The sequence below is a fragment of the Oryctolagus cuniculus genome, chromosome 7, assembly GCF_051225735.1.
Source record: "Oryctolagus cuniculus isolate XC-2025 breed Fujian yellow rabbit chromosome 7, ASM5122573v1, whole genome shotgun sequence".
NCBI lineage: Eukaryota > Metazoa > Chordata > Mammalia > Lagomorpha > Leporidae > Oryctolagus > Oryctolagus cuniculus.
In genome coordinates this window covers 149,386,059-149,447,006 of record NC_142873.1, presented here as the reverse complement: position 1 = coordinate 149,447,006, position 60,948 = coordinate 149,386,059, and the positions used below count along the sequence as shown (strand labels likewise).

At 60.1% G+C, this 60,948-nt stretch overlaps 1 protein-coding gene across 1 annotated transcript; it reads right to left on the bottom strand.

The window, feature by feature from the left end:
• Positions 1 to 6,502: 6,502 nt before the first annotated feature.
• Positions 6,503 to 39,973, bottom strand: WNT4 (Wnt family member 4). The gene is made up of 5 exons (XM_051856714.3): positions 39,657 to 39,973; positions 28,106 to 28,341; positions 22,383 to 22,514; positions 22,153 to 22,295; positions 6,503 to 21,628 (listed from the first exon to the last, which is right to left on the bottom strand). The coding sequence occupies exons 1-5, from the start codon at positions 39,731 to 39,733 to the stop codon at positions 21,161 to 21,163; spliced, it is 1,056 nt and encodes a 351-aa protein (XP_051712674.1). The 5' UTR covers positions 39,734 to 39,973; the 3' UTR covers positions 6,503 to 21,160.
• Positions 39,974 to 60,948: the final 20,975 nt, after the last annotated feature.

The following is a 60,948-nucleotide window of genomic DNA, read 5'->3' as shown; positions in this document are numbered from 1 at the left end:
GGCTCACCGAGGATGCCAGCATCACAGGCAGCAGCTTCACCTGTCAGGCCCCAACACTGGCCCCGTCTGTAATCTTACTGCAGAACTGGCACTGAGATCGTTTGGCTGACTCCTGAGTAATTAGATTGCTGAGGCAGCTGTTGGAGAGGGCAGATGTTTGAATCACGGAGGTCAGCGGAGGTTTTCCAAGTGAGAGCTAGAATGTAGAAGGCCGTATTTCCCTGATACCTCCCTGACAAGCATGCCATACGAGCTTCATTGGAGATGGTTATCTTTTTTACTCCTTGGGAATATTTTAAGTCATCTGTAGAGGGTACACAGGATCAAATTAATTCCACATACTCTAAGTTTGCACTAGAATATTAAATTAAAGCTGTTCCAACAGTCTAGATTGGACTTCTGGGACAGTGAACTTTCTTGCTAACTTAAAAATGAACCTGCATTATTCTTTGACTACAGATATCCACCCCCCCCCCATCTTTGTTTTTAGTCAGACTTTAGGGCAGGGTGTGGACAGTGTTAATGTGGGTCCCTCCTGTCAGTACTTGTATAGTTTCAGGTGGGTTCATTTTTAAGTCTGAATGATTAAACAGTTACCTGATTTCTTTGTGTATGTGTCTAATAGTGATGAATTGATTCTTGATTGGATAGGGCCTTAAACTATGTCTTGATATGTGTGAATTGATGCAAAGTAACAAAACTAGTCTTTGCAGAGATGGGAACTGGAGGTGAGTGCTTATAAACACTCAGGTTTTTAAGCCACTAGCCCCCCCCCCCCCTTTTTTTTTTTTGAAAGAGTTACACAGAGAGAGGAGAGGCAGAGAGAAGAGAGAGAAAGGTCTTCCCTCTGATTGTTCACTCCCCAGAGCTGCGCTGATTCGAAGCCAGGAGCCAGGAGCTTCTTCCGGGTCTCCCACATGGGTGCAGAGGCCCAAAGACTTGGGCCATCTCCTACTGCTTTGCCAGGCCATAGCATAGAGCTGGACCGTAAGAGTACCAGCCGGGACTAGAACTGGTGCCCATATGGGATGCCGGCGTTTCAGGCCAGGGCGTTAACCTGCTGCGCCACAGCGCTGGCTCCTAAGCCACTAGCCCTTAACTCGAAGTTTTCTGATCACGTGTCTTATAAAGTCAAAAGGCTTGTACCTGTACCATGCTTTTGAGCAGAAATTTAGGTCTGGCTCCTCTGCGCTTTTTCCCCTGGTGAGCTATCCCAGGGGATACTTAGATTGTTGAGATTAACTTCACCCAGTGGTGCATCTAAGTTAAAGTTTTTGTAGTTGGGTCCAAGGTGCCCTCTACCTAATTCTGGACACAGTTTCCTCATGGGGTCTTGATGGATAGCACAAAGTAATACAAGCAGAGTCAGTTTCTTGCTGGGCAGGAGAGAATGCTGGATTATTCAAGAGAGGCTGTTAATCTGTCTGAAGCTATATATAGTCAGTCAGTCAAAATTTAAAATTCAAGAGAGTGTCTTCTGTAGGAAAATAATTGCCTGGAGTCTCCCCTCCGCCTCCACTAGCCGCAGTCTTGGGGAAGTCTGTGGGCGTCCCTAAGCTCCGCTTGCGTCTTCTCTGGGTTGGGAAAGATAATACGTCCACATCTCAGCAGGGAGCACAGGAGCGCAGTGCGGACATCAGGTTTGCACAGCAGTGGGAAGACTTTACTGATTGCATTGTGTTGTGGGTGTGAGATTTGTGCTTTAGTAGTTACAGGAGTTACTTACTCAGTGTTTTTGGGACTAGAATATTGGTAGCTCAAGCTAGTTTTAATGCTGTCTTTAAGAAGGGCCTAAGACGTAAGGGAGAGGTTCCCCTCAAGCTCTTAATGTCATAGGTGCTTCGTGTGTGTAGGACATGTTTCTAAAGAGCCCTAGATGCTTCACCTTTGAAATTCCTATTTTTTGGGATCCCTGGGAGTCAAGGAGATAAGAAACTTGTGATGATCAGATCAGATGTGAGGCATCTCCTGTGTCCCAGGATTGTCGGCATTGGTTGTCTCGGATGGGCCAGTATGTGAAGCCAGCATGAGAATCGTGCCAGTCCCAGGCAGTTTATGAACACCAAGGGGTAAGAAGTGTTCAGAAGACACTGTTACAGTAATCGCTGCAAATCTCCCAAATGCCTGCTGTGTGTGTAGAATGTCAGTGTAATAGGATATTTAACATGGAGAGGCCCTCTGTGAGATGGCCTGTGGGTGAGGATGGCTGTAGAAGGAATGAAAGGGGGGAGGTGACTGGATCCACCGGGGGAGAGAATCACATTTGTTGGCTGTGTATCTGGGGGAGGGAAAGAGAGGTGAGAAGAAATCAGGAAAGGATTCTTGAAAAGGGTAATATTTCAGTTCTACCTGCTAAGACGGGTCAGACTTAGACATGTGTAGGTATGTGGGGCTGGAGTGATCAGGTAGGTGAGTATGAGTTCTTGAGTGGAGAGGGAATATGAACAGAGATGGAGGGTCGTGCTTCACCAGCGCATGCGACAAAGCTCCAGTGGGAAGGAAGCTGGCTGCTTTTAAAGAGTCACCCGGTCACATGAGTGCACTGAAGAGGGGACATCATTCACGCTCTGGGAGGGCTCTGCCCTGGCTGCTGAGGATCATGGAACAAACACAACATGGTCCTTGGTGAAACAGAAGCTGTGTTTGTTGGACTCTTACTAGTGCTTTGCACTAACACTGTGTTACCACACGGCAGCTCAGCTCAGTGAGGTTGGTACTACAGGTATCTGTGTTTTACAGAGAAGGACTCCAAGATATTCCGTTCCTCCAGCCAGAGTTGGACTCATAGCTCTCCGATTCTGGAACCTGTATGCTTGACTGTTGCAGTGTCATTGTGGAAATAAAATGTACGTGACTAATAGAAGTTCAAGCATCATATAATGCCTAGGTCAACAGAGCAAAGTCCAAAGTTGTCTTCTACAAGGATAGGATAATCAGGGGCTTTTTACAGACTTAAAGACTTTATTTTATTTATTTGAAAGGCAGAGTGATGAGAGAGAGCCAAGACGAATATCTTTCATCCGCTGGTTCACACCCCAATGGCCAGGAGCCAGAAATTCCATCTGGGTCTCCCATGTGGGTGATAGGGGCCCAAGTTCTTGGGCCATCTTCCTCTGCTTTCCCAGGCACGTTAGCACAGAGCTAGGTTGGAAGCAGAGGATTGGGACTCAAACATGTGGGATGCCAGTGTTGCAGGCAGCGGCTTAATCCCCTTGTACCACAATGCCAGACCCGAGAAGATGGCTTTAGGGTCACATTTTTCCTTTTTGAGGTGCTGTCACCCTTTGTGTTTTGTCTTTTTTTTTGAAGTGGGTGTTTACTTTGTGTTTGGCACTCTTCTAAGCCCTAAGTGACTTAACTCATTCGCTCCTCACAGCAGTCCATTTTCTAGGGTGGAAACTGAGGCGTGTTATGACTTGCCCAGGACTTCAGAACTAGGAAGGGAACAGATTTAATTCAGGTCGTCTGTGTTGAGCTGTCACCTCCCCCCCCCATTTTTTTAAACCCAATTATATTTTCAGCCTGTAAATTGGGCAGAGCAGAGTTTCTCTGGTGAGAGAGCTGGACCTTAGTGTGTACCCAAGGCTTGGTGGATGACAGCCAACTCTGAAACCTGGTTCTTTTCTCTGACTTGACCCAAATATAGAGACGGTTGGAGCTCCAGCTGCATCTCCCCACCAGTCAGGAGTCCTCATTCCTCATGTGGTTTTGAGTTCAGGTGGTAAATCATAAACTTAAGTCATGTCTGCACCAGTGATCTCACTTGACTCCGAACAACCCTGAGAGAGTGGCAGGAACAGGTGTCCTTGGTGAGGTGGCAGAACTGAGGCTAATAAATGCCTTGGCGTTGTGGTATCATATAGAGCGTGCGTGAGCTTTGGACATGGGTTTGGCTTTGCCACTAACTTGGTCTCTGAGCAAGTGACTGGGACCTGATTCTTGCACACTCCTCTTACCTTGCTGAGAGTTGCGAGAGTTCCAAGACTGGTGATAAGAAAAGCACGCAGCCCAGGGCCTGGTGAGTCACAGGGGCTCGGCTGTAAATGGGGTATTTAGAAGCTGGCACCTCCAGCACCGGGACTGTCATCCTTGTGTCAAACCAGGAGACAGAATGCTTGACTTCTGGGTCTCGGGCTGCTGCGTGAGTGCCAGGAGTGGGATGAGGCCTGGGGAGCTGGAGAGTATATCGTGCTCCCTTTCGTCGCATCTCACCGACTCAGACGGGGCTGGAGATGGCAGAGCCACCGGGTGAGCTGCTGGGCTCTCCCTTTCAAGCATTATCATATCCAACCTGGTTTAATGGGCAAAGGGGTTTTGGCTTGATTCTGAAGCCTCAACTTCTGAAAGAACTAAACTCTTTTCTTCATAATTTGGGAACTTGTCAGTTGTGCTGAAGTTAGAGGTGTTTGGGAGTTGGGTGCATCCACCAGCAGTTTGTGGAGGGTGGGGCTGCTGGCCTCACGGGAGGCTGAACTGGTGGCTGTCTCCTCTGCTGACAAAAACTCCCTTGTCAGGGGTCCCAGTAAAATCTAAAACCAGTCTCTCCTTAGCACCCGCTTCCCCGCGAGACCCAAGCCCTGGTAAATAGTGTGACCGATGGAGCCCTGTTTTTGCTTTTAGCTTGCATTTCAGTGTTTGATGTGTTCACTTCCTTCCTCCGTGGTAGTTACAGAACTACTGAGCAAAGCTCTGGATTGGGAGTTGGAGACCTGGGTTCTAAATGGGGCTCCAGAGTTTTCCTTGGACAAGCTGCTGCACCTCTTTGGGTCTCAGTTTTCTCATGTATGAATAAAATGTCTTCCTATTCCTTTTTGGTTTGAGTCTTTTTAACAGTAGGCTTTTTTTTTCCCCTAAGCAAAGTTTTACGTAGAACCCCAGTTTAGAAACAGCACAGGTGTCACATGAAACAGCTTCTGTGTTTGATGCAGACCCAGCAGTTTCTTTTCTTTTTAAAGATTTATTTATTTATTTGAATGGCAGAGTTACAGTGAGAGAGAAAGACAGAGACCTTCCAACTAGTGGTTGACTCCCCAAATGGCTGCAACAGCCAGGGCTGGGCCAGGCTGAAGCCAGGAGCCTGGGATTCCATCCAGATCTCCCATGCAGGCAGCGGTACCCAAGTACTGGGGTCATCCTCAACTACATTCCCAGGTGTATTAGCAGGGAGCTGGATCAGAAATAGAGCAGCCGGGACTCAAACTGGAGCCCATATGGGATGCCGGCACTGTAGGCGGTGGCTTTACCTGCTATGCCACAGCACCGGCCCCTAATAAGACTTCTTAATGGTGGCAGACAGGTATTTCCCTTTTAGGGATCTTGTTTCCCTGTACCAGTAGGATCCAAGCATAAATAAAATTCAGTGGTACAACTAGATTGCTAAAGTGTCTATTCTTAGAGGTACTCGGGAGGCCCCCCTTAGAGAACATGTAGAATCGGTGGCACATTTGCTGCTGTTATTCACGTTTAAGGAATCATTCCAGTGCCAGTTCTACATCGAACTTTTTAATTTCAAAGAGAAACAGTATTGAATAGTAGAAAAAGTATCTCCACCTTGAAGTAGGAGGGCCTAAATTTGATCTGGCTCTGTTAATACCTAGCCACGTTTGAGCATATTATGTTGTTTTGAGTCTTGACTGGATACATCTGTAAAATTGAGCTAGTAATATCTGCTAACGTTTTGTGGAGTTGTCGTGAAGATCAGGGATAATCTATCTTTCCCTTCTTCCCCTCCTCCAATGAAAGGACAGGCACAGCTCTGTCTTTCCAAGAATTCTCATGGAATGACATCCCCTTTTATAATGTTAGTAAATCGCCCACTGTGATTTACTTTTGGTTAGGGGCATTCCTTTCAAGGACACTGGTCTGGGTCTTGTCCATTTTGCAGGAGACAGAGTAGTGACTGGGAGCAGGGACTCAAGAGCCAGACTGCCCAGGTTGGAATCTCGGCTCCATCGTTACTAGCCGTATGATCTTGGGCAAGCTCTTGACCTTGGCTGTTTTGTGAGGATTGTATCAGTAATCACCTCGCAGGGGTTGGGCAGCGTTAGAGAAGTTAATATGGAGGCCGGCGCCGTGGCTCACTAGGCTAATCCTCCGCCTAGCGGCGCCGGCACACCGGGTTCTAGTCCCGGTCGGGGCGCCGGATTCTGTCCCGGTTGCCCCTCTTCCAGGCCAGCTCTCTGCTGTGGCCAGGGAGTGCAGTGGAGGATGGCCCAGGTGCTTGGGCCCTGCACCCCATGGGAGACCAGGAAAAGCACCTGGCTCCTGGCTCCTGCCATCGGATCAGCGCGGTGCGCCGGCCGCAGCGTGCCAGCCGCGGCGGCCATTGGAGGGTGAACCAACGGCAAAAGGAAGACCTTTCTCTCTGTCTCTCTCTCTCACTGTCCACTCTGCCTGTCAAAAATTAAAAAAAAAAAAAAAAAAAAAAGAGAAGTTAATATGGGTATCGTACTTCAAACAGTATTTAGCTGTTTATTGTTAGCTGCTGTGTGGTATCTGCAGGGGAACTTGCTGCTCAGAGATCCCGACACCTACGAAGATGCCCTGAATGGCTGCTCTGTTTGAATGGGGTGTTTCCTGGAGGCCATGTTTAATAGTTCAGAAATCTGTCAGGCAGTCCCAGCAGTATTTCTTGTGACCCCTCCAGTCCCTCTGGGTAAGACCCCAGTGTCTGCTAAGATGTGCTGAGGCCTGTGTTTCCTCCCTGAAAGGAATGAGCAGGATTTTACGTTTGCACAGTGGTGCACATTCTTTCAGTTGATCCCCACAATCTCTGGGAGGTAGGCAGGCCAGAAGTAATTCGTTATATTTTAGAATAGCAGTGTGGGCTCTGGGAAGGGAGACACTTAGGTTTGTATAGCTGTTTAGTGGCCAAACCCTTTTTAGGCCAGGCCAGTGTTGCTTTTCATCAACCTTATTCTCTTTGCTTTGATGGGGGTTCTAAGGAAGTGTAACTTTGAGGTCGCCAAGGATTAACCAGTGATCTAGGGATTGGTGACCTGTGCCCCTCTGGGAGCAGTAACAGTAGTGATGGAGAAAGCACAGTCTGGCCTCCCTCAGGGAGGGTGGCTCGTGGGGACAGTGGGAGCGCATGTGATTGTTTGTCAGTACTCAGTTTGAGTTCTGCCACATCTGTTCACTGCCCACAGTGATTTCCAGCCACATTGCTTATCGAGCTGCAGTTTTCTGTGGTGTGCCTTGGGGTTATTGTGTAGTTCCTTCACCTGCATAACACCCATTGATGGATTGATTGATTGATTGATTTAATGCCTACCATGAGCAGGTGGCCAAGACAAACTTCCTCCTGCCCACGGAGTTTACCTTCTAGTAGGGGAAGACAGGCAAGCGAGTAAAAGACGTGAGCTGTCAGAGATGCCGGTCAGTGTCCTGGACACAGCAGAGGCAGGGGCCCTGCAGTGCTGTCAGCTCTGAGACCGTAAACTTTTGAGGTTTTAATAAAAATCTTCCAAGGCCAAAAAGGGGGAAGAACTGCTTCTCAAAAATCTAGGATTTATGACACAGAACTCTTTTAAAGAGTTAGACAGCTTTTAGATTATTGTTTAGTTCTCCTGTGGTTTTTAATTGTCTTGAAGATATTGTAGTCTCTGAAGTATTTAAAGCACTCTCAGGAGTTTTTTGACACTGTAGTAACAAATCCCAGTGCATTCCTATAGAAAAAGAAGAGTTACAGCCCGTGTTGGAGAAAGGCTGACAGGATGGCGCCAGTGACAGTGAAAATTTAGCAAGAGCCCAGTCTGACCCCAAGAGTTTATTTTGCTTTCTGGTTACAGGTATCTTTTCTGCCTCATTTAAATGTATTGTTTGCTTATAAAATTTTTTTAAAAAATTATTTATTTGAAAGTCAGAGTTAGAGAGAGAGAGAGAGAGAGAGAGAGACAAAGAGATCTTTGATCCACTTGTTGGCTCTCCAAATGATTTTACAATAGCCAGGCCTGGGCTAGGCCCAAACCAGGAACCTGGAACTCCTTCCGAATCTCCCATTGGGTGACAGGGACCCAAATACTTGGGCCACTCTCTGCTGTTTTCCTAGGCCATTAGCACAGAGCTGGATTGGAAGTGAAACAGCCAGGACATGAACCATTGTCTGTATGGGATGCTGGCGTCACAAGTAGTGACTTTACCCACTATGCCACAATGTTCTCCCCTGTATTGTTTGCTTTTTAAACAGTTAGTGACCACAGGTTTTAGGGGAATGTCTTGTCCACTTCGGAGAGATCTGAGGTTGTCCTCAGTCCCTCATTTTACATGAGGAGAAGGGAGGCTGCTGCTCAGAGTTGTAGAAAGCATAGTCAGTGGCAGAACCAACCTGGGTCGTATGCTCTTCCAGGACTTTGTATGGTCACACATCAGAGCATTTAACGTTCTCAAAGGACTGGCTGGGCAACTTGATAATGAAGAGTAGTAGAACTCGGGCTTTAGCAGATTATGGGAAGCAGGAACTCCGCAGACAAGGCGTTTTTTAGGTTGTGGGCCACAAGACTGAAAGTTAAGAGCAGTGAGATGGGAACATCAGGTAGGATTGCCCGATGTGTTCCTGATGTCTGGCACTGTGGCCTGTGTCATTGAATATTATCCCCCAAATGATGCAGGGTTATTTCCATAATGGTGGCCTGCGCTTACTCACAAGGATTTTATGGGAAATTGATGCTGAGTGGCTAAGTTGTCCACAACAAAGCATCTAACCCTAAGACCACAGCTTGCCTCCAGGTCTCTTCTGATTCTGAAACTGATGTCTTTCCTGCAATGTGTACTGCCTCCTAAATACTAATGAATGACCAGTCTCAGAAGGGTTGGACTCATGCTTTAGGGGGCGCCGTGAAAGAGTAAGCACTGAGCTGGCACCGTGGCGTAGCAGGTAAAAGCTGCCGCCTTGTGATGCTGGCAGTTCATAGGGGTGCCGGTTCGAGTCCCAGCTGCTCCATTTCCCTTCCAGCTCCCTGCTAATGGCCTGTGAAAGCAGCAGCAGATGGCCCGAGTCATTGGCCTCTGCAGTCCATGTGGGAAACCCAGGAGTTCCTGGTTCCTGGCTTCAGACTGGCCCAGCTCCAGCCCTTGCAGCCATGTGGGGAGTGAATGGGTGGGTGGAAGATCTCTCTGTCTTTCCCTCTCTCTATACATTCTGCCTTTCAAATAAATTATTTAAATTTTTAAAAATTTATTTTATTTATTTGAATTTTTAAAAATTTATTTGAAGAGGAAGGACCAAGGCGGAAGGGAGGGAAAGCGCGTTGGCAGGCGGAGGCTGCCGCGGCTCCAGGGCGTGTGTGTGGAGTTAGCAGGTGGCCCTGGTGGAGCTGGTTAACAGCAGTTTGGGGATGGCAGTGGTAGGCACCTTTCTCAGCTAACTGGACAGCTGCCAGGCGTTTGGAGGTTGGTCAGCCCTCCCTTTTAGTGGGTTGGTGCCAGTGTAAAGCTTTCTTGAGATGTAATGCATGTACCACACAGATCGCATGCTTAAGGTGTGCAAGTCAGTGGATTTTATCTCGGAAAAAAACCTCATACCCTTGAGCTCTCATCCCCCAAAACCCTTACACCATGCCCCTCAGCCCTAAGTAACCTCGGATTCATCTTCTGTCTCTGTAGATTGGCCTGTTCTGACGTTTCATTTCAGTGGCGTCCGAATATGTATAATTTGTGGCAGCTTGTGTCCCTGAACTGTGGTCAAGGTTAATCCATGTTGCAGTTTCTGCCATTACATTACACCGTTGCTTATTTATTTATTTATTTATTTATTTATTTATTTATTTATTTGAAAGAGTTGCACAGAGAGAAGGAGAGAGAGAGAGAGAGAGAGAGAGGTCTTCCATCAGCTGGTTCACTCTCCAATTTGCTGCAACGGCCGGAGCTGCACTGATCTGAAGCCAAGAGCCAGGAGCTTCTTCCAGGTTTCCCACGCGGGTGCAGGGACCCAAGGACTTGGGCCATCTTCTCCTGCTTTCCCAGGCCATAGCAGAGAGCTAGATGGGAAGTGGAGCAGCTGGGACTCAAACCAGCGCCCATTTTGGGATGCCAGCACTGCAGACAGTGGTCTTACCTGCTATGCCATAGCGCTGGTTCCTTTTTGTGATGTGCGTAGTAGCCACTGTGTGGATGTACTGCAGATTGCTTTTTCCTTGTTGATAGGTGCTAATGTTGTTTCCACCTTTTGGCTGTTATGGGTAATCTCCCACTGAACGGTCAGGCACATGTATCTGAGTGGCCTCTCAGTCTTCACGTGGAGAGGGTCACTCAGGTAGTGTTTCCAGTGTTCAGTGCTGTGTTGTGAGGCTGGAGGCAGCTGGGTGTGCACGTCAGTGTGCATCCCATTGAGCAGGAGAGTAACCAGCCAGGAACTGCTTGGAGCATGCAGGATTCGTGGAGAAATTGGAATTGTCTATAGCCTTGGGACCTCTGACTCTTCAGGAGGGGTGATGCAGGGATGAGAGTAGACTTTGGTATCACTTTTTCTGGTGATCCTCTGCAACCTACCACAGGTGACTTCTGTAAGCCTTGGGTATCCCATTTGATAAGTGGACTGATGCCTACCTTGCAGTGTTGTGGAGACCAAGCATAATGTAGGAGAAGCACCCAGCAGTGTGCCTGGCTAAGTGGTACCCACAGGGAGATAGAAGGGATGAAAGACCTTGATGTGGGCCTGCAATGGCCCAGAGCAGCCACTAGATGGCAGAGAAACAGCAGGAAAAGTCTGGTTGGTTGTGCACCTGGGACTTGGCAGCATTTCTTGAGTTTCTCTCTTACTGCCCCTAAGAGAACAGTCTCCAGAATTACTGGGAAAAGTCCCCCTGCCCTCTGGCTATAACCTGTGCTTCCACGTTGGAGACTACTACCCTGTAAAGCCAGGGATACTGCTTTCCATTCCTTACACAGACTGGAGTTGGCTTGGTTCTCCTGAAACTGCATGACTTGTCGTTAACCTTCAGCCAACCATCGGTCCTTACTGTCTCTTTTTTTAGGTTGGGCCATGCATTGAGCCTTGGTGCAGACCATGTCTTTGGGGCAGCTGTAGACCAAGGCCTTCTCTGTATAGACATTCCATTCCTACCTACTGCATCGCATTTGGGAATAGTGAAGTCCTGGATGTGAGGTGGGGCTTGGGCAGCATTGGTTTATCTCAGGGCTCTAGAGAAGTTGGGCTGATTGAGAGTGAGCAGAAGCGTGCATTGGGACCGTTAGACCAGGTGGCCTCCCCGTTCCCATACAGGTCTCAACCCAGGTGGCCAGAGAGGTAAGGGGAGTGTTCAATTTTCCCCTGTGTTATTCGGGAAGAATCCCAACTGCTTGTTTTCTCTAAATCCTATTTTGCTTCCCAGGAGGGCAGTTGTACAAACAATAGTTGACGCTCCCCAGTTTGCAAACGTCTGTGAGTAGATTATGGAAAAAGCAGGTGACTTAGGGGTAGATTGTTAGGATCCTATGGGCTAGTGGAACCTAACTGGATGAGGGGGAAGCCAAACTGTAGTCTCGAGGCCCTGCAGCCAGACCGAGAGGGCCTTGAACAGGGCTGACGCTTCTGCAGACAGAAGCAAGTAGACCTCGGACCCGCCTGTCCCTCGGCAGGCCTGATCCTTCAGTTCCTTGGCAGCCAGTGGGTTCTGGTCTCACACTCTGGTCTTAGGTCTCTGTCACCTTCTCTTAACCTGTGTTTGAGCCTCTCTTTGTATCCAGCGTGGCTTTGAGCACCTATTGAGTTCAGATGTTGGAAGAAAAGAAATGCAGAGAGAAGAGGAGAAGCCAGAAATGCAGAAGACGCCAACAAGGAAAAGGGATATGTGGGTGATAGATAATGCCATCAGTTTATAAAGCTGCTAAAAACACGCTCTCATGTTTGTTGTCATAAGAGCCTGCACAGCAAGTCGAACAGGTGTTTATTTTATAAAGGAGAAAACTGGCTGGGAGTCTAGCATCTCCAAGATTTCATGGATTAAACTGGAGCTTTTTGGTTCTGAGTCTCGTGCTCTCTCTACTTGAGCACCTGGTGTGTGTGTGTGTGTGTGTGTGTGAGAGTGTGAGAGAGAGAGAGAGAGAGATGCCCCTTTCCAGCCAGTGCGCTCTGGTTAGGAGGGCTAGGACTGGCCTTCCACCACTGCACAGGGTGGGCAAGCGCCTCCTGAATTCCTCTCATGTCCTTGAGTTTCCCCAGTGCAGCCAGGCACCTGCGGGACAGGCCGTTGCCCTCGCTTGTTAGATGGAGGCAGGAGGGACTGTGGGCGGCCAGGTGGAGCTGCTGCATCGGCTTCCACATCGAGGAGTCTGGGTTTTGCCTCCCTGATTTGAGCCTTTCTCTTGAGATCTTAGAAGCACCTTCTCCCTCTCCCCTTTGAGGATGAGAAACTGGAAGTTAGAGGAGAACGAGTTTTTTTTTTTTTTTTTTTTTTTTTTTTTTTTTTTTTTTTTTTTTTTGAACAGTTTAACACTTCCCCCTGAGTTTCAGGCTTTGGAGTAAGATCCAGGTTTCAGCTGTGTCTGTGCCTCTGATCACTGTGGCTTTGGGCAAGTCCATTAGCCTCTCCAGCTTTAGTTTCTTTTTTCCTAAAATTAAGTCCTTGTGTCATGTAAGGCTGGTGAGCATTAGGGATATGTGCACAGACCATGGCATGTGAGGAGCATTCACTCCAACCCAGCTCCTTGCTTCTGTGTGGCGCCCCGATCGCCACCTTCTGCTCTGCTGAGCTCTGGTGAGCCGAGAGCAGGCATCCTGGGCTAGGCCTGGTTCTGGGGAAGCTCCCCGAGTGGGGCTGTAGAGCCCATACGTTTGTACTTTCCCAGGAGAAGGGGGAGGACGTCTTTAAACTCCTTGCTGGCTGCTGAGCCCTGGGACGAAGGGGAGACAAGCCCCAGGACTGAGACAGTCATGTCTTTATTATCTCAGATGTCTCAGGCCTGTCCCCCGCCTGGAGATATATGGCCGGGAAGGCTAACTCCATGGCCTCGGCGCGGTTCCAGGTCCTAGGAATGTCTGACTGTTTTATAGCAAACAGGATCACGCACAACAGCCCAGCATCCAGGCATCTCCGCCCCAGTGAGCTCGTTCTCCCCGCCAGCTTGTAAAACAGTGGGACCTACAGCAGTGTGACACAGGCCCCGCGGCTCCTGGGGTCCCAGCAGCCTGGCACCCTGCACAGTCCTCAGCAGTAGGGAGCCCATCCAAAGCTCTGGGCACAGGGCCAGCTGTGCAGGCCTGGCTGCAGCAAGGGACCACCTTTCAGAGCAGGTTCTCTCTTGCAAGCTGTGGGCTGCCCAGATTCTAGGCTGTTTGTCTCCCTCTTGACCCCTCGGGGAGCAGCTGCAGGGAGCCACCGGGAAGACTTGTTTACAGTGTACTTGGCACGGGACGGGGAGACCAGCAGTGATGAGTCCTTGAGATCCAACTTCCAGCTGCTCCCAGGTGCTGGGGAGCCTTCCGCTCTGGGCCCCAAAGAAATGCGCCCACACTGTTGTCTTTGGCCGAGGCCTCGGGAACTCGCAGACACGACCAGGAGACAGCGGGTCAGATGGCCGCCCAGGGCATCGTTTAGAACAAAGCCGTGAGGGCCTTCAGGGAGGCCTTGCACAGGGACCAGGGCCGTAGACCTAGGCTGAGTCTCTTCCCAGGGGCTCTGAAAGGGAAATTACGGGGTCCCGAAATGCAGGACAGCAGTGGGCGGAGGTGGTTTAATCCACTGCCCGGACTCCTTTGTTTAGGAGGAGTACAGAGAAGCAGCCGCAGAGCCATGGGTTTGGAGCTTTAGAGAATTAGCGCCCTCTCCCGTGGCGTCCGCCGTCAGCTTCAGCCTCTTGTGCCTGTCTAGGCCTCTGGAGATGGTTGTGTTGCTTTTTTCCTAGCACTCGTATTTACATTCATTGGCCGTTCATTCCATACCACCTCCCCAACTCCCTACCCACCTACCATTTGAAGTAGAGGTTGCCGATCCCACCCGGAGGGGCTCGCAGTTGAGGGGATACAAACCACAGTGAGGAGCGCGTGTCCTCTGACATCTGCAGCCTCTCCCAGCACACGCTCCCAGGACCGGGGTAGCGGCAGGACTGTCCCTGAGGTTAACAGGAGTAGTCACAGCCGGTGACAGGGGCAGGCGAGTGCTTTGCCTGCTTTTCTTCACACCCACTCAGTGCCAGTTTCTGCCCAGGGAGGCAGGTTAAGTGAGTTGTTCAAGGTTCAGAGTGGGCAAGTAGGGGAGTTGGGATGATGGGACACCAGAGGTTTCTACCACACCCCTCGCCCTGGGGAGGAACCCACTGATCGGTGGACACGTGGTATGTACAAACCCAAATGCTTGTTTTTAAATCGCTGTTGCTCTGATCTGTTTTTGGTCATAAGATTTATTTTGGAATGTCAGAATTATCAAGGCAGGAGTTTTGTCTCTCAAGGGGAGGGACCTAGGTTAGAGGTGGAGGACCTCTTGCTGGCTCACGAGCAGTGCCTCTGCTGGGCGACCTGTGTGGGGCTCTGACCCTTGAGTGGATATCGGCCAGGGCCCTGCCTTGTCCTCCACGGGCTGGGGTCCTGCTGTCAGCTGGGGCACGCTGTGGTTGAGCATGGGCACCTGAGCTGTTGGGGACCAGGACCATCTGCCACACTGAGTGTGTCCCAGGTTCCGAGAGGTTGGGGTGGCTGGAGGAGGAGACCCCAGAAAGACGTGAAGGGAGTGGGACAGGGCACTGTTTACTGGACACCCACCGGCACTATGGTTCAGTTAGCACATGGACCTTTGCAACAGCAGATGGTGGCAGCTGAGAACTCCAGGGGTGAACTCGCCTGTGGTCAGCTGGTGAGGCGTGGCCTGCGTCCGTGCAGCTTCAGCTCTGGGGCTCGTCCCACACACTGGCACGTTCCTCCTTCTGAAGAGCAGGTCTGCGGTCCCCTCCTCAGCCCCTGCTCGTTTGGATCGCTGGGCTGCTCCTTCTCAGCTTGGTTTGCTCACGGTTGGAGCAGTAGGAATTCATAGCAGCAGCCCTTTTGGTCACTTCGGGATGCAGTCCAGCCCCGTGGTGAATCTGAGGGGCAGCCGCTTGCCCTGTCCTGGCTGTGATAGCCATTAGCCATTGTTGAAGTTTCCCAGGTGGCTGCAGCTGCTCTCCAAGGAGGTGGGGGAGGAGGCCCAGGCTGCAGGAGGTGCTGGCAGGAGGGAGAGGAGGAGGGACGGGGAGACTCCAAGGAGAGAGACCCTGCAAATTGTAGTGTCATCTAAACCTGATCAGCCCGGGACCTCAGCACCACCCCAGCCCAAAGCATGTTTTCCCTCGCTCGCGAGGTGGGAGCCAGGATGCTGGCCCGTGACCCCTGGCCGCGCCGCTGAGCAGCCCTGGGAGCAGCATGTGTTGGGAGCTGGCTGGGTGCTGGTTAAAGTCTGCTTGTTTCTGTGTGTTTGTTTTCCTTCAGTGTCCTCGTAGAAGAGCTTTTTGAAAAATTCCTCCCTGTCTGGCTGAACTGAAGGGGAAAAGGACTCAACAGCTCGTCTGTACCTTGGGCGGGCTCGATGTTCTAAGCCAGGTGTGGGAGCAGCCCCTGGGGGGCTTGGGGTGGGCCGACAGCCCCGCTGGGCCTGAAGTGTCCTGGCCCAGCTGCCGTCCTGAGGGTGCCCTGTAGAGGAGGCCGGCTGGAGAGTGGGGTGCAGGTCTCTAGCACAGGGGCAGAGTTCTGCCCAGCCTCACGAGAGGCAGCTGATACCGCCTGGTGGGGAGGTGGGGACCTGTGGCCAGGACCCGTCAGAGCGCCAGCCAGCGGAGAGTGAGGGAAATGGCGAGGCGGTGCGTCCGACTGGGCTCTGGGCTTGGGCGAGTGTTTTCCCCGCGGTGAGCCTCAGTCTCATCTGGGAAGGGGGGATAAGTCACACAGCTGCCTTTGGGCTGGTCTACACAGCAGGAAGTGTGTGCTCACGCGCAGCTCTCATCTGCATGTGGGACCTGAAGTAGTGCTGGCCAGGGCTGTGGGGGTGCGGGACTGGCCCTGGCTGCTGGGTTCACGAAGGGCGACCAGCGTGGTGCCATGTCCCGGGGACCCAGCCCGACTGGGAGGTCGCGGTGTCATCTTCCAAGGAAGCCAGTTCCTGATGTTCCTGACAGGAGGCCTGGGAGGACTCGGGGGTGAGGGGAAGAGAGGGCCCCTGGGTGGGAGAGGAACCACATTGAGGGTAGAGGGGTTGGTTCCAAGAGGAGATGCTGCCTCCCAGTCTAGAATCCATCTCTGAGCAAGAGGGCTCGGGTCTGCTTAAGCTGAGCTCTCCCGTGGCTGCTGGTTGAGCTAATGAAACCCAGGGCAGCCACTTCTGGTGCAGGAGCAGCGCACAGCAGAGCGTGGCCTGGGAGTCCTGCCGCCCTGCGCACTGTCTCCCCCGGCAGCAGTCTCTGAGCCTCCCTTTGTTTCTCCTCCTGGGTCACCCGTAGCCTCCTCTAACTTGCGGGTTCCACATCAGCCTTTCTAGGTGCAGGGATGCTGCCGATGGGCTGGAGCCTGGTCCTGCTCCAAGGCCAGACTCGTGGTCTCGTCCCTTCCTGGGCCGGGAGCGCCTGACCAGAGGGCCTGTCCCCTCCTGGTCTCAGTTGTTGCACTGGCCCAGGTGGCACAAGTGTGGGCTGGGCCCTGCTCCCTCGCAGGTGGCGTGGGTCAGGATGGGGGTGTGTGTGTGTGCTGAATCAGAAAATACGGCTCCTGTGTCCGGCTTCCTCTTCCCGCCTGGCCCACGGCTTGGAAACAGTGGCTGCCTTTCTGGGGCCGCCAGGGCACCTGGCCAGAGTGTGCTCTGCCGGGCACTGTCCGCTCTTCAGCAGGCCTGAGTCCTCCTCTTAACCCAGAGAAGGCCCTGGGTTATTGGTGTTGTTCTTGGCGGACCACTGGGCCCCTCAGCAAACAGGGAGGCGAGTGTGCACCCGGCCTGGGCCTGTTTGTGTTGGCCTCGCCAGGCGGGGGATTAGCTCAGCTGGACTGCTAATTGCCTCCGAAGTGCCGGCCGGGATGCTGACAAGGGCTGGCCTCTGGGCCCTCCTCCCCCTGGCAGGCACCGTGCCAGGCTTGGGGGCCTGGCCCAGAAGGGCCCCCTTTCTCCCCTGTCAGCGCCTGCTTGGCCTAGACCCTTGAGATCCGGGCAGGGGGTCACCAGGACCGGCGGCTCAGGAAGGAATGGGAGCAGATGCCTATGAAGTCATTGCCTGGGCTAGGCCGGGCCACGCTCTGCACACCCCTCCCCCTACTGCTGCTCCCACCCTCCCACCCCCGATCAGACACTTTTCTCCTGAAGCCCGGCACTTTGTCTGACTGGGAGCTGCCTGGCGCTGCATTGCAGCCACTGCCCGCAGGTCTGTCCGCGCTGCCCTCGCCGTCTCCTTGTGTCTTCTCCCCTTGCTCCTCCCGTCCTCCCTCCCTCTGCCTTTCCCTTCCTCTGTTTCTAGTCCGAGTCCCCTGATTGCCTGTTCTGTGCCCTCCGGCCCTTGCGTGGCTGCTGTTGGACCTGAAGGCTTGCTGGTGCTCCCCAGGTTTCCCGTGCACGAGCTGCTGTTCTCCGGACGAGGCCGAGCAGGGGGGGCCGCTGTATCACTCCGTTTAACACCCCTCTCGGGGCCCTGCAGCCTGAGCTCGGAGGGCAGCCTCCAAGGATGGGCTCCAGAGCTTCGTCCCCTCGGGGGAGCCCCAGCCGGCTGTATTCCCTTCCTGCTTGTGCCCACTTGATTCCTGCTCCCTGGCCTCACCCCTGGCAGTCGTTCACAAGAATCACGGTAAATGAGGGGTTCCCAAATTTGGTCCCCAGGGCAGCTTTGCCCAGGCCTTGCCAGCCCCGTCCCTGCCTGGGACTCTCCTTTAGAAGCCTGCTTCTGCTCCCCGGGAGGGGGCCGCCTGCCTCAGCCCCTGACCGGTTCCACTCTGCTTTCCTGCTCTGGCTCCCTGTTTCTTGTAACTGCCTTACCTGCCTCCTGCATCCCTGAACAGGGAGCCTCGTGCTGAGTTTTGCATACATTAGCATATGGAACGTCCTCCCCGTGTGAGGTGTGTGACGGGGGCGGGCAGGGAGTAGCTGAGAGCCCCTCCTAGAGAGGAGAGAGTTATCTAAGTCCCCGCCTAGAGAGGAAGTAGCAGCGCTGGGTTCAGTCCAGGTCCCTCTGACTGCAGAGCCTGGGACCTTATCTCGGTTCCAGAAAACAGGGGGCGCGGGCAGGAGCACTGTCACTCCTTGGCCCTGCCCTCGGGACCTTCTGCGTTGCCCGTCCCTTCCTCTGCCTTGGCCCTCATGTGAAGATGAAGGGGTCCTTTCCATGCACCCTCACCTGAGCCCCGCCCATCCTCGGTCTCCAGCGCCCCTCCTTTCTTCACACGCACACCCACGCCTGCACTCGCACCTGCTGGCTTTTAGAAAGCCAAGTGTGTGACTGCCAACTGCCCCCTGCTGTTGTGGCTCTGCTGCCGCGGGGGTGGGGTAAGGGTGAGGATGTCGCCCAGCCAGGGGGAAGGCTCCCGAGAAGCCGCCCTGGGTCTCTCCGTAGCAGGGAGCTCCATCAGCTGTAGCTTTGACTTGAGTGACTTGAACTTGTCCACCCAGACTCATTCTGACCGGGTCCTAACCCTAGCACTGACCTCTGGCCACAGGCCTCGGACAGGAGCCGCAGTCTCTTCTGCTGTGCCCCTCCTGTGTCGCACCCCCCGAGGTCCGCTCACCTCATTCGGGCCCAGGGTAACCTGCTTGTGGCTCAGTGAGACACACACAGCTCCTGAGTGGTCATGGTGGCGTCTCAGACCACATTCAAGTGGGTCCTTCTTCCCCTGCAAACGAGTTGTTGAGAAGAAGCAAGGCAGCGGGGGTCCCGCTGTTGCTGCTATTCACCTGCTTTCCCTGTGCCTTTCCCCGAGTCTCTTCCCTCTCTTCTACAAAAAAAGTCACGGGCACAATTACAAGATAAAGAAATAATCATTTTATCGTGCATCAGACTATGTCATGGGCTGTCACAGTGGCAAGGAGCCTAGTATAAAAACTGGGGGTGGGGTGGGGTGGGGGCCGCAGCGTGGGGTAGCAGCATCCAGAGCTGGGGTTCACCCAGACGCAGGCCTCAGAGGACATCGCCTTTGCCTTGGGACAAGACCAGTGGAAGGCGGTTTGGGCAGGACGTAGCCCCTGCGGCCAGTTTCCAGGCCCCTGTGGGACCGAGGGTGGGCGGGCTGTCAGGTGTACACGAGTCCCTCTTGTTTTCAGACGGACAGTCTGGGGCTGGGCGTGTCCAAGGAAACACCCTCCTGTGGCTGTGGATGCCCTTGACCTCAGCAGTGGTGGTGTGCTGGCAGTGACTCCCAGCATCTCAGACCGGGGTCCTGGCCCTCAGAACCCCAGGAGGGTCAGCCTTGAGGAGCTCCCTGGCGGGCAGAGGGCACAGCCCTTCTTACTTGGTCCTGGGGAAGTGCCCTCGGTCCCCTGGGTCGGGGAGAATGGCTCTGCCTTGTCTCTGAAGGGAGGGGTCCCCACGCTCTCTCTGTCTGCCAGCGAGGGAGCTGAGCCTAGCTGCACAGCTGTGGGGACACTGAGTCGGCTCAGCTTTCATCCCCATGAGGGCCGGCCTGCCCCGAGATTACCCCCCATTCAAATGTGGCTCAAGCATCCCACTTGGTTTTGGCCTCCTCGGATGGACGTTGAGCAGAGAGCTTGGCTGGGGGCCAAAGCGGTCGACCTTCCTGGTGAGGGAGCCAGTGGCAGGAGGCACGGACCACAAGGCCTGGGGAGCTTCTGCAGGCCGAAGCCCACAAATCTGGAACTTGGGATTCAGTACTGAACCCAGGAGGCAAGAGCTTGGAGTCTGGAACCCCTGGGGGGGTCCGGACGGCAGACCATCAACCTGGAGCCTGGGGCCCCAGCGTGGGGCCACTTGGTGACTGCTGATGGGAGATTCCTCTGGTGGTTGGGAGTCCAGCTGAGAAGCAGCTGGGTCCAGGGCCAGTCTTGCTTGGGAAAGCTGGGGCTCCCGATGATATTCAGTGTCAGGCCTGGACTTGGAGTCTGGCAGTCCCCATGGTGCCCCAGGCCTCGGCGGCCTACAGGTTCCAGTATGAGGGCGTCCTCAGCGGCTGAGGCCTCACCAGCCTTCCAGCTGTTCCCCTCTTCCCTCCAAGCCTGTTCCACCCTCTGGAACAGCATGGCCAGCTCATCCTGTGGTCTCTGGCTCCTGCTGCTTCCCTGCCCCCTTTCCTCCAGCTGGAGTCCCCTCCCCAAAGCCCGGCCCCACGGAGACCTGCAGTGCCCGCCTCTGAGTAGGGGGTGTCTGCGGCTCTCCACTCAGCTGCTGGGGCCCGGCCTGCACTGCCCCCACTGCTGGAAGAGAAGCACTCACCCCTGTTTCGTCTGCCTTCAGACTGTTGTGATCACCAGGGGACATGGCACGGATGGTGCTCAGTGAGTTGTATGAAATGAGTGACATCATGGGACAGGACTTTTGTACAGCCCTTCCCTCTGTGCGTGTGCATGTGTGTGTGTGTGTGTGTGTTCCCTCCCAGAGTCACCGTGAGGCGGTGACTTAGGGCTGTGGCTGCTGTGCTCTGAGCCAGGATGGCAGCCCACGCTCCTGTCGAGAAGGACTGGAAGGGGAGGTTGGCATTGTCCCCTCCCAAGGGGCAGCTGGGACAGGCTGGCGTCCGAGCAGGGGCTGTGGCCTTCTCCCGCCCTCATCCCGCCTGCTCTAGCTTGCTGGAAGGTCCCACGGAGATTAGACAGGTGCTCAGGTGAGGGCTCAAGTGACCCGCCGCCCTTGACCTGCCATCCGCCGTTCCCTTTCCAGGGCTCTCCATGCCAGTGTGGGGTGGACAGTCGTGAGCCCTCTTCCAGGCAGGAGGGGGCCTGTCCTCCCCACTGGCGGGCAGGGCTGGTGCACTCCGTGTTAGCCACCTTCAGTCTGCAAGGAGCCAGGCGGACACAGGTAACCGAGTGGTCAGCAGCGGCCATGTGTGGACAGCCAGGGGCACGAACACGGTCCCTTTGGTCAGCGGCAGCCACGAAGGCTCAGGCTTTGGGGAGGCCCCAGTCGGTGCCCTTGGGGTTGCCTGCCTCATCTCGGCAATAAATAACATGAGGACCCAAAAACCAAACCAAAACAAAAATACAACCAGTATCTCTTGGGGTAGCTGGTGGGACACTGTTTAAATTACTGGCCTTCCCGGGCACTGGGCCGGCGGCAGTCACCGGCACGTGTGCAGCTCCACCAGCCGCTGGCACTGGCGGCACTTGACGAAGCAGCACCAGTGGAATTTGCAGCTGCAGCGTTCCGCCAGCTCCACCTGCGCCGTGTGGAAGCCGCGGCCGCAGCACAGCAGCTCGCAGCCGTCGATGGCCTTGGACGTCTTGTTGCAGGTGCGGCCCCTCGTGCCCAGCACGCCGCTGCGTAAGTCCTGCTCGCAGAAGTCCGGGCTGGGCTCCAGGTACACCAGGTCCTCGTCCGTGTGCGGCTTGAACTGCGCGTTGCGCGGCACCAGGGCCCTGGAGGAGCCCACCCGGCGTGGCTCCACCTCGGTGGCGCCGTCGAACTTCTCCTTCAGCGCGTGGCCCACCTGGCGGAAGGGCGGCACCGCCCGCCAGCACGTCTTCACCTCGCAGGAGCCCGACACCCCGTGGCACTTGCACTCCACCCGCATGTGTGACAGGATGGCCTGGGGGACGGGACAGAGGCGGCCGTCAGGAGACGCCGGGGACGGGAGCAAGGAAGGTGGGGATACCACCGAGTCAGAGGGGACTCCCTGTCACGCTTCCCCCACAGTAAGCGCCTACTGGATGCCATGCATGGGCCACAGGGACCAGATGCTGTCCCTGAGCCTGGGGCACTTGGAGCTGATGCAAGAGAGACTAGAGAAATGGAGTGACAGGTGGTCCCAGGGGAGTTCTCCCCCCAGGGAGCTGGGGAGTGGGTGGCGGGAAGCAGAGGGTGTCATGGTTAGCACAGGAAGGGGTCAGCACCTCGCTCTGCTGCGTGTCACAGAGGGTGGGTGCAGGCATGGACGGAGGGCGGCACTGCTGGCTGTGTACCTGCCCTCCCCCCTCCCCCCGCCCCGTCTACTCCCCGCCCAGCCTGGTCTGCACTGTGCCGGTGCACTCCAGGCACCCGGGCTGGCGCGGGCCTGCATGGTGGTCTCCGGCGGGAGGTTGGCGCCCAGGCCCCCGCCAGGCTCTCGCCTACCTTTCTGCCGGCCTCGTTGTTATGGAGGTTCATGAGCGCCCGGCTGGACGAGGCACCCTTGCTCCTCTCCCGCACGTCCACGAAGGACTGCGAGAAGGCCACGCCGTAGGCGATGTTGTCCGAGCATCCCGACCACTGGAAGCCTGGGGCGCGGCGGGCAGAGAGAGGTCGCCGTGAGCTGGGCCCGGGCTCGGCCCCGCCCTCCCGCGTGGCCCGCGGCCCGAGCTTACCCTGGGGGCTGACCCCGTGCACCGTGCGGTCACAGCCGCACTTCTCCAGCTCCCCGCTGCTGCACGCCCGTGTCACCGCGAAGGCCACCCCTGCAGAGGACACTGCGTACACGAAGGCCGCCTCCCGAGTCCCTGTGGGAGTGGGGAGAGCACGGCTGCTTGGCGGGGGGCTGGGCAGGGCCGGCCGACACCCCAGAGCCCTGTGTGCTGGACTCTGAGCTGGCAGCCGAGTCTGGCAGGCACAAGCGGATCCTCTCACCCTCACAGGGGTGCTGCAAGCCGAGGACTGATTATCCCCGCCGCACAGAGAGGTTAGGCGGCTTGTCAGGTCACACAGCACGTGGCTGAGTTGGCACAGCCCTGCTTCTCCAGAAACTCGTTAAGTCACACAGTTTAGGTAAACCAGACAGACTGTGAGAGGTCACCTGACGCGTACTGCAAAGCCGTGACCTGGCAGAGCTGGACCCCTTTTCCTCCCATTCCGACCCAGCTGGCCCTGCTGGGCTCGCAGAGAGTGGCTCCGCTCCTTTCGATCCTGCCTGGCCCCTTCCTCCTGGGGCTGGTCCCGCTGCTCCTTGTAACTCAGCACGTGGACAGTAAAGCCTCAGACGGCCCCTGCCCTGTGCTGATTTGGGGGCTGCCTGTCCCGCCCCTGGAGCCTCGTCTGTCCCCAGTTTACAGGTGAACCGCAGGCTCCGAGAGGGGACGGGCTTGGACCCCGTCACCCAGCCAGGAAGGGACAGGCGGGGCCTCGGGCCTGAGCCTGTGTGCCCCTGCGTGTGCCCCGACTTCCCCACCATTCTGGTCTGGGGCCCGCCTCCTCCCTGCCTGAATGGACGTTTTCACCCTCCCAGGAAGGGGCCTCGGGGGCGTAGCTGTTGTGGAGTCTCCAGGGGGAGGTGGGGGCAGACAGCAGGTCCTGCTCCTCTCCTGGCCCTGTGAGGGCCTCTGTGTGCCATGACTGTCCTTCTGTCTGCCGCCGCGGGCTCTGTGTCCGCAGGAGCCGAGCGGGCAGGCTTCGGCCCCGCGGTTGGCAGCTACCTGTGTGACACCCAGGCCTGTGCTCCCGGCTGCCCTGGGGAGCAGTCCCCGTGGTCAGAGCAGACAATCACCGCCTCTGTGCCGGTGTCTGTGGACAGAGCCGGAGAAGCCCAGCGCAGGGTGGGGGGCCGCGCGGCCCCCGACCACGCAGGACGCCCTGTTCTGGGTTGGGCCCTTAGCTGGGGACACTGCCCACCACCCGCGCTCCGCTGCCCAGGCCCTGCCCTGGCTTGGCCGTGGTGGGCCAGCGTTGGGGGGCTTGGCCGGAGCAATGGAGCCTCGACAGCCCGAGACAGAATCTTCTCCAAGTTAATCGAGGTTAATAGCAGGATCATGTTGGTTGGTTTTATGCTGTGGCCGCCCAAAGAGAGACGACTTCAGTTTCTGGTATTTCTGGTATTTCCAGGCCTGAACCAGCACAAATCTTTGCCCCAAAGACCAAGGGGGGAGGGCAGGGGAGGCAGGAGCTAGGGCTGATGGAATGGCGGTGGCCTCAGCTCCCAACCTAGTCCCTTCTCTGCCTCTCCTGACTCCTGGCCAGCCCCAGCCCGGCTCCAGCTCTGGGCTGACCTTGGCCCCTGAGTGCCAGGGGTCCCTGGGGCGCAGGGAGCCCTCTGCCTGCTTCCCCAAGCCAACATCCATCCACTGGGCTGCAGGAGGACAAGGCCACTAGTTTCCTCAGCTGGAAGAAGATTCTGGAAGGAAAAGAGGAGGCCTCAAAGAATTCGTAGCAAATGCACGTTATGGGGGAAAAATGCATGGGCTTCAAATGGTTTTTTGCACCGAAATTGACTTATCTTTTAATTGCACTGTTCATGAACTCTGAAGGCCCCTCAACAGTAAGAGCTAAAGCTGCGTGCTCTGGGTGCCAAGCACTACCTATCTGCAGTGGTGTGCTGCTCACAGCTCTGCGGCGCAGATGGCTCTAACCCCCATTTTACAGATGGGGAGACTGAGGCACCGAGCGGTGGATCCGTGTGCCCGCCAGTACCCCGCCAGGAAGTGGTGGAGCTGGAACTTGAACTCAAGCAGCCTGGCTTCGGCTCTGTACCGTGTTCTGCCTGCTTCCCGCTGGCCTGAGCCCCTGGGACTGCGCCCTCAGTGGATCTCCTGCCTCCCACTGTGCACTGGCGACGACTTCCCTAGGTCTCCCCTAAGTGTTCCGTGTGGTGGGAGCCAGTTCCTGAGGGTGGGCACTGGGCCGCTGGGCTCTGCACAACAGCCCACACATCTAGCACCTAAAACCCTGTCTGACAGGCCTGGCTTCAGCCCCCAGCTGCCCAGGTGCCCAGGGCAGACCCTTGCTCGCCAGTGGAGGGCCTCTCAGGGCTGCTCAGGCACAGAGACAGGGCTGTGGTCGGGCCAGGGCGTGCAGCCGCAGGGCGCTCCCCAGCAGATGGTGGCTACGGCCCCCTGTTCGAGGGGTCCGCTCTAGCTGCAGGAGGAAGGGGGTCCTTGCTCAGCCCTGGCTCAGTGGGCGCTGACTCTCCCAGACGCTGGAAGGCAGGACACTGGCGCAGGGAGGAGTGTGGTGCAGACCCGGCTGAGGCCGAGTCAGGCTGGATCTGGGCACAGGGGCCCCCTGGGCACAGGGCAGGGGTCAGGGAATGGGCACAACACGAGCGTTTCCCCAGCGGACCCAGTGGGAGACCCAAGGCAGCGGAGCCGGTGGGAGCTGGTCCCTGGGAGGAACCCTGTCGCCCAGCCCCTGCTTCTGCCCCCGGCCTGGCTGTACAGCATCCTCTCTCCTCCAGTCTGCAGAGGCCTCGCTTTTCTAAAAGTCACCTCCAGAACCGGGTAGGGCCAGACGGGGCCACGCTGGACTCACCAGTGGTGTGCCCTTCCTCTCTGAGCCTTGTCCCCTCACTGGCACGGGGACCGCTGTGCCGCCCCCACAGGCCAGAGCCTTGCACGTCCCCGTACCCCTTCCCAGCATGGACTGCCTGAGACTGCAGGAGCTCCCACCAGCCGGCCCGCCCCACATCCCAGACACAGGTGGCTGTACTGTGTGTGTGTGTGTGTGTGTGTACAGCAGCCAGGCCCCCATGCCTGGACGGTGGGGGGCAGGAGGCTCCCAGACCGCAGATAGCAATAGCAGGTGGGGAGGGGTCTCTTCAGGGCCTCCCGTGTCACTGCATCTTTGTGAGCCCCTCTCCGTGATGGGGCTGGGGGCGGGGACACCTCACAGAGCGCGGGCACTGCCCCAGGCTGCGCTTGCGCGTGCTGTCCCTCCATCAGCCTCATCACCCAAGCCCGGGGCTTCTGAGGGCCAACGCTCTGCTCTCAGAAGCCGGGATGGACGCTTCCCGCCCCTTACTTGCCCAGTGGAGACAGCTGAATTCTCCAAGGAGGGGCTGGTGATGTGACGCGGGTTAAGCTGCCGCCTGCGATGCCTGCATCCCCTGGTGGATTGCCAGCTGTGATCCAACTCCCTGCTCGTGCGCCTGGGAAGGCAGCAGTGATGGCTCAGCACTTGGGCCTTGAGCCTGGTCACCCACTTGGGAGACCCAGCTGGCGTTCCTGGACCAGCCCCGGCGGTTGTGGCCACTTGGGGAGTGAAGCAGTAGACAGAAGTTCTCTCTCTCTCTCTCTCCCTACCCTTCTCCCTCTCTCTAACTCTGCCTTTCAAATAAATAAATCTTCTTAAAAAATTGTTGAAACACAGATGTGTGGGGGCTAGCGCTGTGGCACAGTAGGTTAATCCTCCACCTGTGGCACCGGCATCCCATATGGGCGCCGGTTCTACCCCCGGCTGCTCCACTTCCGATCCAGCTCTCTGCTATGGCCTGGGAAAGCAGTAGAAGATGGCCCAAGTGCTTGGGCCCCTGCACCCACATGGGAGACCCGGAAGAAGCTCCTGGCTCCTGGCTTCAGAGTGGCCCAGCTCTGGGCTGTTGCGGCCATCTGGGGAGTAAACCAGCAGATGCAAGACCTCTTTCTCTCTGCCTCTGCCTCTCTATAACTCTCTCAAATAAATAAAATCTTAAACACACATACACACACACAAAACACGGATGTGTGCAGGTGCACGAGTGGGAGGAGCTCAGCCCTGCAGGCCTGACTAAACGCTTGGCCAAGAGGCTCAGACCAAACCTGGAGCAGCTTGGCCCAGCCTGGCCGGACTCCCGGTGTCCCCAGAACCATGTGAGGTCCCCCTCCTGGCTCGTGCCCGGCATCTGGGAAGGTGCTTCTCACTGGTGTGTGGACACACACGGCTGAGACGGATCCGTGGGTGCCTGCGTATCTGTCTCTGGAGAGAGAACAGTGTGGCCAGCAGAGGAAGGTGCACACACCTGTGCATCTAGTCAGAGCCTACAGGGAGCCCTTGTAACTATCTTGAGTTTGTACCCAAAAGAGGACCATCCTCTCCCAGTAAGAACAGAGCTTTGGAGCCCAGAGGGAGGCTGGGAGGCGTGGAGGTGGAAGGAACAGCTGAGCTGGTCTGGGAGGGGTTGGGGTCTCTGGGGAAACAGCATGTGCAAAGGCCCAGGGGTGTGGCAGGGCCTGGCATAGGGAATCTTGCTGCCCCGCCCCCCCCCCCCCACTTCGCCTGAAACACTTTCCAAACACCTGCTGTGTGTGCAGAGGGCTTCCCGAGCCGGGGTTTGATTCTGAAGCCTCCTCACCCAGGCAGCCCTGGGCTCTGGGCCGGGGCACCATCATCCCCCGCCCCAGGCTGCTCCCTGGGTCTCTGTTCCTTTGCAAGAGCAGCCATGTTCAGCAATGCCAAGTGCGCTCGAGCCTTGGTGGCCCTTGCCAGCTCCCAGGAGAATGGCTTCCAAATTTCTATCACAGGTGGTTTCCAGCAACGTCCAAATGGCCTGCCGCAAGCCCGCAGCCCTGGCTGTCCAGGGCCACAGGTGCCAAGACGCGGGGTGGCCGGGCAGCCCCTTCCTGCTTCCCGAGGGCCCCCGTGACTCTTGGTGACTCCGGAGTGTCAGTTTCACGCTCAGGAAGTAGACAGGGAGGCTGCCGGCTCTGAGCACTTCCTCGAGGGCAGGGCTCGACCCGCTGACCTCCTGAGGCGCCTTCCAGCTCCATCGATGGTTCTCCGTGCCCTGGCTCCTTCCCCTTGGCTCCCTGCCTTCTGGCCTCCGGATCCTGGCCCAGGGCCCACCTCCCCGAGAGAGCCTTCCCTGGGCACCCCAGGCCTGACCGGGGAGCGCGTCCATCTTTGTGTCCCGCGTGGGTGACAGCACAGACCCTGGGGCGGCACTGCCTGGCCCCAGGCCCCGGCTCTGCCACTTTCTGGTTCTGTGACCCTGAGCAAGCGTACAGGGTGGTCTGGGCCGGGCTTGGGGCTGCAGGTGAGTGAGCCACTTGTGCCCCTGTGTGGCGGCTGGGAGTCCACGGGGGGGGGGGGGGGGGGCTGAGGTGGGGGAGCACCGGGTTGGGGGCTGGGAGACCCAGGCCTGGACCTGATTCTTCCTCACCCTCTCAGGAGCCTCGGGCCACACAGGCCTGTCCCCTCGCCTTCTTCCTCCTTAAAATGGGGGGAGCAGCCCCTGTCCACCCTCGGCTTCCCCCGAAACCGACCGCAGGGAGCAGCGCCCTCCCACAGCCCCTGCCGGAGTCTTGTCTCGCACCGCAGGCCCACCCCACGCCGGCGCCCTCGCAGCTCCGCATTCTTCCCGTCACTCCCCCGCAGCCCGGCGCACACAGGCGCGCGCACCCTTCCTCACCTTGCGTCACCACCTTGCCGAAGACGGGCAGGGAGTCGAGCGTGGAGCAGTTCCAGCGCCGGTTCCGGAACTGGTACTGGCACTCCTCGATGGCCAGCTGCGCGCCGCGGCGCACCGAGTCCATCACCTCCAGGTTGCGCTTGCACATCTGCACCTGCCGCTGGATCAGGCCCTTGAGCTTCTCGCACGTCTCCTCCTCGGAGATGCTCCCCACCGACGACAGCTTGGCCAGGTACCTGGGGAGGGGGCAGAACAGGATGCTGAGCCCGCTGGAACCCCGGCCCCTCCTCTGTCCACGCCAGGGTGAGGCCACGCCCCCATCCGGGTCTCTGCTGCTCCCCCGGGCTGTTGACTTCCCCCAGGCGAGGGTGAGGCACCCTCCTGCCTGGCTCTCCCACTGAGGGTGGAAGAGCTGCCCTGCAGAGCTGAGAGACCCCCCTCTTGAGGGAAGGGGCGCTTGCATTAGCTGAGCAGTTACTAAGTGCTGGGTACTGTTCAGAGAGGAGTGACACCCACAGTCCCCAGCTTGCAGGTGCAGACTGGGGTTACAGCCCAGGTCCAGACGACCCAGCAGCCTGCGTTCTAACCACTGCCTCTTAACCTGCCCCAGCATCCCCAGTCAAGGCCAAGTGTGCATAGTAGGGGCGCAGGCAGCAACCTGCCCAGGAGGAGAGCTGCGTGGTGACTCTGGAAGATGTCCCTTTCCCATCTGTCCAGGGGAGGTGCATCTGGTGGTGGTGGTGGGGGGGGCTGCCATCCAGGGTCTTGATGGAGCAGCGGGGTGCGGGGAAACACACTCCCAGAATGTTCTCCAACAGCCGGTGTGGTCCAGACCCCTCGTTTCCTAGTGGAACACCCAGAGGTGAGCAAGACGGTTTTCCTGTGGCCTCGCGGGAGGAAGTGCAGGCCTCGGCTCCACCTGCAGCCCTAGCTCCACCAGCTGGGGGTCCTGGGCAGAAAAGCACATGTCCTGCTGCCCGGGCCTCTGCAGGGAGCTGCACCCTCCCCGCCGCCCCCCACCCCCCCTCCCCAGTGGCTTTCCCTAAACATGGGGCTTTCTGGGTGTGTGTGTGGGGGGGTGAAGCTGCACACACTTCCTGTCTGACAGTGTGGGGAAGGTCCCTGCTCTCCCCGTGTTCTCACCAAGCACCTGGGAAGGAATCACTCTTACTGCCCACAGCTAGGAGCAGAAGGGGGTCTGTGTGTCCAAGAGTGTGCAGCAATGAGCCGGGACCCACCGCTTGCTTGCTGAGCCAAGGAATGAATGAATGACCTCCCAGTCTTTGGTAGCACCAGTGTCCCGTTGTGTGGCTCCAGGGCTGGGAGCTGGCCTTGCTGAACCTAAGGATGCTGACCCACGCACGAGCGGCCAGCAGCCGCCTCCCCACCCTGGAGGCGGGCGAGCGGCAGCGGACCCTCCCCGACCCCCGCACCGGTTCCGAGTCTGGCTGTGCAGGGGAAACCTTGGCAGGTTTGTGGGCAGCACAGGTGCCTGGGCTGTGCTCCAGCTGGGGTTTGGTGGGCGTCTGAAGCCACTAGCATGGGCGAGGGTTCCCGCTGAGCCCGAGGGACCCTGGACTCAGGGGCAGAGACTCAGGGACGCTCCCTGCGAGGGCCGCTGTGCCGTCACCGTGAGGGCCCAGGGCCCAGGGCGCTGTGAGGCTCCTCCCCTCCCTGGCAGGGCTGGTGGGAGATGGGCTGGCCGCTCTCAGGGTGGCGCAGTCCTCGCGCCCTGGTCCCCCAGGGGCTCCCTGGTTCTTCCTTTTTCTTCTCTCCCAGGTCCTGCCCAGAGGATTCTGGGTGGGCTGGCCCTGAGGCCTCAGCCCAGCATGGGAAGGGGTCTCCTCTGGAGCCAGTCCCATCTGTCACCCATGGCCTGCAGGGGGCGCCAAGAGCCCAGCTACTGGCGGAGGGCCAGGTCCATGCTGGGGAGGTCACAGGTGTCCCTCAGTGAGGGGACGGGGGTTGAGCCTGACATGGGATCCTTTCCTGCCCAGCCCCGTTCCCTCTGTGGCGAGGGGACACAGAGCTGGCCCGTCCCCAGCTCGGATTCTGCTCCCTCTATCCAGCCGAGGTCAGGCCATGCTGGGCGCTGGCCTTGGTGAGGGACGGGGGAGCGGGCTGGGCAGGCCTGGCAGAGCCCCCAGCCGACGGTGACCTTGGCAAGGCCCCCTCCCCCAGTCTCCAAGCTCACCTCCTTGTGGGTCTGCACACAAGGCGGGCATCCTTCCGAGGGAGGGATGCACAGTGGGGTGTCCGGGCTTCCGAGGCCGGCAGGCCCCCGGCCAAGCTGTTGGTGGCACCCCCACCATTGATCCAGCAGTGAGGTGGGCCGGCGGAGCCGCCCGCCCTCCCCTGGGCTCAGCAGCCTCCGAGGGGAGCTGAAATGACAGTGCGGAGCCTTAGGGCGAGCCGCTGGGCTGCCACGGCTATGAGTCACTGGGACCACGTCCAGGAAGAAACTGAGAAACCTCTTCCGGCGGGCACCAGTGCCCGTCCCAGCCCCTGCCTTCACTTGGCATGGCAGCTGTCCCCTTCCATGCACGTGTGGCCTGGCCCACCCCTGCCCTCCCAGACCCCAGGGGCTTACCAGCTGCAGACGGAGCTGGTGCAGGCTGGGGGAGGCAGGACAGCAGGCGACACAGGCTTGGCCTGCACTGCCTCTCTTGCTGCTCCTGGCTTCCGGTGCGTGCCTGGCCCCGCGTCATAGATGAGCAAGCCGAGGCCCAGGGGGGTGAGGCGACTCCCCCAGAGCGAGCTGGGGTGGCAGCCCTGCTCTGGCCCTCAGCTCCCTGGCCCCGGCATGCACTGTGGATGGCGGCAGGGAGAGCCGACAGCAGCCTGGATGTCACACCTGGCTCGTGGCACCCCCGGCGCCTTGCACGGGGCTCAGTGCATAGAAAGGTGTTCAGCAAATGCTCACGGCAGGGACGGACGGCTCTGTCCTGAGGAAGCCCCTCTGCTCGCCGCGGTGTAGGGAGACAAGGGGAACTGCCAAGGGCTTGGAGACCCACTGGGCTGGGCCCAGCCAGTCCTGGAGGCTGGGTTCCTAGTGCCCTAAGGTGGCCCAACTCCGCCCCCCCCCCCCACACCCAGAGAAATGCATGCCCCTTGCTGATCCTGGAGCTGGGCCGGCCTCAAATACCCACAGCACAGGTCATTCCCGGGGGAGGCAGAGAGCCAGGGCAAGGTGGGTGTTGGCTGCTGCCGGCCCACAGGGGCCTTGCCCACCACTCCTGCTCCTTCTCCAGGCCTGACCACACTGCCCCACTTCAGGCTTCTCCCTGCTACGGTGGCGGCGGCTGCAGCCGAGCCCTGGCCTAGCAATTTGCCACCTGCTGCCCTGGCCACCCCGGACCGCAGCCACGGCTGTGCCGTCGATCGGGTTACCCCAGCAGCCAGCCAGCTCGTGCCCTTCTTCTCCACGGGGCCACAGGTCCTCGAGGCTCCTCCCAGCCGGCCCTCCCCGCACGGCCCCGCGCCTGCAAGCCTGCAAGGCTGGAGAGCCTGGCCCTGCCTGCCAGGAGATCAGATCCTCTCAGCCACCTGCTGTTTTCATTAGAAACTAAAATTAGCTGGGCTTGTCCCAAGCTTTTCCAGGTTCGCTTACTTTAAAAAAATATATATATACATACAAATTCCTAGAGGAAAATCGCACCTCCGCACCTCCTCCCCGGCTGTCACTCCGCGCGTCAAGAGGAGAGGGGACGGGAAATAGCTGAAGCGTTTGGGAGGCCGAGCAGGTCAGTGTCGCCGGTCCCGGCCCCGCGGGTGCCCAGGTGGGGGCTGGGACGCCGGCCCAGGCCTCTCCGCCCCCTCCCTCTGGCCTCCCTGGCTGCCCGGGCCACATTTAGAGCCTCCTCAGGAGTGGTGGTGCCTACGATACCGGGGAGGAAGGAGGCCAGGAGGGCAGCAGGCGGGGGAGCGGAAGGAAGCGGGAGGGAGTGGGATCGGGTCCTGGGGCGGCCGGGGGGGTCCTGGTCCCCCAGGATCCTTTTCACAGCCCCAGTGGTCTTCGGGTCTTTGGCCGGCTCTGAGCGATCTGTTCTGCTGTCCCCCGCGGAGTCAGGACAGGCACGGGGGTGGGGTGGGGGGACAGCCTGGGTCAGAACGCCCCTGTGCCCCCCTGGGGGCGAGCCGGTGCACGTCTCTGCACCTCGGGGTGTTCTGGGGGTGCTGGCCGTCCTCGCCTCAGGGCTCATGGTGATGAGACGGGCACACGGAAGCCACTGTACCCGCCTTATCCCCTGGCCATCATCATGGAGATGCTGCCCTCCCTGTCGTCACCCCCACCCCCTCCCAAGCCCTCTGCACTCTCGCGAGCTGCACCCCGGCTACACCCCAGGTAGGCGCAGCGCCAAGCTCTGCTCATTCCTGTTTCTCGGGCTTGGCTGTCTGGGCCCCCTCTTGCACCTGGGGCCCAGCCTCTGCTTAGCCCAGCACACCTCGGGGTAGAAGCCACTCCCAGTGGACACAGCGGGTTCCTTCGGGGGCAGATCCTGGACAGACCCCCTCTGACCCCGTGTGCAGTCGGAGAACGCGTCTCCTAGTGATTCCGCCCAGAGACTCACCCTGCCAGAACACGCAGGGTGAGGCATGGGGCCAGCAAGAGCTGGGGACGCTGGGGTGGCCAAGGCAGGGCCTGTGTCAAGTTCACGTGTGCCAAGGGGACTGGAAACCATGTGTGGGGACAAGAACGCCTGCAGGCGTGTTCCTCCCCCTCCCTGTCACTTGTGCCATCAATCAGCAGTCAGGGAGTGACAAACCCGATTCCAACAGTAGCCAAGCGTACCTGGGGGACTCCCACCTGCGGAGCCTGGGCGGCCCCTCCCCACCAGGTCCGTGACCAGAGAACGTGTTTCCTAGTCTACTCCCTTGTTCCAACAGTGCAGGACTGGCCAGGCAGGCATCTCCTGCTATATTTTACAGATGGGGAAACTGAGGCTTGGAGAGGTTTGTGTTCAAGGTCCCACAGCCCCGTCAGGGGCAGTTAGGAAACGGGTTATTCTGGTTCCTGGGTCTGAGGGTGGCTGATCAGACTCCGAGCTGGCCGGGGGCACTGAGTCTGACGGTCCCCAGAGGGGAGAGGTGGGATTCCGCTGCCTGTCCGTGTTTCTAGAGCACTTGCCTCTTCCGAGCCACAGTGAGGATGGGGTGGGGTGGGCGGCAGGGTGACGCTTTGCTGGTTTTGTGCCTGGATCTGTGGGCTTGGAAGGAGTCGCCACCTCTGGCCTGCAACCCTGGAGGGCAGTCGGTGGGGAGGGCCTGCATTTGGCAGCATCTTGGTGGCCTGGGAGGGCGGGGGTGTCATCTCTACCCCCACCTTCCTCCTAGCCATAGCATGACTCCTGGGGACAAGGGCGTTCCTTAGTTAGAAATGGTGGCCTCTGGAGCCCAGACCCCCTCCCGTGCCCAAGGACTCTTCCCCGGGATCCTACCTCCCTCTGGTCCCCATCACCCACACTGCTGTCTTTGGCTTCCTGGCTCCCATCACTTCCAGGACGCTAGTGATCCAGCCCCATATATTTCACACGGCAGGGCTCCATGTCCCCCATTTCCTGATTGGGAGCCCCCAGACCTGATCCCCATCCCCCACCTCAATGCGTCTGTCCCCAGGGCCGTGGTGGCTGACTCAGGGTCTAGAAAGAGCCACTCAGGCCTGAGTCTGGATGGTTCCAGGAGGGAGAAAAATCATCCTTGGCTCCCGAGGCAGGCGTAGCTGGCGGGTGATGTGCGCCTGGCCTCATCTGGACCCCTAATGTGGCAGCAGAGAGTTCTCTGCAGACCCCCCCCCACCCTCATCCCCAGAGCTCCTCCTGCCACTGAATGGAACCCCCAAGCGTGGGAGCCAGGAGGGACAGGGCAAAGTCCAGCTGAGCTGTCCAGCACCCGCGCTGGCCTCCTGGAGGGAGACCGCTGCCTCCGAGTTTGCTTCTAAAGGCCCAATCAGCCAGTAGCTGAATCCCCAACGTTCCAGGCCCCGGCAGTGGGAAGCCTTGACTCCTCCCTTGCCCCGTTGCCCCGCCGCCCCAGCGGGTCTGGGGGCTGCAGCTCTGCTTCCATCTGCTGCAGGCCACAGTCTGGGGAGAAGGCAGAGATCCGTGCTTGTGGCCCCGCGTGCCTGGCGCGGGGGTCTGATGCCTGCCTGCCCCACTGGGCAGACCAGGCGCTCACTCCCCTGTGGGGCCAAGAACCCCGGGCTCTGCAGTCTGTGATGCCTCTCTGGAGCCTGGGGCGCCTGGACAGCAGTGCATCCCTGACCCTGGAGGGGACAGGCTGCCGTCTGCAGGCCTGGGCGGGGGGAGGGGTCCTGGGATCCATCCCGGGGTTACAGGGTTTGCTCAGGAACACGGCGAGAGCAGGGCAGGAAGGAACCTTGTGCGTCACAGCTGGGAAGAGGCCCCTGGAGGCCCACAGCCACTCCCCACGGAGCGGAGGGCCCCTCCAAAGACACACGGGGGCTCCCTCACTCTCCCCCGCCGACCAGGTCCCCTCTGCTGCAGGGGTTCTGACTTGGCTGGGAACTTCCAAGACATAGTTTGGGAGATGGGGGAGGTGGCAAGGGCTTGGGACGGGGGAAGGGGGAGCCGGTGGGGTCACGGCAGGGAGCGAGCCTTCTCGAGTCTGGCTGAATCATAGAAGATGCAGCTCAGGACTCCGAGATAAAAGCTGGCAACTCCTGCGGAAATCTGGGAAGCGCGCGGGGTCGCAGCTCCGCCTTGCAGCTGGGTTTGCAGGCTCGGCTGGAGCGGAGGGGTGACCGGAGGCTGTCACCCCACCAGCGGCGCCCTGGCCCGTGTGTGCCCCGTGGTCAGCACAGCCCAAGCCCTTCCTCCCGCGGAGGAGAGGAGGAGGAGGAGGGGAGGAGGAGGAGGAGGAGGAGGCTGGGTGCAAAGGCTCAGCTTTGCAGAGGCACCCCCAGGGCCCGAGCTGGGCGGGTTTCAACAGGTTTGGGGAGCGCTGTCTTGTCGGATGCTTGCTGAGTCGCTCAATTGCTAATCCAGGGCTGAAGGCAGAGTCAAACCGTGGCAGACAGCTGGGTCGTGACTGCCGCCTGTGCACACCCCTCAGGCAGAGCCCGGGCCTGGGGCCCTGGGACGGAAGGGTGAGCAACGGCCCGGCCTGGCTCTGCGGGGCTGCCGCAGCCGAGGACGGACGGGAGATGCTGGGGGACAGCCGCACCTGCTGGCACCCACCTGGGCACATTCCGGGGGTCATGGGAGCAGGGCCTTTGGAGGGGGGCTGCCATTTGGTGACAGCTTAGACCCACAGCCCATGGAGGGCCGACCGAGCGCCTACTCCCCACAGGCAGGCGCCAGGCCCTGCAAGGCTGTCCCGGGGAGCTTGTGTGCCCGCCCTGGCCTCCACGTGTTTGCAGGAGCAGCCGCGGGGCCTGCAGTTCTGTGCAGTAGGAAACGGTTCTGTAGGCAGGGGCAGGAGACTGTGCGTGAGAGCGAGTCAAGTTCAAGTCCTGGCTTTGGCTGTGCAGACGACCTCGAGTAGGAAGTCGGGTTGAAAGTAAGACTAGGGAGGAGGGTCACGTGGTATCTGTGGCAGCATCTGTACCTTGTCGCTTGGAAAGGGAAGGGGTGCTATGGGCATCTAATGGTGAGAGGCCTGGGATGCTGCCCGGGCCAGACTCGGAACACAGCAGCACCAGGCCCCAAATAGCACTGCAGAGAAACCAGTGTAAACTGTAAAGTTCGGTGGGTGGGGCTGTGATTGTGACTCCCGGAGCCAAGGGAGGAGCTCCAAGGAGATGAGTTTTTACTCTCAAGAGAGGAAGGAGGGGATCTTTTAACTGGGGCCAGGGGGCCACTTCTGGGGGAGACTGGCCACATCCTTACCTGTGGGGCTGGCTGCTCTGCCCCACACCTGGCCACGGAGCTGTGCCCGGGCATCGGGCCTCACCCCACCACAGCTAAGGGAGTCACCCCGCCCCGCAATCAGGCAAGCAGGCACATGGGAGCTTGGCCCAAAGACACACACCTGTGCGGATTCCGAGCCAGGAAGGTGTGTGAAGACTCCGCCTCCCCCAGTGGCACCGCAGGGTGCTCCCAGGTCCAGCGCCTCTGGCCCAGTGCCTGTGAGCCAGGTGGGGTGTCCCCGGCTCCAGAAGACTTGTGGGGGGCCCTGGCTGAAGGGCAGGGGCACAGCATCCCATCTGGGTGAGACCACAGGATCCAGGCAGGACAGTCTGGGAGCGGCAGCCTGAGCACCTGCTCTCCCTAGCCTCTCAGAGACAGGGCCATGTGCAGCTCACCGATCCCACCCCCGGCGCCCAGCACCGCCACAGCTACATTCCCACCAGGGCGCCTGGTCCTGCACCTGCAGGCTGCACCCAGCGACTCACCCCTTCCTCCCGCCTACCACTTTGTACTGTCTGCACCAATGGGCATGGTTTTACAGAACAGGCACCTGGGGCTCGTGGAGGTTAAGTGACCTGTCCCAGGTCACTCAGCTGGGCAGTGGCAGAGCTGGGGCTGGACGAGGTGCCGCCTGTCCCCGGGCCCCAGGTCTCAGCCCTCTGCTGGCTGCCCCGGACTGCAGCTCAGGATCTCTTCCCTCACCCCAGGAGCTCCTGCCTGGGCCCCAGCTCAGCAGAGCCTGCCTTTCCCCCAGGAAACTCACAGCAGTGGGACCTTGGCTGATCGAGTCACCAGCTCGTCCCCGGACTTCCATCCGGGGTTCCGGCTGATCTGCTGAGGACTATGGCCTGGAGGGAGGAAGAGGCCGCCCGGGGCCACCTAGCATGTGGTGCCGGTGCGGGAGGCACACTCAGACACAGTGCTGAGCCCGAGTCGGTGGCAGGGCAGCCCCCGGAGGGCAGAGCCCAGGCCTCCCAGCGAGGGGCTCTCTCCACCAGCCTCTCTTCCTCCCTCCCTCCCTCCCTCCCTTCCTCCCTCAGTGGTGGGAGCTGCCACAAGCTGTCAACCTGGCCTGGGTGCCAGACTCGACTCTGATCAACAGCTCTCAGCTTCTCTGGGCTTGCCCAGGCCCCAGGCTGCCGAGCCCTCCCAGCTCCAAGCCCTGTCCTGCCCGACAGCTGCATGCAGCGGGACACCTGGCCTCCCCGCCAGGCTGCCCGCCCTCCTGAGACAACAGACAGCAGCCCACCCCTGCACGGAAGCCTGCCTCCAGGTACTGGGAAGGGAGCCCCTGCGCTCCGTGCCGACTGCTGGCCAGGCTCTGGGGGCCGGGCCTCCAGCAGAGCTCCCACCTGCAAAGGCACGGTGCCAGCCACCAGCCCCAAAGGCACATCCCCCTGTCCCGCCGGGAGTGCTCCTTTCTGGAGGTAGCTGTTGGTCCCACACTTCTGCCATTTCCGTGCTAGGGGGTTTTGGGCAATTGCCGGTGGGATCCCCAACCTTCTCATCTGTACAATGGGACTGAAATGTTGCCGGGACTCAGGGCCGTGAGAGTTGGGACAACAATCAGTGTCAAGATCCTACAAGCTCTGGGCCAGCTGCCCCGTCTGACTGCTTGGGCTCCCGTTCAGCTCCCTCGTTTGGTGGGGTCCCGGGACACCCCTGTTCTTCCTGGGCTGAGCAGTGACCTTTGGCTCAGAGCCCGGGTGGAGCAGGAGCGAGCGGGGCCATCCAGAGACCTGCTTCGTGGCAACCTGCACCATCGCCGTGCAGAAAACAGGTTTGCCCACCTCTCTCCTCCCTCTGGGCCGCCCCTCCTCACCCACCCGCATGGCTCGGGTCGGAGAACTGAGCTCTTGGAATTCCCCATGGTGTGCGTGACCCAAAGCCGGAGCTGCCGCCCTGGTTGGGATTCTGGGCATGGACGTGGCTGAAGGTGGCTACAGGGCCCATGTGGGCCACATCGGCTCATCTGTGGGGCAGCTTCAGGGAGGAGGGGGTCGCGTCACTGCCTGGGAGTCAGACCACCTGGGCGCAGCGCTCAGCTCGGTGTGGGCAAGGGGCTTCCCCTGCCCGGCCTCAGTTTTCTCATCTGTAAAGTGTCCTGAAAGGCTACAGTCCACTGGAGGACTCTGCTCTGCAGATGTCGCTGTCTTCCCTCAAGGCCTGGGTCCGGCGCTGGAGTTGCCCCCCACCCCCAGCTCTGTTTTTTCGCAGCTGTCTGTGCTGGGCAGGTCAGAGCCACCTCTTGCTCCTCCTGGGCTCAGGCCTGTCGGGGCGACTCCAGCCCTGAGCCCATTCATTGGAGAGCCAGCTCCACGGATCCCAAGCTCCCCCAAAGTCCAAACCAGCTCTCCTCCTTGGCTCGGTGGCGGTGGCCCAGGCCCCACTCGGGGTGGGAGGTGGCGGTGCCCTGGTTTCTGTACACCCTGCCACTGCTCCTGAAGTGTTAATCAAATTAAGGCTCCAAGAAAAACAAAAGCCCCGCAGCCACTTTGGGCTGCCTTGGAGCCGCTCACTCCCGGAACAGCTGGGAGAATTCCACATCACCTCCGTCCCCCAAGCCCTGGGTGGCTCTGACCCCGACGAACACACTCCTTCCAGCCTGCAGGGCCCCGGCTGGCCACAATGACCTCATAGCAACAGCCATTGGACACTCGGGGCAATTTCATGGGAGATATTTGTTCTTCAGTCTTGATGCCGAGAGAATTTTTTCCTCTCCCGCTGTCTCCATGGAAACCCGGCTACACTGCCGGCTAGCCCCCTTCCCACCTCATGCTTTTCAGATCAATATTGGAGCCTGGCTCCCCACTGGCTGCCCGCAGCGGGCAGAGCTCTGGGCAGGGTTACCCCCTGGGGCACCCGGAACCATCCCTGGGGGTGGGGGTGGGTGGAGCAGTCCAGGGTCCCCTTGCTCCGGGTTGGCGCGGTTACACCCCTACTCCCAGCGACCCTCTGCCGCTTGCCAAGGAGCCCAGAGCACAGGAGAAGCGGCCGGGCAGACGGGTCACCGGCAGTCACCACCCCTTCCTCCCTGAGCATACGCAGGGAGTGCGGGGCTGTGCTCGGCTCCCAGGGCTGGAGGGAGTTTCCTCCTGCCCCGGGGGAAACCAAGGCCCCGCAGCCGGCGGCCCCGGCCCTTCCCTCCTGCTATCGCGGGCTCCCGCCCCCCAAGCAGAAACAGGTCCCTGCACGCCTCTCTCGCCCAGCCCGCAGATCGGCGCAGCTCTGCGCGGGGAGCTCGTTCCGGGCTTCTCGGGATTAACCTGCTATTATGTCCTGGAGCCCTTCCCCGTAATGGGCTTCCCCCGCGACCTGTCAACCCCGCTGGGCTGCGCCCGGTGCCGGCACCCCTCCTGGGCCGCTGCCCGGCGCTAGCACCCCTCGTGTCCGCGAGCGCCCCGGGCCGCCCATACGGGTGCGGACGCCGCCGCCTCCAGCCCCGCCACCTCCGGTCCGGGAGCCGGACCTGGGCAGGGGGACGCGGCTCTCTGGAGGGAGGCCCGGGCAGTGGCTGCGGCAGCAGAGCCCGCGAGCCTCCCGTCCGGCGGCCGAGACACCTGCCGGGCGCCCCCCGCGCCCGCTGCCCCGCGCCGCCTGGCACCGGCCGCTGCCCCCGGGGCCTGCCCCGCCCCGCCCCGCCCGGCCCCGGCCCGGCCCTGCCGGGTCCCGGCCCGACTTACAGCCAGTTGCTCGCGGCGGCCGAGAAGACGGCGAAGACGAGGAGGCGCAGCGAACGCAGGCACGAGCGGGGGCTCATGGTGCCGCCGCGGGCGCCCGGCCCGGGGCAGCGGCTGCGGCCGCGGGGGGCCTCCCGTCGGGGCGGCAGGTGGGCGCCCGCGGGCGGGCTGCGGCGCGGCGCGGGGCGCGGGCCGGGGCGCGCGCGGAGCTCTGCCTCCGTGCCTGCCGGCCGCCCTGCCCGCTGTGCGCCCGCTGCCCGGCGCGGACCAGACTGTCAGCGCCGCCCCAGAGCCGGGATGCGGCGGCGGCGGCGGCGGCGGCAGCGGCGGCGGAGGCGGGCGGGCGGCCGGGGGGGCGGGCCGGGGGCGGGCCGAGGATGGGGTTACCTGGGCGGGCCCAGCGGCCCGGGACACCCCCCGGGGGCGGGCCGGAGCGGCCGCCGCGGCAGCCGCCCTAGCCCGCGGGACTGGGCTTCTCCGGGGGCCTCCCCGGCCGGGCGCCCGGGAGGACTTGGGGCCCGAGCCCGCTCGGGGCACGCCCGGCTGTGCGCCGCCTCGTCCGGCCGGGCTAGAGGCGCGCCGCCCCAGCTGCCCGGTCCTCGCCCGGGGCCTTGGGGACAGGCGGGCACAGCTCCCCCAGCCCGCCGCTGCGGGCACTGCAGCGCGGCCCTCGCCGCGCCCCCCGCCCGCCGCCGGCGCCTGGGAGCCCACGCCCCGGCCCGCCCGCGGCCACCGGCCCGAGCGCCGCTTGCCACTCGCGCTCACCCGGGCTTCTGCGCTCCGGGCGCCCGGAGCTGCGCGCACCCGGGCGCTCGGTGCTGCCTGGACGCCCCGGCCGGGCCCCTCCCGGCCTCCGGGGCCGCACGTCCTGCCTTCCAGCCCCTCCCTGGCGCTTACCTCCCTCCAGCCTTCCGGGAGCTGGACGGGGCCTCTCCGGCTTCGGGCAGCTCGGGACAGTGGCCTGAGACTGCGGAATCCGAAACCTCGCTTCTGGCTAGCCACAAGTTCTGGGCACGCCCTGAGCTGCGAGGTCTTGACCAAGCCCCTTACTCTCTCGGAGCCTCGGTTTTCTCCTGCGAGAAGTCAGCATAGGACCCCCTAGGGCTTAGGAGGAAGGACCGAGCGAGGGAACGGCTCCTTTGCCCAGGGTCGCCAAGTCTGGCTTTGCGTGTCGGTTTTCTGCGGGCTGGTTTGCTTTCTCCTCCCACACCGGGGCGATTCAGCCACCTCGGTCCCCAGACCCGAAGCTGTCGCCCAGAGCTTGGCACAGGGTGGGTGGCTGCGGCAATTGCAGAATGAACGAATGAATGAGAGAGAGGTTGCCAGAGCTTGTGCCTGGCTGGTCAGAGAGCCCAGACCCACACGGTAATTCCCCACGCCCCGGGGCACACCCTCCCAGGTCGCTGATCCGATTCTACCTCAACCCTGCCTGGAGTTGCACTCAGCTGTCACTCAGAGCTAGAGGGTCCTCTTATCTAAATGGGGAAATTGTGGCCCTGCGAGGGACAGGGACCGGCTCCATGTGACCGGGGCTGGGGACAGAGGCAAGAATCCCCAGGAGGTTGGCTCCCACAGAGCTGCTCCTGTTTGGCTGCTGGGATGGTGCCTGGCACCCAGGAGGGGCTTGGTGCGAGTGGGTACATCGGGCCCTGAGAGTGGGCAGGAAGGGGGCAGGGGTCTGCGGGAGTGCAGATGGAGGCTGACATGCCCGGTGTCTAAATATGTGCAGGTTGTCAGTGGAGCTAACCAAACGTGCCTCCTCTCACAGACACACCTGGCTGGCCAGCTTTGCCCTCGGCAGCCTCAGAATCCGGTGACCCCACGAGGGAGCGCCATGACGCAAAGGGGAGGGCGCCCCTGGTGACTGGCCTGTGCCCCGCCCCACCCTGCTCTCTGTCCCGCCCATCAGGGCCTCGTGCATACATGTGCACATATGTGCACATCTCAGCCTGTGCGTGCAAGCTGGGGTCACCCCTCCCCCTGCACCCCATGAAGGGCTGCCTCTTGGCCACCCTTCAGGCACTGGAGCAGGGAACAGTCTGTCCTCAGAGGCTGGATCTGGGAAGAGACCCGCACAGGTCCCAGGAGTGGGCTCCGGGCTCTCCTTTTGGGAATCCCAGGGGCTGGGTAGCCTGAGTGTGACCCAGTGGGGAGGGGCTAGGGACGCCCCTTGGCCCAGGTGCGGAGCGATCAGTCAGAGAAGGACCGGAGCACAGCGTCCTCAGTGCAGAGGCTGCCCTCCCCCGGGACTAAGGCCGCTCCTGGGTTTCTGAACTCTTTTGAGCTGGGCGTACCAGGGTGTGGTACGGCAGAGAGCAGCAATAATAAAGAGCGACAGGTAATTAGTTTAGGGTGGCCATGGACTTTCCTTCCCAATCAGAACATTTTCAGGGGGAATCAGGCCAAACGTGGCCCGCGCCAGGCACCGGGGCTGTGTCGCGCAGCGTGGAGCCCCGGCCAGGCGTTGCTCTAAGGGCCTCACACTCACTCCAGCAAGCCTTGCCGCAAACCTCGGGAGCCGCTGGGGTGACGTCCCCACGTAGCAGAGGGATGAGCGGCTTGCCCCAGGAGAGTGGTGCACTTGGGACGCGGGTGTTTGGACTTGAGCCTCTGTCCCCAAGCACACGTCCTCGACACTGGGGAGCCACAGGAGCTTCAGTGTCTGTGTCCCTCGGGGGAGGACAACACAGCCTAATCCGTGTTCTCCCTCTCCCCGGTGGGGGCCGGAGATGGACCCAAAGCAGTGGTTTTGCCTGAGCCCTGGGAGCTGGACCCAGCTGAGCCACCCAGGGAGGGGACGCAGCCGCTGGCCAGAATGACGCGCCCTGATCTGAGATAAGGGCTCGGAGGAGCCCTTGTGGCTCAGTCAGTGGACGTCTCTCCAGGCTTTCAGGAGCAGTTCTGCCGCGAAAGCACAGCCTTTGGTTACTTCCAGAAAGTTCAGTCGTCGGCAGCTCCCTGGTATTAATAGGTGGCCGTGTCTGGCACTTCCTCCCCGCCGGCCACTGTTCCAAGGGGTTCTCCTGGGTGAACCCACTCAGCCCTGGCCACAGCCCTGGGAGGCAGGTACTGTTGGGCTGTGAAGCCGCGCACTGTTCTGAGTCCCTAGGAGACATCGACACCTCCACAGTGCTGGGGCTGTTACTGCAATTTGCCATTTTACATACGGGGAAAGTGAGGCACGCAAGGGTTAAATGGGCCGGAGGGCCGGGCGCTGGACCACTGCTCCACTGGGCCAGCGTCTTCTCCGCCGAGGAGGGCACTGCTGGGCCCAGAGCCTCGAGGCCCGAGGTGCGGTGGCGCTGGCGCCTGGAGCTCCCCCCACGTGGCAGAATCCGAACTCACCCAGCTCCACCAGGCCAATCTCTTGACTTTCTGATCAGCCCATTTTTGGAGTGAGTTCTCCTTAGTAACTATGAAAATTCACGGAGGGCGGGGCGCCCGGCCAAGTTTTTAATCAGAAAGAATCACATACAGCGTGTCTAAATTATCGCCAGCTCTTGGGGAAGCCGTCCAGAGCTGTGTGGTTGGTGGTGTCTCCAGCCCAGGCCTGGAGGCGCGTGGGGACGGAGCATCTGCTCGGCCCGTGCCTGGAATTGCTAGTCCAGCCTCTCCAAGTTCTGAGATGGAGAAACCCGAGGCCTGGGCTTGGGATCTAGAAAGTTCTGACCCTCACACGTGTGTTTCCCAAGGAGCCGAAAGGTAGCGCCACCCTGCCGGCGCCATGCCGGGCTCTGGGCAGATGTGCACGGCTGCTCTGGGAAAAGGGGCAGAGCTGGCCACATCGGTCTTGGGTGAAGGAGGGAGACCTGCCGTTAGCCGGGCACCACGTGGTAAACAGCCGTCCGTTCACCTCCCTGCAACCCGGCAGAGCCCGGAGGGGAGGAGGGCGCCCGGTGCTTCCTGAGCGTCCTGCTGTGCGTCCCAGGCCGGGCCAGGAGCTCTCTGTGTAGTGCGCATGCTCTCACCCTAAATTGTCTGTGCCCTTATTTGTCAGGAGGGAAGTTGGAGTGAGGTGCCCGAGGCCCCACTGTTAGCAGACAGCACAGACAGGACTTCCAGGCGGCGCCCTGGCTGCTGTGTGCTCTCTGCCCTGCACACAGTCTTTGGAGAAACCTTGGTTCTGACCAACTGGTGATTGACAGATGGATTTGGCGTGCGATGATGATTGACAGATGGATTTAGTGGGTGATAGTGATTGACAGATGGATTTAGTATGTGATGTCCGTGGCTAAGGTTCCCATCCTGGACCTCCAGACCACCAGGAGGTTGCGGGGTTAGGGGCCCAGGAATCAATGTGCCCGCCTAGAATTCTCGGGATGAAAGTCTCCCTCCTACACAGAAGGTGGTGGCAGCCTTCAAGTTATCTATTATGTAAAAGTTCAAATACACACGGTAGGAGGCAGCCATGGTCTAGGGAACCCCCGGATATGGCTCACGCAGATCCTCAGTGGTTAATATTTCCTTCTTTTATTCATCTGCTCTTAAACCTCTTTCCTGGGCTGCTGTTGGGGTGCAGCAGGTTAAGCTGTCTCCTGCAACGCTGGCATCCCGCATCAGAGCCCCAGTTTGAATCGTGGCTGCTCCAGTGCCCATCCAGCTCTGTGTCAACGCACCTGGGGAAGGGGCGGAGGATGGTCCAAGTCCCTGGGCTCCTGCCACCCACGTGGGAGACCCGGATGGAGTTCCAGGCTCCTGGCTCTGGCAGGGCCCGGACCTAGCTGTTGAGGCTATTTGAGGAGTAAACCAGCAGATGGAAGGTCTCTATCTGTCACTGTGCCTTTCATATACATAAATCGTATTTAGAAACTTTACTGAATTATTGCAAACACCTGCCAGATACCTGTCATTCCACCCACCTGTACATCTTTGTAGCCAGTGGCACGCCGAGCAGCCGGCACCTCACTGCGCTTCTCTTCCCAACTCCACGTGCAGTGGAGTCGTCTGGCAGCTGGGGGTGTTTGCACGTGGACACCGCAGGCGCCACGGACAGCCCCAGCGCGGAGAGCCGGCTGTGAAATGTTTCCCAGCACCCCGTGGTCTAGAACACGTGGACGGACAGACTCCTACCCGACCCCTGCCTCAGTGTCTCACCTACCAGCCTCACCAAACATCCCCGACAGTTTGGAGAAAGTGGCTGTCTGTCTAATCCCGGCCGGAACAAGATCTGGCTGTGACATTTGGGAGTGATCTGTCTTCATTTCTTTTAAACTTGGGCAGTGCCCCTCTGTCCCCGACCTGTGGCTTTTTTTTTTTTTTTTTAATGCGCTGGGTCATTGCAGACGCGAGGTTGGCAGATCCGTCAGGTCTCTCACATGTCCCTCTGTCCCCGCCTGCCTTGCCCCTGGGTGCTGTGGACTTGGATGGATTCTGCCCCAGGTTTCCGGGTGGAGGGCTTTATGGCTGCTGCTGGGCTCACGCAATTCATTTTTCAATGCTTGCAGATGGCTTGGGGATGAGTGAGATGCAAACTCACGGAAAAGCAGTTTTGAATCCACGGTGGTTTTTGTTGTTCTTCTGTCCACATAGACTCCAAGTACACGCGTTACGGCTGGACTTTGTCATGGCTACGGTCAGTTCTCAGCACAGCTGGGCCCTGGCGACTGTGCCTCGCCGGTCAGGGCAGGTCCCTCCACAGTCCGGCCCCTCCAGGGAGAAGACCTGCAGCGGCCTTGGGGTTTGTCCCCTATGCTGTCATTTGGTGTTTCTACTGCGTGTCTGGCTGCAGTCTCTGCTGCTTTAGGCGCTGTTTGCTCTGCCAGCACCGAGGAGAAAAGCCACCCGACTCGAGCTGCCGGGACTCCAAGTCCTGTCTGTCCCTGGAGTGCTCACCACGCTCTGCCTTGGTTGTGCCTCCAGCTCCTGCTGGGAGAGGTCACGCACCTGCTCAACTCCCGAGGGTGGGGCTTCTCCCCCGGCGCCTGGGGGCTGGCTCAGCCCCTCCAGACACTGCTTCTTGCAGCCGAGGCTTCTGCCTGAATCACGCAGCACAGCCTGAGCCTGACGGGGTGCTGGCTCCTCGGGGAGACTGCGGGCTCTCTGGGCCTTGCCCCGGAAGTTTGCGTCCTGAGCCTGTTGGGCAGAAAGCTGCGTTCAGCAGGACCCAGCCCGAGAAGCCGACTACACAGGTGCGGGCCAGCCCTGTTGGAGCCACCCCTCACGGCCCAGGAGGGAGCTCGAGGGTGGGCAGTGTGAACCTGGCCTTTTTCTCAAAGCTCATTCACATTCCCTCCTGGGGAAGGAGTCAGAGGAGCGTGGAGGAGCCAAGCGCTCGCCTTGTGGTGACCACAGAGAGGAGGTGGACGGTCCAAGAGGCCTCGGCCACTTGCGTCCTGGAGCCTTGGGATGAGGTCTGACTTGTAGAGAAGCCCAGGTAGGAGAGGAGTGGCCGGTGTCAAGGTCAAGGACACAGGGTCGGCTCGGGACAACCACGGAAGGGGCCAGACTGTCCTTGAGCACTTATATTCTTGACTTGTTTATTTCAGAACCTCAAAAAAGAAAAAAAAAAAAAAAGGGCTGCTAGGTGTTTGAATCAGGGACTCAATTTTCTTAAACATTCCCAAGTGGAATGAGTGATGTTCGTCTGTCATGTTTACGGCTGAGATCCAGCTTCCTGGACGGAGAGGCAGCCACGGAGGCGTCTCCGAGGTGCCGGTGTGGTGGAGGGGCATAGGCAAGGGCCCTGGGCCAGCGAGGCGTGGGCCTGCCCCTCATCCGCTCTGTGCCGCGTCCCTGCCGGGAGCGCTCGAACCCGCGCTCTCCTGGACTAACTCCCTTGGTCTCAGCTCTCACGTCCTTGCCTTCCTGGCTACATTTTCTCTCTTTTCCTTGGAAGCACAGCAAATAAAAACGGGAGTCCAGTCATTACCCGTGCAGGTACCTGGTTAGCGTGTCTTTTCTGAAGCTCGCGGTCTCCAGGAGGGCAGGGGCCACGCCTGCCCTGTGGGGCCGCGGCTGCGTGCTGGGATCCCGGCACACAGGAGGGCTCAGGAAATGCTGGTGCCACAGTTTCTGCATCTGAAAAATGGGTCTGTGAGTATCTTTTATTTTAAGAAAGTCTTTATTTTCATCTACTTGAAAGGCAGAGTGACACACACACATTTTCCAACCTTTGGTTCACTCTCCAAATGCCCACAACAGCCAAGGCTGCGCCAGGCTGAAGCCAGGAGCCAGGAACTCCATCCTGGCCGCCCCTGTAGGAGGCAGGGGCCAAGCACCTGGGTCATCATCTGCTGACTCCCAGGACGCGTCAGCAGGAAGCTGGATTGGAGGCCGGGCAGCCGGAGTCGGAGCAGGGCTCTGATGCGGGTGCAGGCGACCCGGGCAGCGGCTTCCCCTGTGTTCTCCAGCGCCAGCCCTGTTAGCTTTCTTTTAAATGGGAACAGATGCACCTGAGAAACAAGAGTGCCTTTCCTATCCTCATCCTTTGCAGAAATAAACGGTGTCTGAAATTTCTAGCCTGAAAAAGCCCACAACGCAAAGGATTGAACCTGAAGCTGCAGTTGTAACCCAAGTGGATGATGGAAGTGTCCTGGCTTCTGCACTTGGGGGGTGGACACCAAGCGGCCCTCCGGGCACTGAGGAGCAGGAGCACCTACACCTGGGGAGGAGCGAGCTGTCTGACCTGCGTGTGCTCTGGGCCGAGGACTCCGTGGGGGACCTGTGGGGCTCCACTCCCCACCTGGGGTGTGACCACTAAGCTTCTCTGGGCCTTTGAGGTGGGAGAGAGGAGGCTCAGAACACCTGCCTCCCTGTGCAGCCTGGGGGACTTCCTGGAGGAGCTGACATCTAGTTGACATCTGATCCTGTGGGGTCAATGAGGCTAGCTTGGCAATGGTAGGAGGGGAAGTATTCTAGGCTGAAGAAACTGCACGCACCAAGGCCTGGAGGCAAGAAGGCACGGTGCGAATGCGTATCAGAGAAGTTCAGATGAGGTGTGGGCGGGGCGTGTGATGAAGTGGCCAGGGCCTGAGCTGGGAGGAGGTCGCTCCACACAGGGAGGAAGCCTGGAGGAGGCCGGAGCTCGTGGGACACTGGCTGTACGCTGGTGTGCACACATGTGTTGTATGCACATGTGCATGCATATCCTGTATGTGTGTACATGCTCGCAGTGCTACATGTGTGCGCGCACACGCATGCACACCTGTGTTGTATACATGCGTGTTTGTACATGTTTGCATGCTTGTGCGGGGAACAGGTAGCATCGGCAGCTCCAGCCGGGAGCCGAGCGCACAGATGCCCAGCCGGCGTCCCCGCAGATGCAGACAGAAGCCCGCCAAGGCAGGAGCAGCTGCTTCTAAATCAAGGCCAAGGGCAGCCGCGGGGCCGGCTGGTTCGGTGGCTCTGCACGGGCTGAAGTGGGGGCAGGGGCTGAAGGGGGCTCTCGGGCAGGGATTCTGGGCCAGAATGAGCTTGGCTGGTTTGGGGAAGTTTATTTTGGAAGCTGGGATGATGCAAAATTAAGTGGGGAGGAAAAAATAGACGAGGCGGCCGCGAGGGTCTGTCTGTGGCCGGCGGGGCTGTGAGTGTCCGCCCAGAAGGGCCTTGTTGGGTAAACAGATGGGGGTGGCAGCTTTTCTGCTTGTCTGCTATAAATACCCCCCGGCCCGCCGCCTCTGCTGGGGTTTCCTGGCACTGTGGGTGTGCAGATCAAGGTGTGGGCACAGGGCACTTCCGGGAGTGGCGGAAGGTGGCAGGGCCGCTGCTCGGATCCCCACCCCCCAGCGGGGAGCGGGCCCTGGGGTCTGAGGCCAAGGCCTGGGTGGGCCCCGGAGCTGCTGCTTTGCTACTCACTGGCGAGGATCTCAGGCAAGGCCCCTTACCCCTGTGAGCCTCAGTTTCCCTACCTGTAAGGTGGGGGTGATCAGGAGCCACTTGCCACGATCCCGGCATGTAGGTGCTGTGTGCCCTGGGTGAGTTCTCTCACTGTTCTCATCCCGAACCTGGGGGGGAGGCAGGTGCTTCGGGACACACTGTGGGCCAGGCTGGAGTCCCCCCGCGGCCTCTGCAGCCCCTCCCCCAGCTTCCTCTCCTCTCTGCAGGGTCCCAGCAGGTAGGGGGGGTTGCGAGTCTAGCAAAAACCTACTCCCTGGCACCCTTCATGAGCCAGGGACTTCGCAGACCAAGTCTTCCGTGTTCCGTGTTAGCTCATTCACCCAGCTCCCCCTCTCTTTATATTTCTTTAAATGAAGAGGCGCTGGTGTGGAGGGCACAGGCTCCCATGTGCAGATTCACTCTCCGGATGCTGCCATCGTGAGGGCTCAGCCGAAGCTGGGAGCAGGGGGCTCAACCCCAGTCTCCCACTCGAGCCATCACTCGTGGGCTTCTAGGGTGCATGGTAGCGGGAAGCTGGAGTCAGGAGTGGGGGCAGGACTCACAACGGGACATGCGTGTCCCAGGCAGCGTCTTAGCCACTAGGCTAACCGTCTGTCCCTCCCCCAACTCGGCCATCTTACAGATAAAGAATCTAGGACCAGAGCTGGAGGCCACGGGATCCTTCGTTCAGTCCATAAATTTTCATGAGCGGCCCCATGCCAGGCACTGGGGATTTGGAAGCAACAAGGTCACACCGGGTCCCTGCTGGGGCAGAGGGGCTAGAGACCCGTGACCTGAGCAGCCCGCAGTGTCCAGGGTGACCCGGGACTCCTTGTTTGCCTGCGTCTTTAACAGAAGTGTCTGAGCACTCGACCCGGCGGCCCTGACCCTGAAGCGGGCTGGCTGAAGTGAACGGAGCACGTGTAAATGCGAGTCTTCAAAACACGCCGCGACGGCTCCAGGGGACCCAGGACCGCTAGGCTGCTGGCGGACGCGGACACGTCACCAAGGGGACTCTCCTCCCAAGAGCCCCGTGAGTCAGCAGGGCAGGCACCCTTGTCCCCACGTCGCTGCCGAGGACACTGAATTCAGCGGGGTGAGGTGAGCCCGAGGACACTTGGCTGGGACACGCGTGAACACCGGGCCGCCTCGCTTCAGAGCTGGTGCCCCTACGCTGCAGAGGGGGCGCCATCCGGGCCAGGCCCCCAGCTCTTCCCAGGGCGCCGTGTTTGCACACCGGGCTCAGGGTGGGACTCCGGCCAAGGCAGGGCAGGCATCTTCCCCCGGCTCCTGTGGTCATGTGCAGGTGGGAGACGGGCTCCATCTGACCCCTAGTCTGCACCCGCATCGAGCCGGGCTGGGAGCCGCCTCGGGCAGCTGGGAGCTGGGGGCGGGGTCAGGGCCCTGCTGCTCTGCCCCTGCAGAGTCCCTGTCTCGCTGGCCAGGGGTCGTGCTCCTAGCACTGCGCACGGATGTCGGGGCTCTCCCCTTTCCAGGGACCACCACGCTTCCCACTGCCTTGGCACTGGCTTTGGCCAGTGAAATGTGACAGTAGCCAGCGACTAGCAGAAGGCGGCGGCTGGGCCTGTGTGAGGACGGCAGGAAGCAGAGCCCCAGGCACCGCGAGTGTGAAGCCCGGGCAGGAGCCAGGCTCTCACTGGTGGCGCCTCTGAGGCTGTGGGGTCGCGTGTGGCTCCGTGGACCCACTGGTGGGGAGCCAGGTCTGCAGGAGGTGCAGGTGCGGGTGGGCTGCACCCTAGGGTTCGCTAATTAACGTGATTGGTCCTCTGTCCTGTCCTAACTTTTCATCCAACTTTCCACCTGTCTGTCCATCCACCTTTCCTCCTGCCCACTCACTCACCCACACCCAACTGTCTGTTCATCCGTTCATCTGTACATTTGTCCATCCAGCCATCCCTCATCCACCCATTCATCCACCCAACCACTCACTCATCCGTTCATCCACCCACCAACCCACCAGTCAGTCTATCCACTCATCCACCATCCACCCACCCTCTCATCCATCCAACCACACACCTACCCACCAACCCATCCACCCATCCATCATCCATCCACCCATCCATCATCCATCCACCCATCCATCATCCATCCATTCACCCATCGGTCCATCCATCCATCCACCCACCCACCCACCTATCGGTCCATCCATCCATCCACCCACCCACCCACCTATCGGTCCATCCATCCATCCACCCACCCTCTCATCCATTCACCCATCAGTCATCCATCTGTCCATCCGACCATCCATCCATGCACCCACCCACCCGTCCGTCTGTCCCTCCATCTGCCCATTCGCCCATCTGCCCATCCGTCCATGCATCCGTCCTTCCAATGAGTCAAACCCAGGCCTGCTTGATCATGGAGGGCGACCCTCTCCACGGAGTCTGGAGAAGATGCGTGTTCTCTGCCTTCCACGTCCTCTCTCCCTAAAAGGCCTTCTCACCCATCCTGCCAGGGAGCCTTCCCTGACCACCCACAGGAGCCTGACGACCATGGCTGACTCGTCGATGTGGACCCTGGGTTCCAGTCTGCGCAACTGCACTTGCCCGAGAGCACTGAGGCATCATGGGAATTTGCCCGCCGCAGCCCCCATCCTGCTGCCCAGAGTGGCCCTGAATCCACCCATCTGGGGGACTTGGTGCTCCATTCGGGCCAGCATGCTCACCCTCGAAATGCGCCCAGCATCACAACCCACTCTGGGCCCCTCCCGAGCTGAGTCCACCCTGAAGCCCAGGTCTTCCTATGGGAAGAAAGAGGAGGAGCTCTTCCCATAGGGCAAATCGGGTTTTGGGGGTCAGAGGGTCACTGGTTAGGGGAGCCACTCGGGCCTCTGCTGTTCCTCCAGGCTCCCTCTCTGCCCTCAGTGGGGTCCTGAAGGAGCGGGGGCTTCCCCCAGCCTCGAGAGGCAGGGTAGCCTTGTGGAAAAGGCATGGCTGTGCAGGCAGAGAGTGGGACCGGGACCCTCTCTCCTTGTTGGAGACCCTGAGCTGGAATGCACTGCCCTGAGCCTCAGTGTTCACATCTGTGAAATGGGCATTTCCTCGGCCGTGACGCTGTGAGGGCCTAGCGAGGCGTGTGCGGTACCCAGCACACGGCAGGTGTGCGATCAGCAGCGGCTGGACAGGACTCACACAGTGACAGACATGCGGGGAGGGCGGTGACTGTTACTGAACGGGGAGAAGCCCGATCCACTGGTGGAGGAAGCTTGGCCTCTGGGTTAGATGCCCGGGCAGGAACAAGTGTGCGGTTCAGCTCGCATGCAGTAGGGGGAGGACGGGCTTCTCCAGAGCTCCTGCCACATGCCAGGGGCTGAGCTGGGCAGAGTAGGCCCACAACTGGGCTCTCCAAGGAGTCATTGGCCCATTCTGCAGGTGGTGCCATTGAGGCCCCGAGGGGCTGAGGGCCTGGCTGGTTCAAGGCCACCCGGTGAATAGCAGATGGCATACAGCGTCCAGGCCAGGTCCCTGCCTCCCCAGCTCCTGTGCTGTCTCCTGTGTGGACAGAGCTCGGGCCTCTGTGCTGGTCACAGCCCCGGCAGCTTTGGCAAAGCCTCGCCTCTCTCCCACAGGGTCTGGCCTCGCCCTGGCACTTGGCTTTGGCTGCCTGAGTCTGGGCCTGGGTCTGGTCTGGGACAGCTGGGTCTCGCTCCCCGGAGGCCTGTAGGTCAGAGAAGGAAGCAGGTGCGGGCCAGGGGGCAGCAGGTGGCCTGGCCCGGCGTCCCCTCCTTCCGACCCCGGGGCCTTTCCAACCCTGCTGTCCTCCCGCGGGGCCACGGCTGCAGTCCTTGACCAGAGCCCTCCCTCCCGTTGGGGAAGGGTCGGCCGGAGGACCCTGGACAGTTCGGCCCCGCTCCCCGAGGCAGAGGTGAACAGAGTGAGGCCCGGGACGGGGCGGGAATCTTGGCCGAGTGGCAGAGCCGGGCCGCGGGCTCCCTGCCACAGCTAACCACGAGGATCCTTGTATTTCTCAACGAGACCCTGGTGGCTTCTCTGGGGAAATGGGTCCCGACGATGGGAAATTGGCACAGTCAAGGAAACTTCAGTCCCGCAGTCAGCACTGCCGCACCACACACGCTCCGGCTGGAGGCTGGGACCCCGCGGCAGGGCAGTGCTGGCCCCGGGCCCCGCTTCCCCAGGGGGACTTTCGGGCACGGTGGCATCTTGGCCGGGCAGGGGCGCTGCAGCTGGGGACGCGCCTGGCTCCCCTCCAGCCCTGCGCCGTCCGGGAGAGCCCTGGGGGAGCCTGGCCCGAGCCCTGGGGCCAGGCCGGCCCGTGGCCGAGGGCGCCTTCTGTGCCTTCCGGTTGCGGTTCTGATTTTGGAGAAACGCTCTGGCCTTGACCTCGAAGCTCGGAGTTTGTTCAGCCGTTTTGGGCTCGTGGTGGCCAGAAGCCCGGCCGTAAGCTAAGTCCACGCTGACCGCAGGTTGCCAGGGCGACGCCGGAGCGACCGGGCCTGTTTGTGTGTGGTGGGGGCCGCGTCACCACTTCCCCGCGTGCTGACTGTGCGAAGGTTTCTCCTGGGGGAGGAAGCACGGCCTTTCTGCGCCAGCGGCTGCCCTCCCCACTCCCCAGGCCCGGCTGGAGGGGGGCGGCCGCGTTGCTGACCGGTCATTGCACCTGGCTTTGCATCCTCCAGGTCTCGGCTCAGTTGTCACCTCCTCCGTGGAGCCTCCCCTGAGCTCTCCTGTCCTTGTGATACTCAGCACCACCTGGAGACCGTGTCGCGTGTTTGCTTTTCTGTCTGTCTCCACGCTAGGATGTCACCTCGCTGAGGTCAGGCGTGTTTGCCACAGGTGCGCCCAGCTTCTCACAGCTCCCTGGGTGACATCTGCGCTCTCTGCTCCGCTCCGCTGCAAGGCCCCAAAGCCAATCTGTCCGTAACTGCCCTGCCCTGGAGCCTGGACCCCTCCGCGGTCACCTGTGGCCCACATTCCACCCCCTAAAGGGCCCAGGGGATGTGCCCACCATGAGTCCATGCCACACCCCCTGTAGGCCACATTGTGCAGGCTTGGCCTGCCCGAGACCCGGGCCCACCCCTGGGCCTGTGTGGGCCCTTCCCTGCGAACTGTCCCAAGGGAGGATGGCTTTGTGCAGGGCCCATGCTCTGGGCTGGGAGGTGGCCGCGGAGATGTTGGGGCTGGCGGGGGCCTGGGCGGGGCTGCGAGGTGTGGCCGGGGTGGGGAGAGGAAGGCCTTCATGGGGTTCTCACTGGCATCCACAAGGCCTGCTCTTGTTTCCAGCTGACGGCCAGCGCCCACCGGAGCCCGGCTCAGCCGCTCCGCTCCTCGCCTCTCCCAGGCCGCCCCAGGCCGCCCCCTCCTTGGGAAGCGCCTGAGAGGGGGTCAGGGAGGAGGGCGAGGCGCGACCCCTTGCCGGGCGTCCGTCATTCCATCTGTGCGGCCACAGCGCAGGAGCTGCCACGGCCTGGATCTCAGCGTGGCCATCGGCCCGGGAGCCTTCCTGCCGCGGGCAGGGTGAAGGGGGACACACGTGTGTGCCCATGGAGACGGCTCGGTTCCTGCAAGGCCCTCTGACCTACATAGCCCCCGCTGGCCCAGCTCCCGACACCGCACACCACGGCCCCGGGGCTGCTGCGTGCACAGCTCCCTGGGCTTAACCTCATGGTGTGCAGGGCTTGGGCACCGTCTTCCTGGTCCCAGTGCATGTGGAACAGTCAGTGACCCGGCCAAGGCCAAGGCCACACAGCCAGGAGGACATCCTGGCTCCTCTGACTCCAAAGCCGGTGGGCATGGGGACGTGTGTGTATGTGCGTGTGTGTGTGTCTGTCTCAGCAGATGGCACTGGGTATGTGTGTGCGTGCGTGTGTGTGTCTCAGCAGACTGCACTGGGTGTGTGTGTGTGCGTGTGTGTGTGTGCGTATGTGTGTCTCAGCAGATGGCATTGGGGTGTGTGTGTCTGTCTGAGCAGATTGCACTGGTGGGGTATGTGTGTGTGTGTCTCAGCAAACAGCACTGGGGGCGTGTGTGTGTGTGTGTGTCTGTCTCAGCAGACGGCACGGTGTGTGTGTGTGTGTGTGTGTGTGTGTGTCTGTCTCAGCAGACGGCACTGGGGGTGTGTGTGCATGTGTGTGTGTGTATGTGTCTCAGCAGACGGCACTGGGTGTGCGTGTGTGTGTGTGTGTCTGTCTCAGCAGATGGCACAGGGTGTGTGTGTGTGTGTGTCTGTCTGTCTGTCTGTCTCAGCAGATGGCACTGGGGGGGCGTGTGCTGATACAGGCCCTGATGCCAGAGTGGTGATGGGTGATGGGAAAGGGAGCTTGTCCCGGAGGCAGCAAGGACGGCTTCCTGTAGGAGGTGTCAGCCGCATCGAGGGCCAGGCTGGGAGCTCGGCAGCCACCGGTCCACCTCCAGACAGAGAAACCCCAGGCAGGCGGCTGCAGGGAGCCGGCCACGCGCCACGGCCTCGGCTCACACCCCGGCTGCCTTCCAACCAGGGGCTGCTCCCCGCACTGGGTGGCAGGGTCTCTCGCCCTGGCCAGCCCTCGGGGAGGGGGTGAGCCCTCGGCGTCCACCCAGGATGGGGTCAGCTCTTTGGCCGAGGTCCCGTCCCATCATGCTGACGTGATTGTCACAGCAGCTGGGCACGGCCACTGTCACTGTTCTCAGGCCTTGAAGGGATCAAGAGACTCAGAGAGGGACAGCGGCCTGCCTGAGGCCACAGAGCTGCACGGGGCAGGGCCGGGCTTGGCCGTGGGCCTCTGACCGCTGAGCCAAGTCCTCCGTGCTGCCCGGCTGTGTGCTGAGGCCCCGGACAGTGTGGCCGGAGGTGACGCAGGAGATGGGTTCTGGCTCCCGGATGGCCACAGCTGAGTGTGTGTCTGTGGGAGCAGCGGGGGGCGTGGAGGGGTGAGAAGCCCAGCCTGGCAGTGCCAACCCCTGGCGGGAAGCACCTTTGCCTGCTCGGCCAGGCCGCGGGCAGACAGCGGCGGTGGGGTGGGCACGGCCACCAGCCGGAGGTGGTTTCTCCGGGCGGAAGGTAAACAGTGCCACTCAGGCGCGCCCGGGGTTCCTGGGTCAGCCCTGGAATGTTCCGGGAGGTTCTGAGAGCGAGGTGGTGCCCTGAGGAGCCTGCTGTGACCGAGCTACCCCGACTCTGCCCAGGAGGGCTTGCGAGGACAGCTGGGGGCTCTGCTCAGGTGCAGCCCACGCGAGGGGAGGGAGGGAGCTAGGGCATCGGTTTCCGACTATTTCCCGCCCCTTTCCCCATCGGGTCGTGGGCTGCCTCCCTGGAAACATGGCGAAGCCAGCTGACTATGGGTGCTCTGGGCTGGGGGTCCTCCCGGAGCGGCCACTCAAGGAAGGTGGCACTGACGGCGCAGGGAGGAGGGGCTCGCGTGCGGTGCGGGGTTGGGGTGGGGACGGGCGACTCCCAGACAGGGCTGGCTGCAGGGCGAGAGGACATGGTGGCCTCCACTGCTCTCCATCTCCTGGCTCTGCGTCTCTGTCTGGGGCTTCCTGTCCCAGGGCGACAGCTCCCCCGGGCCATCAGATCCCTGGATCCTGTCTGCGTCCAGACCTACCTCTGGGCCCAGGTGCGGCAGAAGCCATCCCCCTGGGGAAGGGGCAAGAACAGCACATCCGCGCCTGGGACCACAGACGTTCAATAGCCAGTGGCGTGGTGGTGAATTGTGGCATAGTGGTAAAGCCGCCGCCTGAGATGCCGGCATCCCATATGGGCGCCTGTTTGAGTCCCGGCTGCTCCACTTCTGATCCAGCTCCTTGCTAGCGCACCTGGGAAAGGAGCAGAGGATGGCCCAAGTGCTTGGACCCTGCACCCTGTGGGAGAATTGGGTGAAGCTTCTAGCTTCAGCTGGCCCAGCCCCGGTCATCGTGTCCATTTGGGGACTGAACCAGTGGATGGAAGGTCTCTCTCTCACAAATAAAGAAATAAATCTTAAAAAAAAAAAAAAAGAACCAGTTCACCCAACACTTAGCTGATTGCACTGGTCACTGGAGCCGCACAGGACAAGTGCAGGGCGAGATCAATGAGCAGGAGACTCTCACCTGGCAGAGAAATCAAGGAAGACTTCCTTGAGGGAGTGGCCCCTGAACGCAGAGTTGAAGCATGCGTAGGAGTTAGCCAGCCTGGGAGGGGAGAGAGCGTCCTAAGCGGGGGGAACAGAGCAGCTGTGAGCGCCTCGAGGGGACCGGGCAGGTCAGCCCGCGTGGGCCTCTGTGCAAACAGCAGGGAGGCTGCAGTCGCCCTGAGAGTGTGGGAAGCCACTGGGGAGTCCAACTCGGGGCAGGAGGCGGTGGCATCGGCAGCGCGTGTGCACTGGGACGGGGGAGGAGGGGTCAGCAGGTTGGCTATGGCAGTGGCCCCCGCAGGAAGAAGCCAGGGAGGGACACAGGGGTCAGAGGCAGGCAGAGGGATTTGAAATATTTCGGAGGTAAAGTGAACGGGACTTGGCGCCTGGTCGGATGGAGGGGGGGCAGTGGGGAGACACCTCCCAGGCCAGCGTCCGGATTCCTGGCTTGCACCCCTCAGTTCTTCCTGAGGAAGGATCATTGGCACTCAGTTAACACCATGGGAAGTAGGCTCCGGACAGGCGATGACCTGCCCCAGGTCACACAGCGTGGGGCTGTCTGAGTCTGGATTCAAACTCGGGTCTGCCGGTCTTCGAAACACAATGCTCTTCCTCTCCGTGGCTGTCTCTCTGCCTTGACCTCCTCCAGGAAGGCTTCGAGGAGTGACAGGCAGGTTGGGAGAGGCTTGGGTAACCCAGGTCCCCGCTGACGGTATCCCTGAGGCTTGCGAGTTGCCCAGGGGTTCTAGAATGTTCGCAGCCAGGAGCCTGGGTCAGATATGGGGCTGGCGGGAGGGCAGGCGGGGGAGGAGTCCTCAGGAAGGCCCCCAGCCTGGGGAGAGTGCCCAGGCCTCAGGACCCGCAGAGATTCTGGATCAGGCCTGGAGGCGGATTCCTGAGCTCCGCTCTCTTGCGTGGCTGCAATTCCTGCCTCGCAGGCTGATTGCAGGGTGAGATGGAGCCCGGTGCTGAGCCCCGATGCCGGCCCCTGCTCACTGGGGGCTCGCGCAGCACCCGGAGACTCTGGGTGGGAATTTCAGAGGCGGGGCCCGTGGCAGTGCCAGTCCCCAGGGCGCTGTGGAGGGGTCAGCCCCGGAGCCGGCCTGGGCACCTAGCACGCGTTCCCTCACTCCCCATGGCTCAGCAACACCTGTTCTCCTCCAGGAAGCCTTCGCTGCCTACCCCAACCCGGGTGCCCCACCCCTCCTCCGGGCCCCAGATTCCTGGCCCGTCTGTTTCTGACGTGGCTGTCTTCTTGCTGATCTGACCTTCCCAAATGACCCCTCGGCGCCCAGCGACCTGGAGTTCCTGCCCTCACTGGCCCTGCAAGCATCCAGACGAGATAAGGCCAGGTTCCCCAGGGCAACCAGGCCTGTGATGCCTCCATAGCGGCAATCAGCTGACTTCTTTCCAGCCCCAGGGACCACACAGGAGCCAGACCACACCTGTGCTGACTACCTGGCGCCTGGCGCACAGCAGGTGCTCGTAAGGAGCTGAGTAATGGGCTCCTTGCCTGGCGGGGAGGGGGGGATCCCAACAGGCAGGAGGCACGCTGGGGAGAGGTTAGGAGAGGGATTCTGGGATGCGATGGACTTGGCTTCAAAGTCTCTGACAGCCTGGCCATGACATTTCGAGTCGCTTCACTAACCTGCTGCTTCCTTGTGTGCAAAACAGAATGAAGGGGACACCACCCATGCATGAGTTTCTCGGGACTTAGTGAATTGTCTCCGAGCTCATGCCTGGGAGATGCTCGCGACCTGCCATTGGGGGGCGCTGCAGTGGAGATGGTGAACCAGCGAACTCTCGTCCCACAGCTGTGTCTGCCTGGTGCCGAGGGCCTGAGGGGCCGTTTGCTCAGCGTCTACCCTTCACCTCTTCTCATATAAGCCTCGATTCTGGCTTGGCGATCTGCGCAGGTCCAAGAGGGACTCTGTTTGGGGGTCTTTTTCTTCTCTTCTCTTCTCTTCTCTTCTCTTCTCTTCTCTTCTCTTCTCTTCTCTTCTCTTCTCTTCTCTTCTCTTCTCTTTTCTTTTCTTTTTGACAGGCAGAGTGGACAGTGTGAGAGAGAGACAGAGAGAAAGGTCTTCCTTTCGTTGGTTCACCCTCCAATGGCCGCTACGGCCGGCGCGCTGCGGCTGGCGCACTGTACTGATCCGAAGCCGGGAGCCAGGTGCTTCTCCTGGTCTCCCATGCGGGTGCAGGGCCCAAGCACTTGGGCCATCCTCCACTGCACTCCCTGGCCACAGCAGAGAGCTGGCCTGGAAGAGGGGCAACCAGGACTAGAACCCGGTGTGCCGGCGCCACAAGGCGGAGGATTAGCCCAGTGAGCTGCGGCGCTGGCTACTCTGTTTCTTGATGTAGGATCCTGGCATCCCATATGGGTGCTGGTTCGAGTCCTGGCTGCTCCACTTCCAATCCAGCTCCCTGCTAATGGGAAAACAGTGGAAGATGGCCCAAGTGCTTGAGCCCCTGAACCTGTGTGGGAGACCTGGAAGAAGCTTTTGGCTCCTGTCCTCTGTCTGGCCCAGTCCTGGCCATGTGGCCATCTGGGGAGTGAACCAACAAATGGAAGATTCTCTCTCTCTCTCTCTCTGTAAATGTGACTTTCAAATACGTACATACATACATACATACAAGGGGCCGGTGCTGTGGTGTAGTGGGCTAAGCATCCACTTGCAGGGTGCCAGCATCCCTTATGGTCACTGGATCAAGTCCCAGCTGCTCCTCTTCCCATCTAGCTCCCTGCTAATGCACCTGGGAAAGCAGTAGAAGATGGTCCAAGTGCTTGGGCCCCTGCACCCACGTGAGAGACCTGGAAAAGCTCTGGGCTTCTGGCTTCCACCAGCCCTGGTCGTTGAGGCCGTTTGGGGAGTGAACCAATGGATGGAAGACCTCTCTCTCTCTCTGTCTCTCCCTCTTTGTATCTGTAGCTCTGCCTCTCAAATAAATAAATAAAATCTTTAATAAATAAATAAATAAATTCTCCCAGTTCAATGGCTGGTTCATGGGCAGGCAGGTGTCTGAGACCTGTCCAGTCCATGTGAACCCAGGGCCAAGACGCTTTGCTAATTCCCTGGGGAGCACAGCCTGCTTCTTTGGAACACCTGGCAGGAGTCTGGGACTACAAAAGGAGCCAGCGCTGGAAAAGACTAAGAGACTGGCTCTTGCTGGCCTTCTTAAGCTGCTGGATCAAGCTTTTCCTGAAGGTCTTCTCCTAATGGGAGCCCATAAGTCACCCTGACTGCTTAAAGCTGTCTGAACTTGGTCTTCTTGGATTGCTTGTGGGCTCCCCCAGCGCATGTAGCTGCCACTTCCTTTCCGTGGGTGGGGTGACACCGGCTCAGGCCACATTTCCTCCACGAGCACACGGACTCCGTGAGAACCGGCTGACGCTGCTGCCTGTCGGAAACCAGACCACCCAGGAGCCGAGAGATTACGGAAACATAAAGAAAACCAGAGCCGGGAAAAATCCGAGCGCAGGCTTCCAGAGTAACCAAAGGGAAAAACAAGCGGTGGCAACGGCAGTGGTGAAATCACTGAGCATCGCTCCCGGTGAGGGCGAGGTTCCCGCGCGAGCCACCAGGGCTGTGCCGTTCCCCGCGGGGAGGCGGCTCTGCGCCTGGCTCCCAGCGTCCACGCCCCTGGTTTCCTTTCCTGGAACTATCTCGGGCCCCACCTCGCCTTAGCTACAGGTGGGCGGAGCAGAGGTCCCTTCCCTGGAATCCGATCCCGAGCTGGACACGGAGCTTCCTCTGCCAGCCCCCTGCTCTGCCTTCTGCATCGCACCCCTGCAACATCCCTGGTCCCCAGGCCTGGACCTGTGGGCTCCCCGTGGCTGTCCAGTCTGTCTCCTTTCACTATGTTAGCAAAGCTCATCTCTGTGGCTTGCAACCCAAAAGTCCTGAGTGACCCACCAGCTGGAGGGAGTGCAACACGGTGCTGGTGGGCTCTGTCACCCGCGGAGAAGCCCGGTCAAACGGGCCATGTCCTGTCCCACAAGGCCCCGTCTGTGCGCTTAGCAGGCCTGTTCTCGGGGAGCCTGGTGCCGTAACCGCGGAGGGCCCTCCAGTTACCACTCGCAGGGCTCCAGGCGCTGTCTGCAGGCTGCACACAGAGTGCGCGTGCACGGTGCACCCACACACGCCTAATACGGGGGATGGATACAACATAGGTCTGTTTCAACAAATTCCCAAAATCACAGTTAGTTCCCTCTCCTCTCTCTCTTTCTTTCACACATAGAGTTACAGACAGTGAGAGAGAGAGACAGAGAGAGAGGTCTTCCATCTGCTGGTTCATTCCCCAAATGGCTGCAACGGCCAGAGCTGGGCCGATCTGGAGCCAGGAGCCAGGAGCTTCTGTAAGGAGGCACACTGGGCTCTGTTGCTCGGCACCGAGGAGCTTGGTGGGAGCACC

Bases quoted from the DNA above. Each gene is read 5' to 3' on its own strand.
- WNT4 (XM_051856714.3), bottom strand. From the start codon at position 39,733: ATGAGCCCCCGCTCGTGCCTGCGTTCGCTGCGCCTCCTCGTCTTCGCC. The intron at 22,296-22,382 runs GTAAGCTCGGGC...GCCGCGCCCCAG, and splicing joins GCACGGGGTCAGCCCCCAGG to GCTTCCAGTGGTCGGGATGC. The intron at 21,629-22,152 runs GTAGGCGAGAGC...CCCGTCCCCCAG, and splicing joins ACAACGAGGCCGGCAGAAAG to GCCATCCTGTCACACATGCG.